The sequence below is a fragment of the Phlebotomus argentipes genome, unplaced genomic scaffold (genome assembly GCF_947086385.1).
Source record: "Phlebotomus argentipes unplaced genomic scaffold, Phlebotomus argentipes genome assembly contig_2, whole genome shotgun sequence".
Taxonomy (NCBI): domain Eukaryota; kingdom Metazoa; phylum Arthropoda; class Insecta; order Diptera; family Psychodidae; genus Phlebotomus; species Phlebotomus argentipes.
In genome coordinates, this window is record NW_026776162.1 from 3,740,075 (window position 1) to 3,812,163 (window position 72,089).

At 40.9% G+C, this 72,089-nt stretch overlaps 3 protein-coding genes across 3 annotated transcripts; all 3 read left to right on the plus strand.

The window, feature by feature from the left end:
- Positions 1-364: 364 nt before the first annotated feature.
- LOC132264906 (uncharacterized) lies at positions 365-5,502 on the plus strand (the record flags this gene model as incomplete). The annotated part of the gene is made up of 4 exons (XM_059765242.1): positions 365-400; positions 3,214-3,268; positions 3,386-3,803; positions 5,466-5,502. Coding segments are annotated over 4 exons (546 nt in total), but the record flags the coding sequence as incomplete, so codon positions are not given.
- Positions 5,503-5,997: 495 nt separating this feature from the next.
- On the plus strand, positions 5,998-10,235 carry LOC132264909 (uncharacterized). Its single transcript, XM_059765246.1, has 7 exons — positions 5,998-6,270; positions 6,346-6,572; positions 6,705-6,803; positions 6,867-7,027; positions 7,714-7,936; positions 8,013-9,047; positions 9,236-10,235. Exons 1-7 carry the CDS (start codon positions 6,189-6,191, stop codon positions 10,082-10,084), a joined length of 2,676 nt encoding a protein of 891 aa, XP_059621229.1. The 5' UTR covers positions 5,998-6,188; the 3' UTR covers positions 10,085-10,235.
- Positions 10,236-14,211: 3,976 nt separating this feature from the next.
- On the plus strand, positions 14,212-18,899 carry LOC132264910 (alkaline phosphatase-like). Its single transcript, XM_059765247.1, has 9 exons — positions 14,212-14,643; positions 14,703-14,883; positions 15,789-15,949; positions 16,435-16,590; positions 16,834-17,014; positions 17,139-17,308; positions 17,790-17,878; positions 18,185-18,351; positions 18,742-18,899. Exons 1-9 carry the CDS (start codon positions 14,212-14,214, stop codon positions 18,897-18,899), a joined length of 1,695 nt encoding a protein of 564 aa, XP_059621230.1.
- Positions 18,900-72,089: the final 53,190 nt, after the last annotated feature.

The window sequence follows — 72,089 nt, forward strand, 5'->3', positions numbered from 1 at the left end:
TCAATAACATTTCCAGGCGAAACACTCAAACACAATCAGTGGGAAAAATGTTATCAAATTTCACTGACTGTTTCATCCCTAAAGAGCCGGATATACATTTTTAACTGTGTACCCACTCTGTGCGATGGCAAAAATTGACAATATCCTATTCGAAATTGGCGTCTATCGAAATTCATATCGAGTCGGTGAAGTGAATTCAATTCGACGGAAAAGTCACTCTGTTTGGTATTGATGTCAAAAAAGGACAAAATCCAATTTTAAATTTTTTGGTTCCTCCCATCCACGCTCCTGCGTCGCCGGGAAAAGAGCTTTCCCTCCAGAGTCCTTTAGCCAGTGTGCTAGAGATAATCGCTAAAATCTGATTTTCCTATTCGCCTTCTCAGCGTCACATGTGGATGAGGTACATTATGTATGCCCGCAATACATGTTTGTACAGTGTTTTTCATTCTTGAAATTGTCAATTGGATGTGAGGATATATAACGGAATTAAATTCAAAAAGTGCTCCTTTTTCCACATCGCTCAGCCATCTTTGTGTGTATCCTTGCAGGGATTTAAGACCTCCTTATATCAATGAAATGCTTGAGTAATTGGACGAGGGAAGGGATTTTGGGCGCGGTTTTTGCCTCCTTCAATCTCAAAAGAGAGGAGGCACATGCAAAAAATTTTCCTGTGTGGAAAATGTGTGCAAAATTACTCCAGATATTCTCCTTCAGGGCCACATCCTTGCGGGCAGTGTATCAAAGGAGATATAGAATGTCAATTATTCCAGATGACTTTCCATTGAGGGACATTTCATACTGTTGTCCCACATTTAATTACGCATAAATATTCAAGAAGAACAAATCTGAAGCAGTCTTAATCCCCCATTTGTCCAAATCTTTTACAACAAAGTCCCTTTCTGCTACCACAGCATGGATTTCGGCGGACCAGAGGGAGACACAGACCCAAAATACACCACACAGAGAGAGAGTCACCCTCTCATGCCTCTTGGAGTCAGAGTTAAGTTGAAAATAATAGAGGGGGCGGCATTTTCGTGGGGGCCCCTTGTATGGGGCGAACCACATTCTGGGCGAATGCTTGTAAATGTCTCCACTCGCACAAATAGTCCCTCTTTATCTGCCATCCTAGCATTTTATTTGGTATGGAGCTTTTGTCTATTTTTCGGTCTGCTCCCCACCGCCGCCCCAAGACTCTCAACATGGCAATATTATTGTCGTATTTATCCTTTTCTCACTCTCTCGCTCGCCCACAGTGAGAGAGAGTGTCTGAGTTCCGTTGTTCGGGGGATTATGAATATTTTATACCCATCGCTATTCCATCGGCGGAAGCGAATAAGAATACGACGAAAGGGTAACCCAGCAGAACATGAGAGTGAAAGGTGAATTCGCTCCCCATCTCCTCTCTCTCACTCCAGACAGCAACGGCTGTATGTCACTGAATATCAATTTGATGTGACAATCACTGTGAATTCATAAGAGAAATCACAGGGGAAAAATATTCATCCATACACATGTGTATTTGGGTGTGTGTGCTGAAAAATTCTACTCAAACTGAGAGTCTCTGGCGAAACTTTAAGTTGACTCAATTTACTTGGGTGTGAATGCTACAATAATACGCCAATGATATCTGAAAGCTCGCAAGAGAAAGGAAGTTTTGCACGCCTCGAGTGTACTTGACACGTACAATATTATATTGCCATGCTCTCGATTTCCTCTCAGGCCCCCACCCAGCCCTCAGCGTGGCGCGTCATTTGTGGGGTGAGAGTCCTCCCCATGGAAATGCTACATGATATGTTTGTAAGGCTCAGTATCACATTTCCAATTTGTACTTTTTGGCCTTATGGTGAGAAATTGCCGGGGAAAAAGTACGTGATTTTCCTCAAACACACCTTCCGAATCACCTGCCTTAAGGTGCTTAGTCTCTCTCTCTCGCTTCTCTTCCCTTCCGGCTTTCGCTTTTCAATTACCAACCCTGAGGCATAGGATTGATTAATGAGGGGAAAATTCAAGGACGCGTTTCTTAAATTTCAAGGTCCTCCCTCTGCACGACGATGGAACTTCTCAATTGTGTTCCTTCAATAAATCAATGCATCCTTCTCAGACATCTGTCAGAGCCATGAAGAGATTTGCAAATAAATTCTAATATATGCAGAATCTCTATGATTTCACTGGTGGTCAGTTTGAGAGATAACTCTACAATGAAAATGTATTTGACTTTGGACATGAAATCAGAAATAAATGGTTGTCGATTGATTCCTTTCATGCTCTCAAGTGAGTGATTTTCTCAGAATAACGACCCCATCGCATGCGTTCAATTTTCTAGCCTTCAGCATTACTTTGCCTTTGACAACTGGAAGAAATTCCAATTGTGAAAATTGTCCTCTGCACAGGTTTTGCCGGTATTACTGCTGATGTCACTCCCTATCGTCTCCAAATCCTTCGGCATCGCCACACATTCTCCTTTCAGCACACCTTCTCGATTGCTTTCCGAGACTGCACAGCACCTGCTATAGAGATGTTCCTCCGCTCTCTCTCAATCCATCTCACAGCCTCACCTGTCCATCTCCCAGCCACCCACTCTCCCGAAGGACCCTCATTTGGTATCACCTTCGCAGAGAGAAACTGTGATGTCGAATTGCTGGAAATTGCACAAATCCATTTTCGAGAGACACGAAAGTCGAAATGATTAATAGTTGAATTTAAGTTGAAGTCATTCCTCACCTCCAATCCTATATACACCTCAGGAGGACTGTGAGATACGAATTGGAAAGTTATGAAGGTCCTCCGTGGGTGTGTTTGTGAAATATCCTCCAATTATCTCGCGTGGATGTTGGAAAAAGTATTGTTCACGTTGGAAGGAAATAAATGACTTCATTAAGTGGAACAGTTTCGACATTTCGCGAAATTCTGCACACTCAAATGCTATTCTTCGCTGGGAGAAATTTAAATTTTAACTTTGACATTAAGAAAATTGACATTTCAATTACCATAATTGCATTGATGCTCACTTCTTCGTGATAAATTGTTTGCTGAAGTGACTTGGGAAGATTCATTGCGAGTCAGAGATATAGAATGGCCACTTTGTCACACTGCGGAGCTGTGCTCCCCCCTAAAAAGATGCCATTTCCAGTGCCAGTGTAGCAAGAAGGACAATTAACACTGCGAAAATATCTAATCTGGGTGCAGAATCTTATTTGCTTGCTCTGCTTTCAGGTTCTGTTCTGTGGGATTCTCTCAGTGGTTTTGGCACGACCAGAACCACCCCGAGGTCGCTTTGCCATTCCACCACCGCCGCAGTTGTCTCGCCAGCAAGCTCTGCCGCAAGAGACTTACGGAGCTCCTCCGGCAGAACCACCGGCCAAACAGTACGGACCACCGGCCCAAGAGTACGGGCCTCCTGCGCAGGAATACGGGCCTCCAGCGCAGGAGTACGGACCGCCAGCTCAGACTTATGGACCTCCGCCGGAGAAGATCATCTCCAAGAACATCTACATCCACGTTCCACCCGAGGAGCCGGCGGAGTTCGTCCCAAGTCAGCGTATTGAAGTCCCAACGCCCAAGAAGCACTACAAAGTCATCTTCATCAAAGCACCGGCGCCACCCACGCCCACAGTCCCCGTGATCCCGGCGCCCATTCAGGATGAGCACAAGACTCTGGTCTATGTGCTGGTGAAGAAGCCCGAATCTCAGCCGCAAGTCGTCGTGCCGCCGGCGCCACCGACAGAGCCCAGCAAACCCGAAGTCTACTTCATCAAGTACAAACAAGAGCCAACTCCTGCGCCCCAATATGGTCCGCCATCGAGGAGATTTTGAGAGCTCCTCACAATCCACACATTTTCGATCCAGCGCGTGGTATAATTTTGTGTTAGCAAACTGCCTCTTGACACGTCCAATTCCAGCAACAATACCCTGGCTAAATGCATGTAGAACTGAGGATTAAACTCATTATTGCCCTCATTGTCCGGCCTATGCACATGTAGTGCGCAGACTTGTAGATTAATAAATTCATGTACAATAAACATCATTGGACTTTATATTTTGTCCACCTCGTTTGCGTAAATTCACACTCTAATGCAATTTTATCGGCAATGCATTGCGGATGGCCCTCCAAAGCCTCGTGTGGCGTGTGTGTATGTACAAAAAAGCTCTGCCCATTAAAGTTTAATTTTTCACTCAAATGTACTCAAAACCACTGCAATACACGCCGGTCGTACATAAACATTTGCATGACCATGCAAAATAGTGAAATTTAGGGGATTTCACTGCCTGTCGATCTTTTACGAATGCAGAAACCCTAAAATGTATTTCTACGTGCGCAGATTACACTTCATGAAAGGAATTGTTCACTGTTGGACCAACAGTGTTGGTTGCATCTAATTCACAAGGCAACATACAATTTTCAATGTTCGCTTTTCCAACTCAAGACACACATTTTCATTGTATCTCCACAGAATGGGAACATTTTGGAGCACAATTCTATACTGTTATGAATAAGAGATTATATTGATTGAGTATTTAGTAAAATTTGTATAGTCTTTTGCATGGACAATTAATTGCCTGCTGGACAATGTAAACGATTTTGAAATATCAAATTTTATCTCAAAATTTCCCAAAATTTCATTATAAGCCTATTTACCCCACTAATAAACTAAATGCCTGCAATTTACTCATCAATTTCCCACAAATAAATTTAACTTTTTATTGTTTTATTCGCTTTAGGAGAAAATTGAATTGCCAACCATGAAAATCACTCAATTTCCCCCAACTATATCTTCTATGTTATGTTTTACAAAGTGTCCATCGCAGTGGATAGCCGCAAGTGTGTAAGTTATTCACTGCGATGCATTTTATGCAAAATACTGGGGTAACTTGTCCCATCATGCATGGCGATTTTCCCAAGGCTTTGCGAAATGCTCTTCGGAGAAGTGTTCTCAACTTACCGGAATATTGTTCACAAGAAATGTTATGCTTGCAGGCGGTTTTGATGGTGGACTGGAGCAATTTGCATTCAACATATCACCCGGATCGTACTTCACTCTCTCTGTCCACAGTGTCGGCGGTGAGTGTGGCAATTCTGGAAATAAAATCATACATCAATCCATTGTTCTTGTCTGTACACATCATTTTCACGATGTGTTCATCTGCCATAGAAGTTGGCGAATTCAATTTTGGCCAGAGCGGAAAAGCAATATGACAAGAAATAATGACAATTGGCAAATGTAGGGAAATTGGTGAATTAATTAAACACGGAGGAAGTTGAGATAGAAGAGGAGAAAAATATTTCATGTTTTGGATCACATTGCAATCAGTCAATCAGTGGGAAAAAAGTGTCACAAATTGACTGACTTGTGCATGGTGGAATTTTTAGTTAATAAACTGCACGGTAAATTAATTATTCGGCGTTCGAATATGGAAAACCATCGAGCAGCTCATTTTGATCTCTCCACCGAATCATATCCGTAAATCAGTCCATCAAATGAATGTCATTTTTTCATCCATTGATTTGCGGTGGATGTTTCGCTTTTTTGCTCATCTCCAATACCTGTCCAATTAGCCTGATAAATAATTATGTGATGACTTTAAAGCACAAATACAAAAAATTAACATTTCATAAAATCGAAGCTGAAAATACTGCCAAGGAGTGTAGTTTTTCGGCATATTTGAATTTAAATTGATGGATGGTTTAATCATGGTCGATGGTCTGAGTCAGAGGCGCAAGTTTAATTCAGATTGATAGGCAGAAATTTTTTTTTAAAATAGAATCCTCCCTCCATTGTCAACCCTCTCGAAAAGTTGTCCTTTTAGAGACATTCTTGTGGTGAAATGTCCCAAAGAAACATTCACCCCAAATGTATATTCATTTTTAGTCGCAATCAATAGAAGTTGCTATGGTGCTGCCATTTTAATCAACACACACATTCCGCCTTGCTTAAACGCTGTTCCTACTGTCGCAGGGTGGTGAGAATTTTACGCCAGTTGTTTGTTGAAACTCAACTGAGAAGGGTGGAAATTTCTCAAGGAACCCCACCAATTAATTTGTGGAAGCCACATCATCTACATTCAATTATCCTCTCGTTCCCTGCAAAGAGCGGTGCCTGTGGTGTCATTTGAGGAAATCATACAATTTCCCTCTGCGTGTGATAGCTATATAGAGTGTTTGATAACTTTCCAAGTAATACACTGAGAAAATGGTGCAATCGAAGGTGTATTCCATGGAGCAAATTGATGTGCCGGCAAATTTTGAGAGTATCCTGAAAACCTACGCCAAAGGTGCGCCTCGAAGTCCTCCAAGTAACCCTCTAGAGCGTCCCCAAGTAATGCCCAATTCCCCATCTTTCTTTGAAGCTGTGATAAAGACGCAACCCTATGACTTGCTCCGCTGGTCCGCCATGTATTTTCGGTGTCTGGCGACGGACAAGGTGCCGCCGGTGAAGGATCGACTGGAGACGAGTTGTGAACACGGCCGCCTGACTCAGGGTTACCTCAAGGTCCTTCTCCGGCAAATTGGCAAAGGCTTCCACGTCACCCAGGACACCCTGCAGGACTTCTGGAAGGGTCTTTGCCTCCTGGAGGTGCTACTCTCATTATCCCGCTTCAGCACACACCTTCGCCTCTTCACGCTCTCATGCATATTTAATTAAATTACCCACCTCAACCCTTTTGCCACATTCCGATTTCTACCTCATAAATAACACTCTCAACAGGAGGATCTGCTCAAGTTCATGTCACTCAGTCGAATGCTCTACTGGAATAAGATTCACTGGCTCAAGTTGTTCGCCGTCATGGTTGGCAGTTTGAACAATGTAAGAGATTCCTCATCAGCTCAATATGTTCTTTCAAAGTGACTCTCTTGCGTGCCTCTGCAGAACTTGAAAGACACCGCCATTATGCTGTGCGAATTGCTCACCGAGAGTCCCGAAGGCAGTTCCGCGCCAATACCGCTCTGGATGTTCAAGGAGTGCTACACTTTTATCGCCCAACTGGACTGTTCACGCGAGCAAACACTTATTGATTCGAGGAAATTGCTGTGAGTCGTAGACCTAAGCAAATGGAGCGACTTGTCGTCGTCCGTCTATTCTAATAATTTATTACACACCTATCGCCTGAGTGCAATGGTCAAGGGTCCAAGGGCAGTTCAGAGACCTATTGAAGACCCAAAACTTCTTCTAAACTTCCAGTCAAAAAGTTTGGCAACTTATTAATTTATTTTATTATTTGAAAACTGAATTATGCGGTGAAAATTAACTCTTTCGCAACACCGAATGTCTAAGCAGACCTCAGCGTAATTTCTGCAAGACGCTTTGAAACGGAATTTTGGCAAATGATAAAATTTCACTATCTACCAATTGAGTTAAATGCCTTTTGTTGGAAATTAAAATGAAACTACCTCTCTGTGCTAAGCTTTATTTTCACCCCGAGTAACATTTTGCATAAATTGGCGAATTATTGGAAATTTTAGCATGCACGAGTGCCTGAGGATAACCACCCGCCCTCCCGATGGCTGAGATAAGAGTTATGGCCACATCCCGGGTAATTGTTAATACAAATCTCACGTCGCGGTCGCGTCGCTCCATTAATTTCCAACCCTTGGAGCACCCCCGAAGTTTCTCGTGGGAGGTTTTTGACCCTCTCTCGTAATTGCTTCCAATTAATGTTGCTCTGTCGCCCGTCTGGAGATGCTCTCAAGCATTGGGGTTGATGTATCTTCCACAGGGACAATGGCGATCTCGAGGCAGAAGTCATCGAGCCGGGCTGCCCGAGTCTTCCGCCCACTTTGGTGGCTCTGGTGGAGCAAATGGCCCTCGAGCGTGCCAACAGTCGCATCGAGGGGGTGGACGAGGAGGCGCTCAATCAGTTTCGACGGCAAGTGGACAACGTGGAGGAGATGCTGCGAGAAAGCGGCGATTTCAGCAATTTGATGTCCATACTGAATGAGGTGAGCATTGGCCACAATTGGGGTTGAATATTAATTTATCTAATAGGGTGGCTAATTCAAAATTCCAATTATTCAGGTGGTGCAAAGTGACGAGGTCTGCAGTGTGGTTAATTTAATGCCGCGCCGTGACAAACGTGCCGTGATTGAAGAGTCATCGGGTGAAAGCCCGGGGGCACACCTTGGCGATGAGGCTCATTTGTATGCAGAGCAAGAAAAAAAGCTGAGAGAGATTGGATCACTCTGGTCTTGGGTGTATCAATTTGCCCAGTGCACAAGTGACGACGGCAACAATAAGTCATTTAATTTCATCTCATCTCCCACCGACTTGGTCGCATTTAATGAAAATTCGTGCCAGCCGCCGGAAGTTGAATCACCATTAGCCGCAGAGATGGATGCCAAGTTGACTGACGATGCTGGTGATTTATTGCCCGACGCCCATCCGCCCACAGATGCTAATGAAAAAGCCCCGATCGATACACCCAATATCGATGCCATCGACGTGGCGGCCTTCCTGCGGGAGGCAGAGTCTCGGGGCTCCTTTCAGGCCGGCGACACACCTTCCGTCCTCGCCTTCCTCCGTCGCGACGATGCACCAAATGATCCTCAGCTCCAATCACTCAGCCAGTATCTAGAGCAATGCACGGACACATTTCAGGATATTAATGAGCTCCTCGGTGGATTCATGGCACACCAGAGTCCCGCCCCCGAAGGGGTGGCGGAAAAAATTGTCACCACTGCACAGATGGCCACAATGAGTCGAGAGGATTCATCAATTGATGACAAAGCGAATACATCTGACGAGGAAAAAATGACACAGGATGATCCCAATATAATTAATGTGTTCGCCAAGAGTGGCATCGAGGCGGATGAGGATTTGATCAGAGCTGCCATTGCTGAGCAAATGATACTCGGGCTCATTGAGAAGACCATCCGCGACTCCGAAGACACCCTGCGCGCCATTGATGATGTCGCTGACACCGAAGAAGCGCCCCAAGACGCTGAGAAGAGTGAAACTAATCAAGAGACACAGAGAGATTCCACGCAGTCTGATGGCAAAGTTCACGAATCAGCGGAAGCGGAATCCTTGGTGGAGAAAAATGAGGGAGAACAGGTGAGCAGAGATGGGTTGATGCTGTTGAGAAGGAATCTCAACTTTGCGTGATATTCAAAGGTTTGATTTTGCGCTCAATCGGGGAAAACTCTCTGTATCATTTGGCTTTCAGATTATCGTGCTGTAAATTGTTTACACATTTTTAGCATTCATAATATATTCTAGAGAAAAATTGTCCGTCTCTGCAGATGAAGAGCTCCACTGACAATGGAAACAGCTCTCAGGAGTCCAAGGAGTCAAACGCACCCGAGGAGAAGAGTGACCCTCCCGAGGAAGCGCCAGAAGGCGATGCGATGCAATTGGAAGCGGGCGGTGGGAGTGCCTCGATGGAGAATGCGGATGCACCAGATGGGGCGCCGACGAGGATTGAGTCATCCGAGGCGGACCCGGACGGAAAGGAAGCGAAAGAGGGTGATCAGAGGACTGAAAATGACTCAATCGAGCAGGACGTGAGGGGGAGCGATGAAGAGAATAAATTGGAATTATCTCCGTCCATTGACACAGGTAGTCAGGCCGCTCCACCCGAGGGGGCGGAGGCGGTGGGGTCCGAGCCAAAAAACGACCACAAGGCAACCGTGTCGGATTCATCGGGGGAGAGGGTGGCGTCTGCCCGGGAGGCGGGGCCGGAGAGTCCGCATGATTTGAATTCTGATTCAGGTGAAAAGGTGGCCACCGCAGAGGTGGTGAATGGAAATGATTCTGTCACCGATGCCAATTCAGGGCCATTAGTCAGCAAATCAGATCCACCGGATGACGAGGGGGTGAAAGTGGATGACAAGTCTGTTGAGCCACTCCAGCCTCGTCACAGTCAATCTGGGGACAGTGAAAAGTCACGCAGTGGCGACGGGAGGCAGAGGCGGGCCTCTTACTCCTGCACAGTGGGCCCAATCCTGGGAATTGGTGCAGCTGTGTCACCCGGGACCATCACTGCCCTAATGGAGTACCTCACGGAGCGCGCCAAGGAGCAGAACGGGATGATTTATCCGAGGAACTTCGACGAAGAACAATGTCCACCAATGTATGATGATGTGAAGTAGATATTGTCGAGATGATTTATGAACCACGCAGAATTTCGATTAAATTCAACACATGACACACGTGAGAATATCCTTTTATCCAGCCACTCATCGAGGGATTCGTCGGACTTTTGCATCCATCGCACTCCTCACGAAGGTGTAGCGACCTGTAGTTGCCAGACATTGTTAAAAGTGTTCCACTTTGCAGTTAAATATATGTTATTCTTCTTAAAGCAATTTGCGGACTTCTTTTATTTCGCATTTGAGATGGGAAAAAGACTTTCTCTCGCAGCTTCGAGTCTCCGTTAATTGAATAAATGCATTTACACAGGGGTGATTTGTTGCGAAATGTCAACGCAAATTAATGGGATGAATTTAAAAAGCGTGGAAAGCTATTCAACCTTTAAGTATCACCCATACTAATGAGCGCGGCAAACGCACTCAATTTCAACAGTGTTCCAATTCGGCTAATTATCGTGTTATTGATTAAAATAAAATTGATGGATAAATCATCAATGAGTAAAGGCTATAATCAAGCTGTACGATAAATGGCTTTAATATATTTTCAATTAGTTTTATCAATTGTACGAGGAAATATTGCTGAAACGAGACGATTAAAATATTAAAATTTACTATAAAAAGGGAAATAATTGGTGTATTCGTAATATTACGATATTGAATAGATCTCAGTTTAATTTCGTGTTGTATGAAAACTGATTGATTTGAAAAGTGCCTTTTCTATAGATCTTCATGGCAAAGTTCGCCTGATTTATTTATCGTTTTATGGGAAGTATGTATCAGTGGGAATCATTTTAGACGTCAATTATGCTTTTTTTGGGAAGGAAATTAGGATGGCAGAAAAGCTGGGAGGGTGAGTAGTCGATGATTTATGACATGAACGAGGAAATTTTGTAAACTATCCTGAAGCTGTATATATTGGAAGAAAATCATCGGAAGTGGAATGGGGGGAAATTAATGGAAAATGCTGCATTACAGCGAGAGATAGATTTTTCAGAGAGAGAGAGAGTGAACGGGTGCTGTGTTTTTTTTTACAGAGCGGCGGAAGCCTAATGTTGAGGAAGAAGGGCAGCACCTGCTGACAGAACGTCCTTTCGGGGAGACTTGGTGAAATTCTCAGTTCATGGGTGTGAAAAGTAGTTATTAAGTAGCATGAAGTGACGGTTGGAGGCAATATCGGCCACTTGTGTGAACACCAAATTCACTTATTCACCCATGAGCTGAGTACATTCTGCAGAACACCCTTCTGGTCGTCCTCACGTTTCGTCCGGGAGGCAGTGAAGGCCACCCGGCGCCTCCACTGGCACAGATGAAATTAATATACCATTTGTTTGGGCGAGAAGAGCGTGTGAGGATATCTTGAATAATATATTCATACAGCCAGAGTGAGATCCGGAAAATGGACACAGCTTCCAGTCTTCACCTGCAGAATCCCCCCTGCAAAGTGAGCTGTTTGATGGACAGTGCAGAAATCACTTCACTCTCTCAAACTCACTTTACACCGCGCGATATTTCTGAAGAACCTCACCTTTCATATCCCTCCATTACTCAATTCAATCTCCGCCAGTCTGCGATATCCCAGCATGCATTTTTCGCTTTCCTTTCACCAGAATTTCCCGCACTTGGTTGTGCACTTTTAGGGTGTGCAAACATTTGCATTCTGCATGAAATTTGCATAAATAATTGTTGCTCGAAAATATTTCCGCACAGTTCTTCTGCATCCTCGCACAATTTGATGCCATGAGGAAATTTTTGCACACTTGGTTTGGGTCCAACAGTGGAGAATTGGATTTAAATATACTCAAAAGCGCCATTGTGTTTCTCCATAGCCACGCAAATATTAAATTAATTTCTCTTTCCTTAATTAGGAGTAAAAGGTTGAGTGGTGAGTGGTGGCGGTATTTCCCATTCTGACTGCATCCAGCGGGATTTTTCCCTGCTTTTCCCAGTTTACTTTTGCTGCATTTACGGTAATTAAAGCATATAGCTTGAAAGCAATAAAAAGATTTTTCTCGTTTGCGTTTTACTGCCGCGATTAAATACATATATTTATTACATAATTTGATAAATCTGGATTAAATTTACCAACACTCTTCACTTCACGCTCATCATCATTATCGAAAGGAGATACTAATTTATTTAGGCCAAGTACTGCCAACAATCTCAAGTGTTTATCATAAGGAATTTCATTGGAGGATGAAAAAATGATTTTCCCCAACAAATTCTTGTTAACAAAAACGGATCAAATTTTTTCTGGCAATATTTTCTTCTCCCCTGCAATTTTGCGAATTCTTAGAATTTCATCTATCACGGACGGGCATGTGCACTTTTTATCAAGAGAGATTTTTAACGAGGTGAATACTAAATTACTTAGTCTTCGTTAATACCGTGTCTAGACGCATTAATTATCATCGAATTGTAAGGCATAAAAATGACTAACAAATTGTAAATAAACAGTAGAACTTAATTGCAATTATTGGTGAGATTCTTAGGTAGCTCTAGGAGAAATAGTTTCACTGTACTTACCGACAACTGTCAATATGTTTGTCGCAAGGGCGGTGTAGAAAGAGGGTGCGTCTGCAGTCACCTCACAAGTGAAATTTCCCGATAAATTGAATCCCACATTTCGCAGAGTTACATGTGTGGCATTCGATACTGACATCTGCAAGGAGAGAGAAAGGGTAGAAAGATTAGAGAAAATACCCACTTTTGTCGCATTGGAGACAGAGAGTCTTCTTGTCATGTCATGAGAATATCTCTCGAAATTTCGACGGGACAGAGATTGTGCGATTTCAGCACATTTTGCAGAGGAATTAAGTGGGCGGAATCAAGAGTTCCACTGGTGTCTGGATATGAGGAAATTCCGTGGGATTAATTATGTTTTACAGGTTGAAATATTTACGTTCAACCTCTGTCAAATTTTCTAATTAAAAATCCCCGAAACAGTGCAGGTTGGCGCGCCCTTCTGGCCTCGGCACTGAATTAATTTCGCGGCGTTTGCGTTGGCAGCGATAATTGACACGGATCTGTGTGTTTCTTTTCTCGACCTATAAATATCAACAGAGCAGTCGGATGAAAAATTAAACATTGACACTGGACAGGAAGACGTCGGGAGAAACAATAATAAACTTGTTCCAGCCCCAAGGCGGAAATCTTGTATACATTCACCATTTTTTTCGCACGTCACAATTTCGGGAGGCGCCACGCTTCTATCGGAAGGAAAATCCCTCATCTGCACCCAACTGTGTCTGTTTATTTATAATTAAAGTCATTTAATTAATTCCAATTAACATGTTGGAGGCAAAATTTGTTTGATAAGAAAATGTCGCGTCGCTAATTAGTCATTATCGTATCTCCTTCACGGCGGGATCTTAGACGTACGTGTGAGGCAAAAATTTCATGAGAAACATGCCACCTTGACGTCGGCACCGGCAGCCAAATTATCGCGCCTCCGCCACGCATGTAGACCCGATTGGGGCACGTATCAGAGGCACGAGACGCACTTGGGATTTAAATCAAAATTGATAAGATTAATACACGGAGCAACTGTTTAAAATCACATCAGCGCTAAGCTGAGATTAATTGATTATAAATTCAGAAACAATGTGTGATGTTGTTATTAAATGCTTTTTTGATTACAGTCATTCTCATCTCAATCCCCGAGGCGGAAGAGAGTGTTTAGTTTGGGTGAATGAGATGATTTCATCACCTTAGCAAAGAGTAATTAGCGACAGGGATATTCTGTGATGCCTACGAGAAATTGGATAGAAATCAAGATGATAGCGTGATTTTTATCAGCCTAGGATTATTTTTATAATTTCCTGATTACATTTGATAATGTTACAATCATATCTCTTGTAATCCAGTAGGAAAGAATCGAAAGAATACGTTATGCTATGTGTGAAGTGATTTGTGAAATCCCCTCAAATTCAAGGGTAAATTGGAGCAAATCCTAATGAGAGAGCAACCAGACAAAACAAGACTTTCATAAGTGCTAAGAATAGCGAAAATTGATAACGACCTCTTATCAGCCAATCGGGAAATTTTCCCTGGGTGGCCAAGAAGTGTCTCAGAGGTGATAAAAGGTATCCTCGCTGCACTCGACACTTCAGTGTCTGCCGTGAAGTGCAATGGGTTGGTTTTTGGGGTGTCTGATCGCCATCGTCGTGGCTCCAGCGTCGAGTGTGCCCGTGAAGGAGTCTCCCAAGGTGGTGTCAGTGCCATACAATGACTGCAAGCGCGGCGAACACGATCCCAATTGTCGCTACGTGCCAATTGTGCCGCCGAGCCAGAGACCGACTCACCCCATGGATGACCCCAATTGGATCCCACCTACGGGCCCGACCCATGAGAAGTTCAAAGAGTATTGGCTGCAGACCGGGCAGGACTTGCTGCAGAGGCAACTGCACAAGAATCAGCTCAACACCAATGTTGCCAAGAATGTGATAATTGTGATTGGCGATGGCATGTCCATTCCCACCCAAGCTGCCGCCCGGGTCTACATGGGCGATGAGAATGTTGAGCTGTCCTTTGAGAAATTCCCCTACGCCGGCCTCTCCAAGGTACTCACTCAAAGCTGCAATAATTCCCCCATTGTGACCGCAATCTCTCCCCCGGACAGACGTATTGCGTGAATTATCAAGTGTCCGATTCAGCGTGCACAGGCACGGCCTTCCTCTCGGGCATAAAAAACAACTACGGAACACTGGGGGTCAGTGCGGCCGTGCCATTGAGGAATTGCTCAGCACAGCATGACGAGAGGCACCACATTGACTCCATTTTCAAGTGGGCTCAGGACGTCGGTATGTAATTCCATACAGAGAATTTCCACTTTGATGTGCAAAACACAGCTTTGCCATCAAAGCTCTCCTTCTTACTCGGAATATTTGCAAGAATATTTGTTCACATTTCAAGTAGCACTGATGCTCAATCGATCTGGTCAGCTTCATTGCAATTTATTTAAAAATATAGTTGCATCTAAAATATTCCATTTGCAAAACATTCGTAGCTCTTCTCAAATTAATATTAAATTGTGCTTTCCTGGACACTTTCGTTGATCTGATAATGCGATACTGAAAGTTCTCTCTCTGAGGATGATCTGAAATTAATGTTTAATGCACAATATCAGTAGTTAATCTTGCTCTCTTGTACTATTTAAATATTTAAATTGCAGAAATTCAAACTCGAATACAAGCGTATTATTAAAAGTTTAAAATGGACAGCAAATAATGCCATTTTCTACGAATAACGCTCTGCTGAGGTGAATGTTTTAAAATCCCCCATCAGAGGGACCACACTTTCCCAAGCTTTGTGTATAATTTTGTCAGGGAAATGCGGTGCTCTGACTGCAGAGATTCGCAAAAGTGTGACGAGAAGTTTGGGTAAATCTCCCATTGTTGTGCCACTTTTTCTTCCACCGGAAGCTCCTTTTTGTCACATCTCAACTCGGCGGTCGGGCTCTTTGTGGTGGCGCCACCCACCGGGCGGAATTAAGTCACATTGTGATACATATAATGAAATTTCCGCAGTGGCGAGTAAAAACTAATTCACACTATCTGCGGCACGGAAGCCTCCGTGGCGGCCATAAATAATTGTATATGGTGTTTTTGTTGAAGTGGCGCGGAGTGCGGAATCGCTCGATCTGACAGGGACATGTGTAATCTGATGGAGCGCTATCCTGGCTCTTATGCTTGAGTGTCTCTCGTAGGCAAAGCCACCGGCATTGTGACGAACACGAGGATCACCCATGCCACGCCAGCGAGTGCGTACGCCAGGTCGGCGGATCGCGAGTGGGAGGCCACGGCTCCGGAAGGCTGTGACGACGTCGCCAAGCAACTCATTCATGGAGATGTTGGCAGCAAGATTAAGGTATTGTATGGCAGATGGAAGCAATTCCTTGTCGTGCGTGTGTTGACACTCTAAAACCACTTGCTTTATTATTGTTTTAAGCATCCCTCGTGCCACTTGTCTTGCCACATTTTCTCAATTTACACCCTCAGCACACAATGCCACCCTCAGACCATTCATCTTCCTCTCTCACTCACTGGAGTGTCTTGAAGTCATCGGGATAGTGAGGTCTTTGTACGGTGAAATCAGGACAATTACGCGCAATATTGTACTATTTCACACAATTATGAACACGTTAATGAGGTAAACTGCGAGACCTGACAAGAATTTCATCCTAATTCTCAAGGAAATATTTTGATCCCGACTTTCTGCCATCATTGCGTATTTTGTTCCATTTTTACTGCACACGGTCTTTACTTGCGAGAGCGCAAATCCTTGGGAAAACGCAAAATCTGAGCAAATACGATAAATTAAGTTGATTCTGGCACGCTGCGTGATATTTTCAGGTGGTGCTCGGCGGCGGCTGGAGGGAGTTTGTTCCATCAACAGTGGTCGATGACGAGGGAAATGCTGGCTTCCGGGCAGACAATAGGAATTTGATTGAGGAATGGCTGAACTTGAGGCAGCAAAACAATGCAAATGGTGTTTATGTTACCACGAGGGTACGTTTCGTCACATCCTCAGACTCCCTGGGCAAACGCAATCTCAACAGCATACCTGTATCTCACCACCTCGATACACACCCATTAAATACCTATTTACCCATTGCTTGCATCCCGCCCACACACACACACATTTTCCATACGAGATTGCCTTAAGATGGGAATTTATAATTTCCCTTCTTCACCGCAATTCTCTCGCATTTATATTTTATCACGGTGCCTTTCTCACCATCCACCCTGCAGGATGAATTATTAAATGTCGACGTGGAGAGAACTGATTACTTGTTCGGATTGTTTGAACACTCCCACATGTCGTACGCACTCCTGGCGGATAAATCAAAAGAACCCAGCCTGGAGGAGATGAGCCAGAGAGCTGTGGAGATGCTGAGAAAGTATCCCAATGGATATGTCCTCCTCGTTGAAGGTGAGACCAATTCCCTGCCAAGCGCACTCCCCCACATGGGCAGCAAGTAAATTTGCAGTCCAGAGACACTTGTCCGCCCGTCTTGGCAAAAAGGGTCCCCAAATCTCTGAATGTTGAATTTCAGGGGGTCGAATTGATCATGCCCATCATCAGACGTGGGCTCGATTGTCACTACCAGAAACTGTGGAGTTCCACAAGACTGTGGAGACACTCAAGGCGTTAACAAATGAGGAGGACACCCTGATTGTGGTCACAGCTGATCACTCCCACACAATGACAATTGGAGGATATCCGGTGAGTAAACTTCTCTGGGTAAATCCTCCCACATGCTCTCTTAGGCACATGCAGCCCGACCCCACAATCCTCACCGTCTTGCGGAACGTGATAGAAGACAATACCGCACAGAAGCCTCGTCTTGCTTCCGTGTCGGTGAATGATGACTTCTGTAAACATGTGAAAATGGATTTGTCAAATAATTTATTGTCGTGTATATGGCAAAGTGACATGGATTGAAAATGCCTCGCACAAATCCATTTATTTAGTGTTTTTGGTGGTGAGCTCTCGGGGCAGATGCCATGGGGAGACAGAAAAAGAGCGGGCTCATATCTTCTGCCCAGGCATCCGCTCCCTCTCCACCCGTCGCGCACGTATTGATCCACTCTGTGCAGAAGAACAGTGCTTTTAAAATTTTAATGGTCCTCCCAGTGGACATTTTTGCGCCTACACGCTGTTGGCTGTGAATTACTACATATATATGGCGTTGGACTATTTTCAGCCCAGAGGAACAGATATACTGTCGAAGGGGGACTTTTCCCGGGAGGACGCAAAACCCTTTTTCACACTCAACTACGCCAATGGATTGGGGTAATTCTTTACAATGCTTTCGTTTTTCTTTCCGCCCAATGACAGAAGCACCCCTCTTTTGCTCGCATGCCCCCAATGACCCAGAACCACCCCGAAGCGCCATGATTTTCAATTGGATCGAATGTCTGATTTTGCCTGAATGTTTAATGGGAAAAGTGGAAAAGTGCAGTAACAACAAATCACTGTTTCCGAGATTAGTTGGAGCTTACTTTGGTTACTCTGTGAATAGAGTGAATTTAATTAGATACTTCGCAGTTGTTTTAGGATGATATTTAGTTTGAATCCTTTGCTCTTCGATTCCGCCAGATTCTTCGATCACTTCCACAAGGACGGGGGCCGCAAGAATCCGCTGGGGATGCCGTACAGAGACGCCCTGTTCCGCCACCCGGCCACAGTGCCCCTCGACTACGAGACCCACGGTGGTGATGACGTTGGTGTTTTCGCAATTGGGCCCTGGGCACATCTGTTCACTGGTAAGTTTCCCAATTACATATCAGCGTGTCTCTTGCAAGTTTTCATTTACGGAAATCCAAAATGCACAAATATATGATACACTGGCAACTTGAGTCACACCAAAACTCTGCCACATATCCTGGAAAATACTTCTCAAGGGATGCAAGAGTTCGGGTTGGTGGTGGTTAAACTTTTGCTGAATTAATTAATCATGCATTTTGCACAAACAGACTATTTACCCAGCACACATTTTCATCTCACTCCCAGGCTTGAATGCTCGGTAATTTTGTCACTGCAATTCAGCATATATCCCCTTCGCATGGCATTTATTGCGGAATTTGCGAAAGTCATATTTGCGATGCTGAACCGCATTGAGAACAAGATGTTTAACATGTGATGCAATTTCGCAGGAACTTACGAGCAGCACCTCATAGCTCATGCCATGATGTACGCTTCGTGCCTGGGTGACGGACTCAAGGCAGATCAGTGTGATGATGCATCGGGATTAAGTGGATCACTGGCCCTTCTCCTGACCTCAATATCTGCACTGCTAATCCGCTACATTTAAGTCGGTGCGAGGGATGGAAAATGAGAGGAGAGAAATGATGAAATGCAATAAAATCTTCACCCTCAACAGCATGGCGTCTCACGAGTCTTATATCATACTCCAAGTGCAGTGTGCATTATTTGTAATACAATTTGGAAAAAGGGAAGATAACAATGTTCTTCAGGAATAAACTTCATTTGTATCATATTTGCTGGCTTATCCGCCCCGTCACTCGTTGTTTCCCACCCTTCAAACGGAAAAGTTTTATCTTCTCCTCCCCACCCGAGTTATCTGTAATACACTCTTCGCCTCAAACATCGGAGATGCTGTGGGATTTTCTATTTTGAAAATATTTTCATTAAGCGGATAGAGAGTAGGATTGGGCGGGGTCGGTCTGGGCGAAGGAGCAAAAACGAAAGACAAACTGATGCACGGAACTCTGTGAAGAGGGCGAGAAAGAGAGCTTCAGATATTTCCGTAATGAGACTTTTCGAACTTCACACATGGACGATTTCATTATCTACGAGAGATTGAGGCTACAGAGCCTTCAGTTGGAGTCCAAACTCAGTAACACTGGTCTGTCGGTGAGAGAGAAATGGATTTGGTAATTTAGTTTGATGTTCTCCACAGTGCTTGTTCGTCAAAATCGAAACTTTAACGTATTTGACTTGCTTCGCACTGTTGAGGAAAGGTTTTTGTATATTGTTACAGAACAAATGGCGAGACAATGTACTCTGGGGGTTCAGAGATAAAAGGTTAACTTTCCAATCCACCCCACTTTACTTGCCACTCCCACTCGGACAATATTCTTGAGAAGCCAGAACACGCCATCGAGAGGTTCTCTGATCTTCTGACGGTGCCTCGAATGTCTCATGGCGATGTGTACAGAAAGATGGGAAAGTTAACCAAACTTCCATCCTCAATGTTAAACAAAACACTGGGGCGAAACAGGGCTTTGGAGACACCCACACTTTCATTTAGATTGTAAAACTTTTATTGGGTGCACTTTTTCGTCATCGCCTCTTCATTCTACGTGCTTTCACTGAACACCCTTTCGTGCAAAAACCACCACTCGTGCTACTGCAAATTGAGAAGCTTGTGGCAAAAAAGTCCAAATCTTTTTAACTCTTTACCAGTCTAATGGAGCCAGCAGGGATGGGAAAACTCCACCTGACCTCCATACCCATTAGCTTTCTGGCACACCTCACTCGATGCCACGTAATTTCAGTTATATCACTTTGTATGCACAACAAGCATAGCCATTGAGCTAACTTGTTGGCAGATGTGTGCTTCTCAGCATATCACAACACCCAAAAATGCTAGTGAGCTCCATTCCAAAGCCCCAAACATTCCTCAGGCTGTGCGTTGCAGGAAATGCTTCATGACTGCCAGTTTTGGATATGCGACAAATTTCAGCAGAAATCTCTCTGCTGTGGCCAGTTTTTCCTACGATTTGTGCACCACACAGAGTGAATGAATTTCGGTTCTCCCAAAAGGGAAGTGGCATTTATGCGTGTCGCTGAAGGAACAATATAACACAACAAAACCACATTGGAAATGCTTCAAATGATGGAATTTAATCCTCAATGAGCTTTAAGCTCTCTTTCATTCACATTCTTCCACCCCAACCCCCCAGGAGGCTCAATTAACGAATGCGGGAGTGCATTGATGTGGATGCTTTACGTTGAATTTCACCCGCCCGTTCGCCCCACACGCGTGTGATCAGGGTTTGGATTTAAAATCGGAAATTCGACTCACAAAAAATCCCGCCAAATCGTCAAACGTAGGCATTCGAAGAATCAAAGCTCAATCACTTCTCATTTATATGATAGTTTGATGGGTGATACAAAAAGTGTGAATTTGCACTTTTTCCCGTAGCATTTAACTCAATTTTGAAGGAGTATGAAGCAATAATTGGAGTGTTTTTCAGTGATATATAATCGCTACAGGCATGGAAAAATGCTCTGATGAGTTGATAGTGAGATGAGAATGCTTTAACTCCTGCTTACAGAGGAGCAATATTTCTAGAAAATGATAAAATAAAAGCACAATGGACAAATATTTGCATTTATAGGAAGAGAAAATGTTTTACAATACTGAGTGTCAGTGCGTTTTCTTAATTATTAACCCATATCTTATCTCTTTTCCACGGTTATCTCAACTCTGAGCTCACGCACAGTGAATCAGAGCGGATGAAGAGTACGGCTATTGGTAATGAGAGCAAAAGCCATGGAAATGGAGTGATTTAACCATGACTTCCATGGAGGAAGGAAGAGAAATTCAATTTCCGATCCACTCTCCATCGTGGCGAAGGTGGGTGAGAATTCATCAGCTTCACGACATCATCATCAGTGGTTTCGCCAGCACAGGCGATGATCCCCTCATGAGAAGCCGATGGGAGAAGTCTAAAATGGTTATGTCATGATTTATTATTCCCCCAAAAGCACACATCACACCGCGTCATATTAAGTCTTCGCCGTTTCCACGGAGATTCCGTTCGATTTATTGTTTCACAATATCTGGCAGGAAGGTTGTGCATTGTTGATCACAGAGAAATGAGTGAAGAATGAGATATCAGGCGAGATTGTTAGCGAAGCTGGAAAAATGATTAAAGTCAGAAGATTCGCTGGGAGACAGTTCGTTGATGTCAATTATTTTTGTAATTACTCCTCTTAATTATATTCTTTTGCTCTGTCGTCAGGGACTTTAATTAATGTCTCTGTGAATTAGCATGGAAACATGATGGAAATCAAAGCTCCTGCTCTCATGCTCACAAGAAGGGCAATCGTCTTCCGCTTCCCCTATCACTTTCCCAGTCACTTTCACACTTCCACCCACACTTGCCGCCTGTGTCGCTCTCCAGACATTCGCTGCAAGCTTCCAATGCACGCCTTTCCATGTACAAGTCACTGCGCTTTCCCGTATCTGAGCCACGCCGGGGTCTGTGAAGTGTCGCGCGAAAGCAAGGAGAGCACGAAGAGATAAGGAGAGTCATACGCTGTGTATGCAATAAGTTAGTCGATTTGGAAAGCACTTTGTCATCCTCGATAATGTACAATTTTTTGCTTTGGCGCCTTTTATGAAAATTACTTTTTAATTTATCGTTGCAGTGCGACGTTAAACGGCGGCAGCCACCGTGGATAATTTCTACATTGCCTTTCATGCCACACCATCATCATTAGACTCCTCTCGTCCCCCTTTTTCCCGCCCAGCCACTGTGGGTGTACTTCCACTGGGTGGGAAATGGTGAAAATACGAGTCAGGAAAATAGTATTAAAGGAAAATTTATTTAGAGGGCACATAGGGAAATTCAATTATTTTTTATGAATCTAAATTTCCAGATTCTTTTCTTCAGCACATTTTTTCCCCACTCGCGCCCCCCAGCAAAGGGGCGCTTTTTTTCTTGCTATCGCTCCACCGGGACACCCTCTGTGATTTCCACCCTCAATTGCCTCCCTTGCCAGATCTTCTCTCAGCCCGTCGTGCCACTTTGGCGGATCACAGTGAAAAATTTTGATGCACGAAAACTGACTCTTTCCCACCCTTAAATGCTATGTGTAAGAGACTATATGTATAGCTCTGTGCTTTTTATTATGAGACAGAATGGATGGGAAAATTTATGCAGTTGCGAAGATCAAACGATTATGTATGGTTAATATTCTAATTAAAATTTTGTACTTTTCACCAGCGACTGGCAATGGAGCTCCTCTCAGGGTAATTCAGCAATGCTAATTAATGCTCTCACATGGAGCCTTTTATCGCTGAAACTTTTCTAAGTGGAGAGGATTAAATTAATCCTTTCGCTGTTCGGCACATTTCAATATATTGTTAAGTCCTGAAAGTTTCATAATACCTGAGCATGAAATGAAATACAACTTTTGTTGGCCTCAATTCCTCTCGCCAGAATTGGTTTTTCCACCAATTTCCGGAGATTTTTAAAAATGCCTCACACTCCGAAAAAAAATCTAAAACACCCCTTTCAAATTTATTACATAATGTGTCTGCTTTAGATCCCATCCAAACTCCCAGAGATTATATCATCTTTATTCATGCGCCACCCTGAGATTCTTCCCCTTGACTCTGTCGACGGGGTTGTAATAAATTTGTATTTAAATGTAATAAAGTGATAAAAAATCATCGCTTCAGTGGCGAAATGCACAGGCACGGGTGAAACCCCCATTAGTGTGGAAAAGAGGAAAATTCCATTTTTAAGCCATATATTGGTGACAATGTTGACAGATTTTGATAAATTACATCTGCTTCCACTGAATTCCTTATGCTTCTGTATTGTGCATGAGCACGACACGGCGGAAAAAAAGTATTCACTCAGAGATACAGAGCTCCACTGAGAGATTGGGGTAGAAACACCCACCCCCAAATTCGCCCCAGCCAACAGAGAAAAATCGTCAACACAACCAAATGCGATGTTGTTCATGAAAAGTGCTTCGTGATGAATATGATTTATATTTCTATCATCAAATATGTCATGAGTCAAGAAAAGTGATAAAAGAATCTACAGCATTTTTAGCGTTTCTCATTCAATTTTCCTCGGCTCGCTTTTTCCATCCCTTGGGTCGCCTAACGCGCTTTTTCCTCCCTCCTAATTCATAAGGACATTAGGATGGGGAAGTCCCATTTTCCCCATCATCGATATCGATGAAAATGGATGGAAGACGAGTCAACCATTGCGCGAATGTGCGGTGTTTCGAATCCAATTGTCGCATTCAACGATGGATATCTCAAGGCAATTCAACTGCCACAGGAGTTGTTTTTCTGGCAAAGGTCTTTCGGGAGAAAACTGTTGATATGCATAGATTGTGACAGGGATTGTGATGTTTGCTCACCAATGGGTAATCAATCAAAAAAATTAATATCAATCACATAATAAGATACATAATAAGAAACAAACATGCAAACACTGCCGACTGAAAATGCTATCATCCTGTGCATGTTGTCGGAAAACCTTGGCGCCGATCGATATCCTTCGAGAGAGCTAATATTGGAAATAAATTGAAAATGACTTAAATAAACCCGTGTAAGATGAGGCGAAACAATATAAACATGAAGGAAAATTATTCTCCTAGAAGACGAGACACCACAACGCCTCCTCCCGTGGGGAATCGAAGCCCCCGGAGGTATTGGATGAGGTGTGCTCTTCCCCCCCCCCTCCGCCTCCCGGGAGCATCTCATGTTTCCGGGGCTGCGGAGGATGAGCCATAAAAACAAATTGCACATTTCGCAGGTTGAGCTTTCCAATAATCAATTACGGTTGAAGGGAAAATGGCAGATGAGAAAAGTGGAAGCTGATGACGATGTGTTTACCGTTCAGTGGGATAAACTTTCCACCCTCGCCACGCACACTTCTGTCCATCGTCCTGTGATCCATCGTCCCACGTGTCCCCCCACCGCCCACACATTCATGAGGACAGTGGCAAAAAATCAGCCAAGGAACTCGACGAATGTGTTTACTGTTTACAGATTCACTTTATACGGGGTGGTTAGTACCAGAGCGAGCACAAAAAATATCGACGGAGGCCAGGAAAAGGGCCCGGCGCGAGGAGGAAAAGCTCTCAATGCGACGATGACGAAAAAATGCGGCAACATGAATGGCAATCAGAGAGCAGTTGATGGATGTACAAGAATTGATCGACTATTCGACTAATTCCCCGGGATTATTGGACCATAGAAATTTTCTCATTCGGGAATATTGGCGCCAAGCATTCGGAAGAAAAATATTCCCATTGAAAACACATTTAATTGCGTCTCAATCGACTCCGCCCACGATTCTTGCTCAGTTTCAGCAAGGCGATGTTTATGGTTGAAACATTAAAGTGTGGTATAAGTTTTTGATTTCTCGAGATTACGCATTCGCTTATACAACAAACAATGGAGGTGTTCATTAAAGACTATTCTGCCGCAGAACATGCTTTCATATGTTCAGTTTATTGTGTTTAGTTCTGGACTTTGGAAAGCGCCTCTGTTTTGTGTTTTAAGCGCGAAGAGGGAATTCATCGCATAGATGAAATTAAACAAAAAGCCGAAATACTCATCGAAATTATATACAATTATTTCCAGACAATTGTTGCCAACGAAGCCTCTCAAAAAGATGGAATTGTTCGGAAAGTTTATAGAATATGGGAGGAAGCATTCAGGAGATTTTAATTAAGAGAAAATGTGCTGCGGCGTGTGAATACGAAATAAAGAGAAAATCTCCCAATGATATTTCTCACGAATGGAGTTTCAGAATTAGAAATTCATACAAAATGACTTTTGGTAGAGAATACGGTGCGAGATGGCAGAGTGGATCTCGTAGAGTATAAGGAAGTTCTGCAGCTGAGGGAAAATCATGACTATTTGCAAAGTTAAATTGAAGACAAGTCTCTTCACTGTTATAATGGTGAAATGCACTCTGATCCCCTTTCACTCCAGAAGGCGTGTGCATACAATTTCGCCTTGAGCTCGCCTTGTGCACATTTTGTCGCCTGCGAGGCGACTGGATCGCAGGGAATTAAGTGTGGAATACCTCAGCCAGAATAGCACATAATCTCACCAATTTTACGCAACATCTCGTGAGTGTAACAATTAAAACTTGCCCAGTGTTTAGTGCTTTTAATTAGTTGCAGGAAACTCTTGTGTGGAATGTGGGAAGGATTGACAGATAAGCTTTCAGTCATTCGCTCTCTCTCGCCCTGCGGTCAATTGCTAAATGTGTGTGTCTGTTAAAGTTTCCTCGTGTGACGAAGCGACTGGATTTTATGGCACAACATGGAGTGAGAATTTATTATCTTGAGTGAATTTTATTCATTTGATTGGACAACAAAATCCAAGTGAATGCACATGAGAGTCAGTGGCCAGATGGAGAGAATTTTCCATGTGATTGAATTCTGTGTCATATCCAACCTTTATTTATTTTCTCCTCGTCAGTCGAGAGAGAGCCGAATAAATGGCCAAAAGTCTCCTCCAACTTTTCACGGAGCCTTTTCGTGTGCTTCTGTCGTCATTACTCAAGCGGCAAAGAGCTTAGGGGTGTGAGACGCCCCCAGAAAAAAGGGGTGAAAAATCGATTTGAAGCCTTTCCGGCGATGCTGTGCTTAATCGTATATAAGGGATTCCATTAATCTCCCTCTCCGCGTATTAATTATACATTTCAATGCTACACTAAAGGACCCAGAGCCCCAGCACTTTTCCTCGAAAATCCAGGCAATGAGCGGGGAATTGATATCTCCGCCGAACCACGTGCAGATTGGCGCTGGCCAAAAAATCTAATATGTGGTTTTGCATCATAAATCCCTCACACAGGGATCAAAATGTCATTTCACTCAGCATCTCACTGGAGCACCACATTCGCATTTGACAAAGAATTTTATCTATTCCGAGAAGAGGGTGGCCCGAACATTCATTGTAATAGCTCCAACATGGGGAGCCAGTGATGAGGAAGTTGCTGGAATTTGGTGAGAAAGTTTTCTCGGGAAAATAATTGTTTGTTTATTTCTCTCTGTAGCCAAAACTTTCTTATTTGATAGTGGTCTAGCTGAATTTTCTCCATCTCACTCACACTTTTGCCTTGTCACAGCCTCAGAGCTTCCTTATTAAATAAAATTCCATACGAAGTCCAAAAGAGCAAAAGTTTAGGAGATTTTTCCTCTTTTGTCACACAAGATTTTTATGCGAGATTCGCAAGTTTCTCGCGATTAACATATATTTAACTATACTTTTCGCGCATTTCTTCACGAAGAATTTTAAATTTTTGACACGTATAAATTCGATAAGATTGAAACAAATTGTTGAGCTTTGCTTTGCTTACCTAGAAACAGTGTTACCGTAAATATCAAAGAAAAATCAAGAGGAAAATCAGTAGTCGATTTTAATTTTATATGAAGAAAAATTAAAATTTGAGAAAATTTTTTTTTAAAAATCATTATTTTCCAATGAAAATTGCGAGAAAAATCAAATAAAAAAATTTTCGGCAAGTTATTTAAATAAATCGAATTGTATTTAATTGTATTTTAAATATTTGAAATTTCATTCCTCTTTAAGATATTTATCATTTCAATATAATCAAAAAATTATTTTACATGTTGAATATATTGTAAATATTTTAATTCATTTATTTTACAAATTTGATTGGTTCACTAAATTGGTTTGGGGGGTTTGGGAAATACAATTGGAAATTCTACATGCCTTTAAACTGCTGCTCTCTTGCGGAAATATGTGGAGAAAATAATCAAAATTTAAGAAAAATGTACTATTTATTTTGGAAAAAGATAATTAAGAACACTCTTTGATGTATTTTTATGAGATAATGATATACGCCACTGTCTTCACCCACTTGAACTTCTTTCACGTTTGCACCTTGAAGTCAAGGTGCATGAAATGATTTCCCTGAAGTTTGTGCCGTGCAAAAAACCTCAAGGACATTCCGGGGTTACTGAACGACGCTTCCATCAACACCTTGTACGGCATTATTCTGTATTTCTCATTTTATCAGCAACAGCTGCTGCTCTCAACACACCAGTGATGCCTCTAATGGGCCTCACCGTACCTTTCTCTCCACACCCACCCCTTCTTGCCCACTTTTATTGGTGCTAATCCACCCTCTGGGCGCCTCCTGCCAAGGGATATTCCTCCTCCTGGCAACTCTGTGTTTATTCGAGTCACACGCCGCCATCACATCTCCTCACGCCATGCGAGTGGAAAAGATGCTAAAGGGATGACGAAATGCTCCGCAAAGGGAATCCCTTCAGCACAATCTTCACCCTGTCGTGTCGTGGAGTACATGGCGTGGAGGGCGTGTGAAATGAAATAAGGAAATATGGTTTCAGCACGTCACACGTTGGTTGATTGTAATTGAGGGAAGAATTGGGCCCCAATTGAAATGCTCGCAGGAGATGAACGTGTGACTTTTGCCTGAGTGGGCTGTCGACAGGCGAAAATTGCCTCTTTTTTCCACCCACAATGCTCAGCCTGTGGCATAAAATGATCTTAAACTGCCATCAATGGAGTCACTATCACGGAGAGATCGCAACATAACTTTCTCAATGCACACAATTCATAAAATATAGAGGAATCAGGAGATTTGCTGTGTACTCTGCTAAAATGCATTCTCCACCATTCCTTCGTGTTCCTCTATACCGCACTACGCCCCATAAAAAGCCCCGAAAGCTCTTCTGTCCTCAGTGTAGTCTGGAAAAATGCACAGCATTCAGAGTTTGTTGGCACCATCACTGCACAACGCTTACGGCTTTTCAATCCAATGGAGAAATAAATTCTGCCGCAAGGATTATATGGCAACACATATTTCAGAATTATCCATCGAAAAGAAAAATGCTTATAGCGACTTCCCCAAACGGAAAAATATTACAGCTCTGCTGTTTTTCCTACTACGTGATTGTTTATTTAGCATCTATTTTCTTGCTCTATCGCTTGAACAAACTGTGCCAGAAGGAATGTATGCTATAATAACATGTGGAGTTTCCTCATGGAGAGTTCAAAAACCTTTAAAGAGGCTCTCGAGTTGCTTAAACTAAAAAATATTTGTCGTTTTATTGTTTGAAATATCAGAAAATGCTATGATTTGTTCTCAGAATTTTTTCCAACGCAAAAAGTATGTCAATAATATGGCACTCCTTGGTGGCGATGTTAGAAATGTGCATTTTCTTGGCAGACGCTTCAAGTGGCAGCCCAAATGCTTAAGTTCACAACACTAGACAAAAGCGTTTGCCATTGCTTCAACATTTTATTGGCAATCGCGTGCAAAAAAAAACATCTATGGGGTGAAACACAAGATAAAGTGAACATGCAAAAGTGCTAAACTGACACTTTCAATCATGCTTCACTTGAGCCTTTTTTCTGCTCCTTCGCCAGAGAGGCTTTTATCGCAACAGCCACAATCAGGCACCCTCTGTGAGGTGCCAAACACCGATAATGCCACCGTCATGGGAAAGAGGGCATAAAGAAAAATTGAATGTTGTGGAAAGATGGCAAATTGCTATCATAAGCGCGAAGAAAGGTTGCAGAAGAGCTTCATCAATCGAGAGTACTCTATCGTGAAATATTGCCAAAGAATTTTTCCACCTTTTCGCACTCTCACGATTCTCCACTCTAGCTCCCGATGTAATTGTGAGCTTTCTGTGTTGGCTTTTTCTACAGTGACATTTTCGATAGGACCAACTTTTCCCGCATGCCATGGAGAGCATTCAAAGTGTAATTTGTGTTGAGCGGGGACATGTGTGTGCATGGGAAAGTTGTATGTCATGGGAAAGTTGAGTAAACTTACGTCAACTTTAATCCCTGTGTAGGGGAAGATTTTTGCCGGTGGATTGTCGAACGGTGAGTATCGGTAGAACTCCAGGTTGCCGCGGTACCACTTCACTGAGTACAGCGGGGCGCCCTTCATCTCGTAGCGACAGTGCAGTTGGGCGCTCTGGCCCCGTCGCACCCAAGCCGGCTCGATCGACAGCGTGAGGTTCCTCAGTCCTCTGGCGGCGTCTGCAAAATGGAGAGAAGATGCCATTAGTGTGGCCCAGCAGAAGAGTTCTGCACCAGAGAGATCTTGAATTATTTGGCTAGCAATTGAATGCGATGGTGAGATAAAAAGGGCCACCGCATGTATTTTTGTTGAAAAATCCATTGCATAAATCAATTTCCACTGTGTCTTACACTTCGAAATGCGGTTTCCGGTTTCAGACCCGTGAAAGCTCCCACCAAGGGGGAGATATTATGGTGTACAACTTTACGGAAGTGATAAAATATTCAGGATATTTGCATTGAAAAATCTTCTAAAAATCAATATTATTGCATTTCTAAGTTATGTGATTGATTTAAAACAGATTCTGGGTGTTCAAGACACCCTCAAAATCTTCAAAATTGTGTTAAAACTGGAAATATTTCTCTTTTTCTTGACCCAGTTGAGCATTTGTGTTCTAAAACCTTCAGATTGGTTAAATTTCACAATTTGGTTAGAAAGTTTCTAGGCATTTTCCGAAGACAAAACTAGGAAATCAAGACAAAAATTGCACATAAACAAATCATGAGACATTGAGATCAGTTCATAAAATCTTAAATCTAAACTTTTGAAGAGCCCAAACCGCTTGAGACGGAAAAACCAGGATTAGATCGTGATAAGTCAGGAATGCACGTAAGAAACAGTTGAAGGAGTCTCAAAAATGCCTTTCAAGACGTTCAGTTGTATCTGTGGACGTGTCAGGAAGTTGTGTACGGATTTAAGGCATATTATCTCCCCCTTGGCCCTCGCAATCCTGCCCCAACCCAAGGCGAGCAGCACAACTGACACCAACACACACACATGTAAATCTATGCAACCATCTATCATATTTTTCCTTCCTCTCCCAGAGAGGAGCCAACACTTTGCACTATGTAGAAAACCCCGCTCAGCCTGCGGATCCTCACCAATTTCAGATTCGCAGATGGGGTGAAGATTTTCGAGACAACTTGTGTGTGGCGAAGGGTGGAAAACAGTGGCGGTGGCACCGCGCCTTCTTCCGACTGCGATACACAAAGCCATTTTCCATTTCCTCTATTTTCTATCTCCAACATCACTTGAAAACACATTCCTCTCTCGCCAGCATTTGTATATTCCGCGACGTAATTCACCAGCCACTCGCACATCCGCCATCGACGTCACCGGTACAAGTCATTTCTTATAAGTCTGCTCAGATCGCTCCTGAGCGGAAGCTTGCGGCACTTAGAAGGTGAGACCAAAAGGGTGGAACGCAATTTTGAAGGGAAGCTTTAAGCTTTTTTCCGCTACTATTTGTATTGAAGAATTTCGCTCTCTCTACAAATCTGGGAAAATTCATTACAATTTCGAAGTACAGCATAAAACTTATCGCAGACAATCTGGAGATGCAATCAACTCTGTGTACGCATATTCCGAGAATTTTCAGAGCTTTCGCATCATCAAAAGAGCTTTCACATGTGGAGCAATTTTTAGCTACACGCCAAGGCAAAGTGGATGAGATTTGAATCGTGGAGTGAAGACTTGTGAATCTGATAAATAGGTCTGAGCCCATTCATGCTGCGACACAATTTCCATGAAGAAAACTAATGTAATGTGTCATAGATTTGATATTCTTGACAGTCTGAATAGACCCTTTTGTCGCAGTTTCATGTGCCAGAGCGTCGTGGGGCACAAAACAGAAAAGCTGATGATTATGGTGATATTCGTTCATCGTGTTTGCACAGACTATCAGCAGAGTGGGTGGCGTTGGTTGGGTGTTTTGAGTGATTTTTTCCCGCCTGGCTCAGTGGAAGATCTACTCGTTCGACTTTCAGTGTTTTACACACACTTTCCAGGGCCGCATATTGATTTTCTCCCCAAAATTTCCAGGGGGGAGGAAACTTTTGCCACACGTAAAGTGTCATAAATCGTTTACACTGATGAACGTATATTGATGAGAGATTAGAGGGAGTTTGTCTCTGTCGTGTGGTGGAGACAAGAAAATTTGGGTTAACTACTTTTGTTGAGTGTGACTCGTCCAAAGTTGCCAGTTTCCCACCGAGAGGACCACTTTGCATGGCGCTGCTTGCCAAAAAGCTTGTACCAAAAAACCACCTCTCAGCAAGGAGACGGCTATATAGAGAGGTCTGATTGCAGAAGCCATCAATTAGGACAGCTCGCACCATCTTCAATGTCTCTGTTTTCATCGGCGTGAATCAACAAGAATTCAATTGGGTCAATTTTGGCAAAACTTTTGTCACACGCCCAAAAAACTTCACACTTCTGCACTGTCTCCTCCTCAATATGTGCGGCTTCCACACTTGATTGCAGTAGAAGTATTCTGGAATTTCCCTAACTTTTCACATACAATAGTAGAACAACTTACATATTTCTCCCTTCTTCAACTTAAAAAGTTAAAGGCACTTTCAACTTTTTCAATGTTTCTAGCAATTTTCCGTGTTTTTTTCCCCATTGACTTTTTTGCCCTGTGCATCTCGTTAAACTTATATATTTTCCTCTTTAAATCCATTTGCATATCTTCAACGCTTAATCCTTGCGGTGTCTTATGACTGGAATTGAGAAGTTCTTTAATTTGAATTTGCTATTTGAGAAATTTCAATAAACATTGAGATAAGACACTCGAAATGCATACCGCCGAGGCCTGTAGCGAATGCCAAGAAGCCCGTTGACCGCCCAAGATGTTTTACGATAGGGTGGCTCCATGGCCGACATCCCAGACCATATCTCACGATCGAGCAGTGAGTAAATTTGTACCTCTTTTACGAGTGGTGTGGGGGAGACGGGAAAGAATGTTGGAAGACAGTTGTGGTGCTTGAAACGATATACCATGAATCACCAAAAATATGTAGTTCACATAATAATGATGCACAAATAAAATATACCATCCGGTGGAGGTGCATCCAATGCAGAAATTCACATACGTGCTCTTTTCCACCTCTGGGTGGGAAAATGTTTCTTTTCCTATCTGCCCGGGTATTCATGATGGTGCATCCAAGCCATTTTGAATATAAGCGTATAAATTTAACTTGTGCTGGCAAAATAAAATGCTTCAGCATATTTGTTCTACTTCCACCTTATTTCAAATCCATAACACTGTGTGAGACGTGGCAGGAAGTGCATGTGTTTGTGCTAGAATTTCATTGGGACTGAAAGATACTTAAGTTTTTGGAATATAACCTCCTCAGGAGAAATATTGTGAATTCTGTTGCATAAATATCAACCAGACCATCGTCCCCGTTCTCACGTTCTCTCCCAGCTTTTCAAGAAATTTGTTTATCACACTACAGCGGTGGGAAAACACATCATTTCTCCCACTTAAAGGAAAACTTCCAAGAACACGAGGAAACGAAGATGCATGTAATTGTGATGATACGAAAAAGGACTTTATAATAGTACAATAAAAAGTTTTGCTATCAGTATTATTAAATAGTAAATTGTGAAGTGATTTTTGATACTGAATTCACAATGATATATTGTTCCTAAACATGTGTGTATTTCCTTTAGAAAGTCTCTTGTTCCACTTCCATAATTTAATCATTGAGATCCTGTGATGATATTACTCATCTACATAATCCTATAAGAAAATAAGGTACCTTTCATTGGTAGTTTTCACGTTCTTGCGCAAAATGCAACATACAAATGCAATTCCCCTACTTTGTGTCTACTTAAGTAGTTACGCCGGCATCTAACCAGACTAGACGACACCACACAATCTATTCCGCATAGTGTTTTGTATTGCTGTAACTGTGAGGTGAGCGGCAACGGAGTTTCCCCTTTTTCCCAACCTTCCACAACGAGATGCTTTCTTTGGGGTGGAGCAGAAGATGTTTCTTGGATAAGGTGAAAGATGCTGCATCCATTTATGGTTGGCACAAGACTCAGGATGACACGAACGGAAGGGAAAAGTGACAGAGGGGGAGAAAAAGTGAGCACGAATGAGGAAAATGGTTGGGAAAAGAGCTAAAGAATATGGTTCAGCAGTAGTCAAATTTGACTTTTAAATTCTATACTTGGATTATACGGCGGAAAACATGAGCTCATCGGGGGAGATAGTTAATGCTGTGCCAGAGAAATGGCACACCATTTCACTGTAGCATTTTCCCAGATTCTCAAGTATGGACTTTTTTTTTCGGCGCATGGAAGTTCAAGAGGTATTACCACTTAATAGGATGGCGGTGTATTTGCAATTTTTTCATTACTCACTCTCTACGCTGGAGCAATGATGAAATTCCACTGAATATATTTGGAGACGAGAGGCTCTTCAACACCTTGTACTTTCACACACCATACATATTTGGAGAAATATGTTCTCTACATGCTCAACATTTTGCTCCCTTTTCTTTCGCATTAGTTTGGAATATCCCTGATGTAAATCTCAATTTCACTCTAATGCCATTGTAAAAAGCTTCGCATTGTGTAACGTGGTGTGCAAAAAATTCAGTGTGAATTTAAGAAAGACATTTTCTTATAAATATGAATTATTATTTAGTGTAAATTGGTTTTCCTCAGAGCACTTCTGATATCAGCTAAGATCTCCACTTCCATAACTTTCTTGTTTAATTTTATGTGTGTGTGTGTTTGTGTGTGCGAATAACAATAGCGCACCCTGTGAATTTGTATATACATAAAATTTCTAAATTTAAGGTGTTATCTGGATCTTTTTGTCCTAGTCGCTCAGGGAAGCAGACACGAGGGGGGCTGAAAGTTTCTCCAGAATATGCGCAAGCATAAAATAGGAGGAAAAGCGAATAAAATCACATCCGCTTCAGTGGCATAATGAAACCAACACATTTCTGGAAAGCTTCCAACGCCAAAATCAACTGCTGTCACTTGTCGTGATAGTGCTGAAATTAAGAAAAATTTCCCCTAGCATAAACACCCCCCATTCCTCATGAATAAAGGCGTGGGAAAACTTCCTCCGAGACTTTCCTCCCCTTTATTATTTCGACGCGCGATTTTCCAACGATTTTTTTTCCACTCGTCTCGCGGAGCCCGTGTTTTTGGGAATGTGGAATTTTCCCAGCACAGTGGAATAAGTCGTGGGTGGATTGCAGAGAATATCTCTCATGAACCCGATGGAGATACCGAGCGAAGGAGGGCGCGAGAGGAAGCAGCAGCCTTGACAATATCTTAAGGAAAGTATACAAGCGCGAAAGATTTGCATAATGTGATAACAGTTAATACTCTTAGCAATTTTATAGAAATACACATCACCCAGAATCCACAGCACACAATGAAAGGCGAAATAGTGTCAATGGTAATAGGGCAAGAGGCGGAAGTGTTCCTACATTTCAAATTATATACGAATCTCATCGGCAAAATAAATATTTGCCTCCATATTCTACATTTCACACATTCTCGAATTTCTCTTTCGGCTAAAAATAAATATTGTTTTTTTCTCCCTTCTTCGTCGTCTTCGCTAAGAAAGTGGAATCTGAGTGGGTATCTCGAGGACTAAATGACAGGAAACACACATTTGTATGTACATATAATCTTCTGTAATGGATGATTTCCTATATATACATATAATTATCTGCATAATTAATTTAATATGTACACACATAATACATAATAATTGATGTGGTCTTGTTAGTGCATTTTGAGGGTGTGATCAAAGTGAGAATCATATAATTGCATACTATTATTATTGCTATTCGAGATGTGCATAACTCTCTGGGTCAATGAACAAGGAATGTGCAATGGTTGAAAAATATGCAGTAAACATAGCACTTTAAGTTGCACTTGAAGTTCATGCCTCATTGTGATATTCTAATTCAGCAGTTTTTTTTTTACTATCCGACCCAAATAACTTTTCACACTATATAGAATGTAATTTTGCTATTTTTCACTTTCCTGCGACACCTCTAGCTAAATGACACCCTCCGGAAAGTTATCACTCAATTCCCGGGAAACACTACATTAATTTTTATTGGAACGGGAAATATGACAAGGGTGAATGGGTGACAGAGGGATCCATTGTGAGAGTGGCTTTCCCGATAAAATCTCCACAGCCCCGATGAAGCTCGTCCTCTAGAGCGAGCTTCGATATAATTTAGCCATGGCAGAAAAGCTACAGGCCAATACTCTCCTCGAGTTTTGTGAATAATTAATTTTGTGTCTCATCTGGATAAAGAGACCCACGATTCTAATTTATTATTCCCACATTTCTTATTGCAATAAATCATTCGGTCAGAAGCAGTATTTGTAGAAATTTCGCATTTAACTGATTTATTTTTCCGATTCTCCGTCATTTAGCTAATATTAAATTAATTAGAAACTCTCGTGGAGATTTTCTCACGTCAATAAAAGTCTTTACTATCAATTCTTCACTTTAAGAGTCTAATCACTTATTAATTAGTCACAGTTTTGGTATTATAAACTCTTCAAATGACAATACAATACTGAAAGTTTTGAAAAGACGACAATTCCCATCACCATAATATTCATACAATTTTCTTAGGAGGAAATAAAATACGCTGGAAAAACCTCACACTTCACCAAAATTTACCACGAGTTACCTAATGAGCATCCTCTCTGTGCCACTTCACTTCATTCTGATAGCGGATACTGAGAAAATGTTCCATATTATAAACGTAGTGAAGGAGAGAAGGTTGAAAAATCATTTTAAAGAAGTTTCTTCATTAAAAAGAAAATTCCTCAACTCAAGAAATCCATTGAGGTTCCGCTTTGCGTCGTCGCAGGCTGAGTGGAAAAATGCAGAGAGCAAAGATTTTGATGTGCAAGAAAAGAAATGAATAAATGACGGAAACGGTTATTATAAAAAGCAACTTCCAAACCGACGAGGATGTGCAGATGGGGCGGGATTGTGATAAAAAATATGTGAAAATCCCAAGACATCGTCAAACTTCATTAGAGATTTTCCACAGAGTCATTCTACAATATCGCCGTCTTCGAGTGATTTTGCCGGGTGTGGAGCGAGAAAAGTATTCTGAGTGAATCGCGCGCGGGTGGCGAAAGTGGGATAAAGGAAAGTTCTTAAGCTCCCATGCCCCGATTGACTTGACAAAACTCCGCCAGATATGACTTTTCTTCAAGTTTTCACATTAATATACATGATTTTCGTCAATTAGCTGAGGGCGTTTTCTGTTTTGAGCCGGAAAAGGGAGGTTTCTTCCCTCAACACACCCTCGTTAATCCCGATTTCTTTTCCGCTCACAAAACACACACACATTCGCCCAATGCAAATTGCTAATGTGGCCAGAGAGTTGGAATTGCCAATTTTTTATTGATCTCTGAGCTGGGAAATTTTCAGAAATGACACACGAAGTTGTCCAAGGGCGAAAGACGTGGAAGACAGTCTGTGAAAATGATTTTCCTTCCAGCTGTGATATTTCTCATTAATTCTCACTCTCATGAGCGTTCTCTTGTATCTTTAGTGTGTCGTAAAAGCTATTTTTCCAACTGGTGGATTATGTAACAATCGTGAATGGGGTTTGGGAAGACGGAGAGAATCGCAAAAATTGAAATACTAAAGCAGTGCATTTCCAGCGTCCTGGGAGAGTTGAGTGAATTGACTTGCAGGAAGAAAAGACATCTTATGGATCATCCAGAATGTTCATCGTGGCTTTCCACTGTTCTGCAGTTCTCATAGAATTTCATCAGATGAAATCTCTTTTGTGTTTCAAAAGTCTCCCAACCTCTCCACCTCCCCAGTCCAGAAATGCTCAATTGAATTTTCCAACACTTTTCTCCATGCCCATTATTCGAGCGTGTTCCGCATAGCTGGCAATATGGAATTGCAATTGTATTCAATTCACTGACGTTATGTAAATTCCTCTATCGATTGATTTATCCCGTAGGCACTTCATTTCATGTATTAAATGTTTTCACTAAGTTCGGCTTTTTCCACATTATTAGCATCGCCGTGTGAATTGTTTGCGCAACTCCTCATGGCTCATTATTGAAATTTCCATGGCAAAAGTTGCTTGATTTCCCAAGAGACACACCAATTTTCTCGTGTGATCCTAATTTGCTTGATATCTAGAGAGAGTAGCAGCGTCAAGATTGTTAGACACAGGCTTTATTTTGTCTAAAAATCAACTTAAACATAAACTGTGAGTCTTGAATCACAAAATGAATTTAATCGATCAAAATGGTTTTGAGGTATTTTGAAATTTTGCCTACACATTTCTCTCTAATTAATTCATTTGCATCGCAAAATAATAAAACAAGCGAAATTCCCAGCATCAATAAATTAAAAGTAACAATATATTCTGTAGGCTCTATTGTTATTACCACCACTGTATAGTCCCTGATGTCTCATCGTTTTGCGCTTTTCGCGCCGGAACTCTCATTTTTGCGTGCAAACAGTGTGGGTGGGAAAATTCCTGAAACACACGCAAACATCCTCTCTGCATCATTATGTATTTACATGCCCATCATAAAGACCCATGCGAGAAATTGTGTACACACGAGAGGGAATTTTTGTGCCGCCGGCAATGGATATTTCAAATGTCTCCCGAACTCCAACCCCAGCGGATTTTGCACCCACAAACAAACAGACGGGCTTTTTGCATCCACTTCTCACCGCTTTGACTCGCCTTTTGTGAGAGAGTGGCTGGCAAAGGACTAAATAATCAGTCTCTGGAGTGTCCATCGACAAATGGTGTCCCACCCCAAACCCGGCGAGCGGCTTTGTCCCAAATGAGGGATGCTCAGAGCAATTTGTAAGCGGCGCTTGTACAGAATTTTAAAATTAAAATGCGTGCCATCTTCGTGAACGACCGGTATAGATATAGTATTTAATTACAGGATTTGCCCTTCACTTCCGCTATCACTGACTGAGATGGGCGTATAAAGGGAAAATCATGGATAACAGCTTTCAAGCACGAGGGTCGACAGGAAAATCATTTTCATTTCAATTAAGCGTTATAATGTAAATTGATTCCATTCGCACTTAATATTCTCTTTTAGAAAATTTTCTTCTTAATTTCTCCATTAATTTTTTCCCCATCTCACACCCTCAATTTCTGCGCCCTCCTTTTTTCGCGAAGGGGGAGGCTACTTTTTCCTCTGCATATAGGAGTGTTTTTATTATACACCATAAATTATGCAAATTCTCGTATTGTTCGAAACTTCAACCCACAACGTACTTTGGGGCAAAAGTGCATTGAGAGAAAGTTTTCTTGAGAGTGTTTCAGCTTAAAAACAATTAACATGAAACAATTAATGTTCTCTCCTTCCAAACTCTTTTTTGTATTTGTGTGTGTGTGTGGCGCACAGCTATTGAAAATACATGGAAAGTTTCTTTTGCCAGCAATTTCCCAACTATTGCATAATGAAGAAGTTTTTGAGAAATTCGGAGAAACTTTTGCGTATTATTAACCCTTTTCTCTCCATTTCTTTGTCTTTGTCCGCTCATGGCCACGCAATATTATACAGTTTTGTGTAGCAAAGAGCTCTCATTACAGATGTAATATTCTGTTTTATATAAATACAATAAAGACTTTTCTTTCGCATTACACCACAAGATTGAATGCTTGCCAAATTTGAGATTTTTGTACGCGTATTTTTGTACTATTTTTGCAAGATCTGAAGCAAAAACACTATTCAGTTTCTCAATTCTAGTTATAAACTACTCTGGAATTAATCTGCTTGACACAGTTGCTCAAGTTTCAATTCTTATCTCTATAATTATACTTTTAATTCCAATAAACGTTTACATTTATGTTTCTAAGATTGTTTCCCATTTTCAATAATTAATTCGGCAATATTTGTTGGACAGGAGGCGAAGTTGCCGTAAAAATACATGCGACGAAGAGACAATAGCATACGGAGATACGCAGTAATTTATCACCACTCTATGGGCGTCCTAATGGTGTTATTTCACTTTTATCATAGGCACTGATGGGTGGCCAAAGGGATCTTTTCTTGCAATAGAAAGTCCCTCTGGGCCGTAAACAATACAACAATACTTCAATGTCATCATCCGCCCCCAACGTTCGCCAAAGTGGCACTCCATCGTTTCCCCTGCTGGCCCATATATCTCGCCGCCCCCGTTCCATTAGCCGCCGCCTCCCAATTATACATTAACCAGTATTTAAGGGTACAACACGAAAATGTCAACTTGTCTGGCGCGCCGAGGGTGGATGATTGCCACCCCGGCGATGGGAAAAGTGCTGAGGTTGGGTTATTTCTCTGGAGAAGTGTGGCCTCGATGCGGGAGAAAACGGCCTGCGTTTAATTGTCATCGTTATCAGACAGGCGAATCCGTATATATGATTTTAAGATTTGCTGACAGGAGCAAATAATGCAAATTTATTGCTAATTATTCTACAATTCAGCGCAAAAGGGCACCTCAAGTCAAAGTTCTGCCACCCTTCGCACTTGCCCGACTTCTGTATCATTTGCTCCCACATAAAAATTAATAACACTTCTCCTTTCACACTCCGCGACACGCACACCCATAAAAGTTTGCCAAAGAAAAATCATTCTCCCTAATAGTGTCTTGAGGAGTCGCGCCGCGGTGTGGGGAGTTGAAAGGCGTCGGCAGAAGTAATAGAAGAGCAATAAAAAATTGAGTGAATTTTCCATCACGCCTGTCTTTTTCCGCTACAGGGTGGAGCGCATGTTGAAGGGCAAAAAGTGCCTCATGGAATTGGGCAAAAACTAAATAAAATCAAATAAAAATGAATTGACTTGTCAAGCCATAACGTAATTTTATCGAAGAAAAAAGAGTCCCATTTTGTGATAACATCCCTTCATTTTACATTCATTTCCCATCATAAAGGCATTTTGGCGGGAAGTCAGCTCAAATGTTCGCGCAAAGTTGAAAGCCCTCGGCTTTAACTCGACGCATCTCATAAAGATAACTTATATTGCGCGGTATCTCACGAGATGACCTGGGAATTGCCTCTCATTTCATCGATTGCGTGTGGGCATATTGAGAAAAAAGGGCGAGGGACTGTCGCCCTGAGAATTGTCGCAGTGAAATCGAAAAGAAATTTATTAAAATAAAATCAGTAAAGTTTTATGACTTTTGTATTCAAATTCAGGAGTGATTTGGGGGCCAATTTCGCCTCTCGCGTCGCATTTGTCGCACAAGTTTGGGCTGAAACAAACCTGAGACAGGAATAAATACATGTAGAAATTTCCATTCCGCCAGATGGTATATAAAAAAAATGTGGCGTATCCACTTAAAATATGCCCACGAACATTTCCCGGCATTTGTCATAATAATCTTATTTGCGTCAAGTTTATTGAGGTGTGAAATTAAAATTTTCACACTTTGATATATAGAACTCGTTGGGGAGATAGGAATTTAAAAAGTGTGACTACAGAGTTATCCAAAGAGGGTATTTTTCACACTCATCAGCTTCCAGAGGGTGGAATGAGGAAGAGTGATCATATACTCACCGCCGCATGATGCCATGAAGAGGAGGATGGTGGGAAATTGGAAGAGAAGTACAAGTTTGGACTGTCGAAAAGCCATCGGGAACGCTGGTCTGCAAAGAAGGAGAAGGGAATTATTGCAATAACTTTAATTTATTGTCCACCTTATTGCTAGAGAAAGTTACACGTCCTGGATTATATTTCTTACAACTTAGATTCAGTGAAAAATTGGAAAAATTCAAGCAACTACTCGTCATGTGATGGTTTTTTTTCCCAGGGAAATCCCATAAAATGAGATTCAAATGCTGTAATTTTCCGTCGATCGTATATTTGGGCTGCTATTGGAAGAGTTTATTGCCTCTTTGGTCCTTTGTTTCTCACACACACACACACCCCGAATTTCATCCCTGGCATAAATGTAAGTACATTTATACCCCTGCGTCAGGTTGCCTGCTCTCGATGGATTCCAAAAGTGGCGCTCGTGGAGGTAAATTGCCGAATGGTGTGAGTCCACCGGAGACCCGGTGGGCCTCAAGAGGAGCTTTCCAGACCGGAAATGTTATAGTTCTTGAGGGAAGGCTTGGCTTTTGCTCTCCACTGCCGACTTGCTCAATACTTCCGACTCATGTCAAAGCTCATGTAACATGTGTGCAATTGCCCGTAATAGTGGTGAGGGATGGAATTGATTTGTTCCCGGGACTCAATTTAAAATTCAGAACTGTCGATTGAGGCACTGCGGATTTGGTTCGGCATGCTTCCTTCGCTTCTAATAGTGTGTAATTTTCCAATTTTCTCCGTCTTATTGACAATAGCTGCTCGTCATAACTTGTTGATACTCCCGACACGCAACAGAATACGACAATATGTATGTAAAGATTTTCCATATCGTTGCTGCCATGCTACAGTATTACAAGGGCAAAGAGGATATTTTCTACAAGAAGACATCCTTGCTTTGAAGCGTTACTGTTCTCTTCACGAAAGTAATGAAATTCTCAAATCGTGAGAATAAATAGAAATCAAGACAAAACGATATATTAAATAATAGAAAATATTGCATTTTAACTACAATAAAATAAATTTGTCATGGAATGGAAAGTTCCTGTGGAAGTCAAGCTCCATTGACTTGACACAGAACAATCTAATAATAGCAAAACCCCACTTTTCTTCACTTATTTTTAGCCACAATTTTCCTTATCAATGAATACGATTGTCCCCGCAAATCTTTCAGATGGATTCAAATGTTCACCATGGTGACATCCTCAGATGACACAGATATATTAAATTACCAACTCTGAAAAGGTTCTTATTCACTTATCCTCAATCTGAGACATTTTTGCGTACTCCAAAGCATCCAAAGCATTCCTGGGAATCTCATCTTTCATCGGCAGGATATCGCTGAAATCTCTCACTCAACGTGCGTCCAAATAGAATTTAACAATCAAAGTTGGAAATTATCGAATTGAGAAGCAATTAAAAAGTTGAAATCAGTCCAAATGAGAAACGTGCTGTGAATTTGCGAGATTTTCGTGAATTAATGTGGCGAGATAATTATGTTGTAGATTGAGTGAACGAGGACGAAGGAGACGAGAAAGAGAGAGAGAGAGAGAGAATGGGTGATTTATTCATTTTACCGGAGTAGCATTTTTTTCCCTGCAAGTTGCGTGTGTCCGATGAATCAGAGGACATGCCCAGTGGACATGGAAAAACATTGAGGGACGATGGAGAAGAGATTGGCATTTGGAACACCTCCACTTCCGGCATGGCGAGCATTGCGAATTCTGTCACAAACAATCCGCGCAATGCACGGGTGAAGTGAGTGAACGGCTGGAGGATGGCGGAGAGTATCAATTTCAATTTGGAGTGTGTAGATCGTGATGCCCGAAAAATCAACAATACCATCGGAACGCATTTTGCCAAGCGACCCAAATCACAGTGGACTCAATTAGGCACATCTCACCGGATTTGCTTCGCTTCGGGGGCGAGGGACGACTTCCTGCCAACCATTTATTATGTATGACATCGTGAAATGAAGCTGAAAAATTTCAAACATGACAACCTACAACAATCGGGGATTTTCCCCAACCACTCGAGCCTCTCCCTTGTGTCTTTCTGTGTGGGTGGTTTCTCATTCATATGGATAATATCGCACGCGCCACGCAAAACGCTCAAATGTTGGAGCTCTAAAAATTTCCCATCGCGACGCAAAAGTTCATGCGGAAACTCTGGTTGAACTTTCGAGGCATAGATAAAGTGCAGTGTGAAAAGTATACTCTGCAAACTGTGTGTGCTGGCATTTAGGGGACATTTTCATCGGCAGCAGAAATGCATCACTCACAATCAGATAGTCTCGTGCAACAAGCTTTCCTGTTGACTAACAATGCAGACATTGGTAGGTGAATTGCGACAATTGTAGCAACAATCATATAAAACCGAGTTGATTAGAGAGGAAATTCCACCAATTGATGCGTGGGAATGTGCAAATAGTTTCAGGAGATGTTTGTCAGTCCCGAAAAGGATTCACCGTGAGTGATCAACAATCCAAACACTGTGCCATGGGTTTTCTGGGCGGGAGGATAAATTTCGAACAAACAAGCAAGCAAATACACAGTGAGCAAATTTCGATCCGGACTTTGGGAGAAATTGTAGGATTTCGACACTGGCGCTAATATTAATGAAATTGTTAGAACTTCCCCGTCATTCTCTATTTGTGTTCTCCCTCTCACTCTCTCTATGTCACTGTGAAACAGAATCCTTTCGTCACTTAATACAGTACACAGCGTTCTGAATTCCACATATATACACTCATTCACGGATCTCGGCGGAGTGAATGTGGAGGGAAAACTAAGGCAAAGACTAATGATTTTGCATTTGTATTGTATCATTGTAGCAAATTTCAGCTGTGTTCTAAATTGAAATTCTATACAGAGTATTATTTTCCTCCAACGACACTTCTCACTCTACTTTTCAATAACAGCTTTTTCATCCACTCACCACCATTCACACCCCCGACTGTATGTATGTACATATATCCTGCCAAAGCTAAAAGCTTTTCCCTCGGCACAATCACTTCACCCAGGATATTCACATATACATCTCCTTATCCAGCATCACATCAAACAATTTGTATTTAAGTTTATTTATTGAGAGGAAATTGCAAAAGCATGGATCCCATTTTTTTCACCCTCCATCCGCCACTCGCGCACCCATCACTTTAATACTTAAAGCGCCTAAGTATGATTTATGGGCTTTTCCACTGCCATCCACGAGTTTCTCTTATTTCCTACCAAATTAACCTTCTGAGAGCGTGGTAATTTTCTTCATGAAAAGCAAATGGCTCAAGAGATATTAGTAATAATTTTTCACAACCACTACATGCGAAAATTCAGCATGGTAATTTTCATGGGGAGGGAAGAGCCACCCGCGCGAGGGCATAATTGAGATGAGACGGGGAAAGAATTAATTATTTTATCGTGAAACTTTCCCTTGTCGGTGCTTACCAATTGTTCTCATTATCTTTCCACTTTAATCTCTTGTACAATACAAGCAAATTGTAGAATTCTGAGTGGCTTCCGCAATAGAATACAATGCAAAGGACTCGCTGTGTCTTTTAAATCATTTCTGCTTATAATTAAAAAGATATAACCCGGAATGAATTTGCTGTACAAGCTCTTTTGTAGCTCTTTCATTCACTTACATGCGCCTTAAATAGAGTCGCGTAATTATTTGTTGTTGCAAATTGCATTGCATGGCGAATTGTGGAGACGAAGCTGTCGGGAAATTCAACACGGATTCTAAAGTTTCTCTGCTATTCAAATTGTAGAATAATAGTGAATAAAACATTTTTAAAATTGTTGGATAAACTAATTGATCACGTAAAGAGAAACTTTAGCTATACTTTATACTATTAAATTGTTTCAGGGAGCTTTTTATCTGAATTTTCGAAATAATCAAATTCATACAAACAAATGTGAAATGTTTCTTCATTTCCGGCACACATCTGCATCCTCATCATCTACACAGTAAATGAGTAAGTGGAAAGATTATATGAGATTATTGTCTTATGATATGAATTACAATTTAGTGAGCGAAGCACTCGCGCTGTCGCAAATCTTCAAGACAATGACACACACTCTTCTCGGTTGAAACAGATATGATTTGTTAAGAAGATACGCGTGGAGTGGCTCTAAAAGCACCACTTCATTAATTTCAGATTACGTTTGATGACCAGTTGAAATTAACAATGGCACTCTTGTTTGGCGGCTGCGACTGGAGAGCACAAACATGGTGAAATGGTACAATGCCAAGATACTCACTGTATAGTACGCTAAATGGTTAATTCCTCGAATTCAATCACATCCACAAGATCTTCTGCCGATGGCGAATCTCAATGCGCGGTATTACACCAAATAAATTGTCCACTAAATTGCTCTCGGGGTTGAAATTGAATTGTGGGCTCAATGGAGCACTCTCAAGTGCATCATCGTCTTTCACTCTTTCGTCTTGTTTATGGAATTATACTTTCAGCGAGACACACTGCCGGCTCTGTATGATGACTCCATGGGGTGGGCAATACAATTTTCTGTCTCTCTAACTCTATTTTCCAGCCACTCGGTCCAGCTCATTCACACTCTTCGTGGGCACTAATAGTGGAGGAGAGGTGTTTCAGGGTTAAATCGTGCCTAGAAAGCAAATGGGTATTGTTTGTTATCAAATAATTGTCGTCCACCCATGGTCCGACACAATTCAGCAGCCCCCAAGATGAATTTCACCCTCAACTGTGCGGACCGAAGACACGCAAAATTGCGATGACATGGGGGTGATGTCTCAAATTCAATTAGGTTTTTCGTGTTCTTTTTTCGCCTCTGCCAGGGTCCTTTTCTCACTCTTCCGACAATGCCGCCCTCTTCCATACCATTGACGGGGAAAAAACGTGACATTAAAATCAAGTGAGAAGAAAAATCTAATTTAACAAATTCACCCTCTGAAGGACCCCTTCAAATAACTGTGAGCTGGGTCCTCGGCACACCCCATCAATTTTGCCCCCAAAACCAAAATGGTTAATTGGGTGAAATTCGAGGGACGCCTTCCAGTGGGAAAATTCATTTCACATACATTACCCATCCACCTTCAAATTGAATTGGTGAGTCGAAACACTCCAATTGACATCACTAAGTCACCACACTCGGTGTAATTGAGCGAGCACAAATGGACCAGAGAAATCTCATAAATACTTTCTTCCTTTGGTGCCAGAATAAACCTGACTTATGAAGGTATCTCATACAGAAGCCATTCTCCAGAGAAAATGGGAGGACTTGGAAGCACATGAGAATTGACTTCTTTGGGACAATGAAAGAGAGAGAGAGAGAGAGCATTGAAGAATGATTTCCATTCAGTTATTCTATGAAATTTATTTAAGCATTCAACATACTACCGAGAATTGAAAATGTGCAGAAGAAAGAACGGTTTTTGTTGCTTTTGGGATTCCGTGATTTCTTTCCAGAGATTGAAATAGGATTAACGAAAAAATGCTTTGAATATGAATTTAATATATGAAATGTATTTTCCTAGTCATAATCAATATATTTTCTTTCTCAACAATTTGGAATGATGCGAAAATATTAAATTTTCCGTGTTCGAAATTGAAAATTCATTGAATGAGTTAATTGCGGTGTAATTGATTGTAAAAAATTCATTTTAATCAAGTAAGTATTAAAAATTCCTAATTTTAGGATACCGGAAAAGAACAATTGACAGCGTGAATAAGCAATTTTCTCAAATTTTCCGTGACTTTGCAAGATAATCCGATCTGATTACAATTTATTCAACACAATTCGCGTGTCAACAGTTTGCCTACGCTTGATCAAATCTCCGACAATTGCGATATTTCACACACAATTCCGCAGGAAAGTTTGGTCCAATGAGTCACATGAACTGTGCAAAAGTCCATAAATAGTTTCAGAGGCAAAAAGTGAGAACACTCAATATTTCCCACCAACTTTTCGAACCATTAAAACGGTCTGTTGAAGCAACGCGAATGGATTTTCATGGAATGTGAGAAATCCTTGCTGGGCGAAAAGCAACAAAAAGTCGCCTGAAAATCAATCTCCAACACTCTAAGGCGCGGCAAGTTGAAACTTTTTCCTATGTACGTTTCCCGAAAAGCTCAACTTCTCGCACACACACACACACACTCACTCCCAGTCACACATTTTCCATGCAATTTTGCTCGTTTCAAAAATTCCCACGCTCAAAATATCCCCGATGTGAGTGAATTAAATTCAATTGACAAAGTTAATTTCGCAGTGAATTTCCCTCATCACGATTCGCAATTTGGCCACCACACTTTCTCATGTGGGAGCTTTTGCGTGATGGCAAAAATTATCTGCCGGATTGTGTGGCGATGGGAGAAACTTTTTTCTCTCCCGCGAAGCCCCAAATCGCATTGGAGTGAAACATCAAAATATCTGGCCAATAATTTCATTTTTCGGGATGTTCGGTGGCATTAGTGGCCGTGATGAATTATTCAAAAATTCAGTAGCAAATTACAGTCAGGATGGCACTATAGCCGCATTTACACCCATTCATTCAATTATTATTCTCACTTCATTGAATCCCACATTCACATACATTTAAATATTAATTGCCGATGCTGCCTCGCCTCACTAATATATTTAATTCATTTCATTTAGGAAATGTTTTTATCTCCGTGACATTTGTTCATCCCCATGTAACGATATGTGGATGGAATAAATTTTGCGGGGGTCTCTCCTCTCGTGCAAACCAATTAAAACAACACACAAACACTTTGATTATTAATCACCACAACTCCATGCCGCTTCACTCCGACGTACACCAATCCATTTGGTCGCCACGGAAAACGCTTTACTGATCACCCAGAAAATTCCGAATCACTCACGAGTGATTGGGGGATTTTTGCCACCCCCGAGATCTTGCCCGAGAGAGTGCTTATCAGCCCTCGTCCGTTGGACGACGCGCCGCTGTTGCAGGCTTTGAATTTGGGACACTCCGGCCACGAGGGAGAACTGACGAACACTGCGAGCCTCGCGTGCCTCTGTGCGATGCTTCGGGGAGCGCTTGGGACGAACTGATGCTGCCTCCAGTGTCTGGCTGGCTGCATGCGGGGCCGTACTCGGGCCACCGGAACCCAGAATGCATGAAAATGAGACATCTCAGGAGAGTGGAAAATTATAGTGGTGGAGAGAGTCGCAGTTTGGTCAGTGGAGTTGCTCAGTGGGAGAGAACGTGGGTGGAAAATGAGAGTGTTTCCGACACCCTTGCGTGCTGAGATGTGCGCAGATCATAGACAGATTTTCCCCAACACATCTCGGCGAATACACAAGCGTCTCAGATGCTCGGCAGGAGTTGCCGGCGGAGCATCTCAGAAGCCACTTGGACTGTTGACTTTCTGACTCGGGAAATCAACACTGAGGATTTCACATGATAATGTGACCCAGAGGAGTTGCCTTATTGATTGATCTGAGCTATGCTGTTGCTTACTAAAAACTTTTCCCAATCTGATTGCATCTCACACATTATTCTTTAGACGAATAGACGTAGATAAGAAGCTATTACAACCATGTTTATGCTTTGCAAGATATCTAAGATTTAAAATGTGAACTGAAGAAAGCAAAGCATTAATTTTAATGTACAATGAATGCGTTGTGAAACAACCACTCGAATTTACTCTCTACGGTTAATGACAAAACGGACAAAACATACGAAACAGTTTGTATGAATGCAGACTTAACATTATCAACGTCAATGTGACACGTTAATTGATAGCTTATGAACTCATTAGCCAGGGGAATAATATAGCTAAAATCTGTACACTGCTTTGAATAAGAAATTTTAAAATGTTCTTTGCAAATTTTTCCAAACATAACCTTAAACATTAAACAATTACTCAAAACATTTAAAATTATATATTTGCAACAGCCGCAATTAAAGATTTTAATTTAAAATTCAAGGAGACGATACTTAAAATATATAAATTTCAAACCTGAATGACATTTTTGAGGTTATGTTTTATTTTCATACAATCTGAACCTTTTTTATTAGACAAAATTAATGCTTGATGCTTAATTCTCCCAATAAATAAGATTTTTTTTCGTTTTTTATTGTGAAAATTGATGTTTTTAGCGGTTCTTTCCATTAATTCATTTTTACTTATTTTTAAAAATGTTGTACATCTGCTGAGCCGTACACCACTTCTGACTATATCTCCCCCTTGCTCATCAGAATTATTTTGCGCTGATCAGAAAACTAGGTCATGCTGAAGAAATAATGAATTTTCTTAACTTAATTTCATCCATTTATTTTTATATAAATTATATTTCACTTTAATTTTCTCCAATTCCTAAGTGTTCTTAGGTAGACACATTAAAATCCTGTTAATTTGTATGAAATTAATAATTAACTATAATTGCATTTTGAGTTTGCAAAGAGAAATTTAATGAACAACAATTTAAGACTATTTCACTGAAATTGTCACTCGTCTTATCCAAGAGCCTTAAACACGATGCTATACTGCATCCTTCTCGACAGTTCATTGCAAAAGAGTCACTTTTCCACATCTTGGCTTTCATTTAGTTACCTGTCCTTTACTTTTTCCCCCCATTGACGAGGGTCAATTGAATGGACACACAAGTGATGTCATGGACAGAGTTAAAGTTTTCCTGGCTCAAAGTCTCGAGAGACACGAAGAAAATTCATCTGCCCCTGGGAAACGTGACGAATATACACATTTGGGGTGTTCATAATTAATTAACTTCGCCCCCACGATGCATAATTTACAGAGAGCTTATACAGCGCTGGCGTGTAAACATTTAATCCATTTAGAGATGGTTTGAATTTATATGTGAAACTTTTCTATGAATTAAATTCTCTTTGGCATGCAAAATTATTTTGAGACAACAGTCATTGTGAGCCGGTATCATCGCTCCCTTTTCACCTGCTCGAACACACACACTCCAAGGGAAAATGGTGTGTGTGCATAATAAAATATCACGCCAAATACACAATATAAAAGAGTGAGCATGGCGTGAGGGGATAATGGATACAAGGTTCGTGGTATCAACGATATTCTTCAGTGTGTGCGATGGTATAAAAACGAATTATGCATGTCTTTATTAACATAATTTTCACGCAAATGTTTTCACATAAAATTTATATACCTTCGACTTACCTCACCCAATTATTCACAAACTCGCACCCGCCGGCAATTTTTGCATTAGGGCTCCAGCAATAGAGCGTCAAACACAACATCGCACACCCCTTCCTGCCGCCCCCGCTCACTCTCGCCGGGCGGGAACTTTCTCCGCTGGGCTCTCTCTTCCACCCCAGCCCAATTGGGTGGCCTCTGGGGGGTGTTTCGTTGTAGCCATGTGCCATCAAATAAACTTTTATCCAGCGTCGTCATCATTGTCGATTCACTCGTACGTTTTTCTAATATTTCATCGCACAATTTTTTCTCTCTCTCGCCAAATAATGAAAAAAGAGCCACTTTTTCCAGGCTCCCGCCTCCTCGACATGAAACTCCACACAACTAATATCACCATCGAGTGCCATAGTGTTAATTCTGGGCACGTCCCGCCCGATAATATAGGTACCCATTCAATCTGTCAGCTATAGTTGGAGATTGCTGGTCAGACACCCGGCAAAATGCTCCGAGAGAATTATTGGAGTCGCAAAGTTTTGCCAATTCGTCGCTGTTCAGGAGATGAGAGCGTCCAAGTAATTTTTAGCCCATCGTATTCAAAAATATTCTCGTGATATCGAAGCGAAAGCGACACTGCGAGCAAACTTTTTTCTTCTGGGCGCACGAAGAATGAATTACATTTCCGCAGAACACCATCGAAATTCACGGCATGATCTATTCAGCGAGAGATGATGCAGAGGAGGACACATAAGGATGTGTCTTGAGGAGGGCGTGGGGACTTTTTGGCTACAATACCCATCGAATTGGCCTCCGAGAGAAATTTGTCTGTCTCTGCAATACATGTTCTCGTGCGATGGTGGAGAAGGCAAGAAAAACTTCTCTATTACGTGTATTGTTCGGAATGCAATAACAATAATTTATACTCCTATTGAAACGGAGTCACATAAAAAAAGTTTGTCTGGGGTGCAAAAGTGATCAGAGCCCGTCATCAGCCGGATATGGAAACTTCATTCAAAGTGAATGTCGTGTGGAAATACGTATAAAAGAGAATATGTGGAAGATTGCGGGATAGAAAGTTGCTAGCAACTTGAAGCAACCCCACCACAGTATTTTCTTATATTCCAATCACTTCCTGCCAAATATCTACCCATTTGCTCTATATAAACTTTAAGATTTTATTGGGGTTATCTGTGAGCAGACATAAAGAGTTTAGCTGAGGAGAGCTTTTACGACTGAACTTTATGATTTTCACCAGCACGTATAGTGATATGTTTCCTCATCGAAATTACATTATTTTCCATCATATCGATTTCATCTCACATCATAGAGACAATCATATTCAATTTTTATCTCATTGAATCGCATAAAGATATCAATTGCCTGGCTTTTCCTTCACACTCTCCATTGCCAGTGTCAAGTCACGCTTATGGGTGACGTTTCAGCTTACATTTAAACTGGTAAAAACAGCACAAACATTGCGTTTGGAGCTTTCTCTGATGCACTGTTAAAGAGGTTTGTATTTTATTTTGAATTTGCATTAATCTAATCCTGTGTATTCATTAGATTGCAATAATATTTTTCAATTCTATGGCTTAAAGCATAAAATGTGGGCTGAAAGTAATTCATAAAGCAATATTTTTGTTTATGATAATTATGGTTTAATTCAATTTTGCAATTATATTTTAGATTCTATCGGATATTAAGCTGCATTGAGCGCAATTTTAGTCATATTGATCTGGCAACAGATGGTCCAACAGGCCTCAGTCTTAGCAAAATTGCCCGAATCAGGCATTAAAGTGAAGCGAGAACAATTCAATATAAGAAATTGACAATTTAGTGGTTTTCACTAGCGCCACTCACACCCTAAGCGATAAAAGAAAAGTGTTGCTTCAAGGAGTCTTAGAGAAAGTTTCCCAGAGCGCAGATGAAATTGCCACGAGCAGCGAGAAAATAATTTCCATCAATCGCTATATGGCAATTTTGAGGAATTATTTATAATGGAGTGTTTAGGTGGGCGGGGAAGCGATTACAGTGGCTCAAATGTGCGCACATTTAAATTGATGGGGTGGCTCCAGTATCTCCTCTGTCATCACGATATTGATCTCTTTGTTCAACCCTTCAGTCATGATATGGCCTTTCAGAGTATGGATATTATTATTTTAACTGCCGCCCACTCCTTCGGCATTTTGCCACCGACAACAGCCAACCTCCATTATATTTCATGGCAAATATTTACTGAATGGTTGAATTGAAACACAACTGGTAATTTGTGGTGATCATTTTGATAAAATAATATTCAGCATGCATACAGAATTCGGATTGGAATTTTAAATGAATCCCCTAGAATTCCTCTTCTGCATTATATCCTTTTTTTCAATCTCAAAATACACCGCCTGGGTGAGGAAATGGAGCGGATTGATTTAAATAAATAATTTGCAATTATTCGTTAATTTTCTCGTGCCTCGGTGAGCTTTGCGATATCGCAAGTTCGCTTGGGTATCGCGCGCGTTTTTCTGGATGACGAAAACTTTCTCCTACACTTTCTCGTTCCCGCGGCTCTAGTGCAGAAAGTGTAATCCATCAAAATGTGTCATCCGCAGAATCATTCCAGTGGCGAGCACGAATGATTGAAGCATGGACTCGTCTCTGTGCTCTGCAACTTTTTCGCACACGGAGGTATTCCCTCAATATCAGCATCGGAGACGACCCATTTCATGCAAATTCCCCACGAAATCGCGTTTTTCCAATAGAAAAGACACTCTCTCCTCCTCCTCAATCCACCGCCATGAGAGTATATCGCGATTGGAGCGAGAGGAAGGCAGGAGAGTTTGCAGAGAAGAGAGAAAGTATTTTGATTAAAGTCGCATTTGAGCTCAAAGGAGTGTGAAAAAATATTTATCTACTTCAAAAGACGACAGAGTGAATCTCACAACGTGTCACTGATCAGAAAATTGCATGTAGCACGCGAGAGCTTTCGAGTGATGTGTGGGTGGGTTTTGTAATTTATTTCTTATCTCAAACAGGCAATATTTCACACAGCATTCAACCAAAATTGCTAATTTACTCCTTTGTCGCGTTGCGACGAATTTCTCAACGTAATTCAAGCTCACAAAAGCTCTATACTCAAACTGCTCTAATAAATAAATTTCGCAATTTATTGCCATGTGTGGTTTAGCAATATCGATCTTATTGGGGTTTGATTAAAAATTATATAACATCCGATGAACATTGAAAAATTTAATATAAATAAAGAGAGGAATTTAGCGCGGGAATATTTTGGTAGCAAAATCTATGAGTTTGAAAAATTATTTTAGCATTCTGGTGGGATAATAGAGCAAAGACTAATATAAATCGAAACAAGCGGAATTGAAAATATTTCATGAACTCCTCTTTTATTCCATCCCTGTGTAAATAATCCACATGCAGATGGAGAAAGCTTATCATTCGCCTTTTCACGCTATTCTCTCTTCAAAAGACAGAAACACATAAAATAAATGACTTTTTTCTTGCCTACAACGTGAAGATGGAAAGCATCAGTTTATGTTGAGTGTTTTCATTTAATCTTTTCCCTGAAGGAATCGATCCATGCTGCTTTTCTCATGGAAATGAGCCCCATCCATACCTTCCGAAAACGAATATGCCACACATAAATATCGGTAAACTTTTGCCACATTCACCAGCTGGATGTGAAAAACAGTTGGAAAAATATTGAAAATCGTTTCGGCGTGGCAAACGAGAAACGCTTTGTGCGATATTGCAAATTATATGCAAATGCCACTAATAAATTGATAGTTGAAAGTGTAAACGCATCATTATTTCAAATATATACCTTTCAAGAGTTTCGCACGTATTAAATCAATTGCATAATCATATTTATACCTATAAAATCTCCCACGAGAACCTCACTTTTGTGCTTTTTCCCAAATCTCTATATTATGAAAAACCCCACAAACGTGTCTGTTGCCAAAACCACAGAGTGTTTTAAACACAAAAGCACCACACGGAACGACATGCACTTAATAAAGTGAAATAAAAAAAGGAAAACTTTGCGCGAAAATTGGAAAATTGGCAAAATTTCCCCCACAAACACATTGACGAGTGAAAAAGTTTTCACTCGCGAATACTCTATGGGCAAACTTTGAAAATCTTCCACCTCGACTCGCGCTTTTTTTCTCAGGGTTGGGAGGTTAATGCCTCCATAAGAAAGAATGCATTCGCCATAGTATCTTGTTCACGGACGGAAGGCAAATGTACATCCATGTTCGCCACAGGATACAAGAAATGGGTGGTGGGAAAACCGCTTCAATGTAAGAAGATTGAGAGCGACTGAAGTTTTCCGTGGGAGCCACAGAAAAAAGTAACTTTTAATGATTTATATGGAACACCCCAAACTTGTAAACTTTCGCACTACATTGCAATTTGCTGTATGCAAAACCACATACTTTGCAACACTCTGTGTTGTGATATGCTTGGCAAATATTTTTAACATTCATCCAAGAAGCTCTCCATGGACGCCACTTCTTGGGATTCTGAGATGCAATTTTGCCGGCGGGATTGGTAAGAAATCGACACCATGCATGATTTATAATAAATTTCACATGCTTGCACGAGAGGCATTATCAGCATCGTTGTTTTCCCGGCTACAATTTTTCTCATGATGTTTCTCTGCGTCATGCATTTTCAAGTTTCATATCAGGAATTAGTGTTTTTGTGCAATTTCAGTGAAAAACATTGAACAATGTACAAATTAGACAGAATTGTGCTATGCTTAAAATATGCAAATTGAAAATTTATCAATTTAAATCATATGCTTTGTTTGAGCTTTTATATATTATCATCTTCACGTTTCTAACTCTTGATTGCATTCGTGATTGCTTTTAAATATTTATTTTCCATTTCAATTAAGCATAGTATTTTTCAATTAATTTTCATGAATGAAGAAGAGATTTTTTTGAAGGCTGCGTTTTTTTTTAATTTACAGCAAACTCCAACGCTGAAATACCGATTAATCTGCTGCGTCTCAACTCAGTCACCAATGTAATTTCCCCATTAGGAGACATGGTCGTATACTGACTCTGCTTTGCTCCAACAGACAAGTCCGATGGAGAAGAAAAGGCAGAGACATAAAAAATATTTATGATATACTCGGAAGAATATACGAGATAATATAAAATGAGGAAGAGGTTTTGACCGAAAATATGGCAGAATCATCATCGTAAAACGGTGGAAAATGCTTTTGTACAACAACAATTCGCAAAATATGTATTTATTCATGGCAGAAATTCATGGGAGGGCTGTCTGTGTCATTTTCTCGAGTATCTCTCACCCAGAAAAGTGTTGTTCAACGTGGACATGGCGAATTTATTCTCATTCAGTAGAGTACATACACAACTCGTCCCATCTCAAATATATCGTCTATTTCCTACTTCATGCATATTTGTGGGTGCATCGGGGAGATAGATTGCATTTTAATGTATAGTTTGCACATAAGCATTTGCCCTCAACTCGTTCGCCATGAAAAGTGAATTTGTACATGACTTGCGCCACGACAAGTACGACAATCTTCAATTATTTAGAAACAATTTGTTATTCTAGACGATGCGGTGTCGCGCTGCTTTCCACTAATTGTCTAGTTAAGTGGATGGAAAATTCTCAGTCACTTTGGATGTAACATTTTAATGAGGTTATTGTGCGCGAACCAGAACCCACAATCCACTTCTGTTTGCTCCTATATCTGAAACATCGTCTCCAGAGCCGCTCACATCCACTATAATTCTTCCCAAGCATTCTTTTCACAGCCAAGACTCCGCCACGGCACCCTTTGAGTCGGGGTGAGCATGGAAGAAGCGCTCCCAAGATGCCTCACAGTTTATGCACACACTTCATTTTCCATGGCTGAAAAATATCTCATCTCCATGTAACATGCTCTGAAAATTTCAACATTATCCCCGCCGTAATTACATTTTAATACATGCTGTCATGAATGGTAATATCTTATTGAACATTCACTCTTTATCGTGAGCCTGTGCGATGTTTCCTCGAACTTTAAATAACATTCAGCTCTCGGGAGATCGTTTTCTCAGCACTGTTGGCTTTTATGGATGGGTAATTGCTGCGCATGAATTATTCTAGTTAAATCTCTCAAAATGTAATATGTAATAAAGTTGTGCATAACTTTGACAAGGATTTAAATATTGACGAAAACTATTACTGCGAATAAGCACTGCACCTGCGAGTGACCCTATCCAGTCGGTGAGATTTTGCATTCTAAATTCATGCAATTTTCCTTTTAATTTGCATACACAATTTCACCTCCGCCACATAGAATCACAGAGATACTATCGAACAATTTCCACTCAATTCTCCCACCATCTCCTCCTCTTTCTATATCATCGCACTGATTTCGTATTTGCGATCTTTGGTCTCTCATTTTCTTTCTCCTCATCCAAAAATCTTGGGGCAAAAGTACCTCGAGAGCCATCAGAAACACATATTTTTGTATTTGCGGAGGAGGTGACTAAAGGCAAAATGCGGATAAAATGCTAACTTTTCCAATATATTCCAGCATAGAGTGCAAATTAAAGAATTTCTCCTCGTTCTACTTTCAAATCGCGTATTTTTCTTTCAATTCCTCCAATTCCACTCTCTGCATTTATCAGTGATATTTTCCCAATGGTGGCTAAATGAGATTCTTCTCCTCTCCATCCGAAATTATCCCAATTGTCGCAAACACTTTTCTCATACACAATTCCATTTTAATGTCATCTTCTTCTGTCAGAACTTTTTCTCGTGCGATATTTTTCTCTTGCTTCTCTCACGCACTTATTTTTTATTGGGAATGATTTAGAAAGGAAAAATTTATCACTCCCGCAATACTCTTTCTCATTATATTCTCCAGCGCAAACGGTCATAATTCGAATAGTATTACTTCTCTGCGTTTGTAGAGGACTTATGAGGATTTTACTGACAGAAAAGAACAACAATAGAGCCTAATGCGCTCGAAATTTTCTCAATGGGAAAAATATGAAAATTCTACAATTCGCATTTATTCGCAGAATGTGGTCTTCGTGGGACGCACAGCGTCGAGACGATCAAAGCCAGGTGCTTGGCGGCGATTTAGTTCAACGACGACAGAGTGTATAGAAACTGAAAAGACACCTGGATGAGGCCACGGTGTTGTGGGTGAAACCCAAGAGATATTTCACGAATTAGAGCCAGTGAGGAAATGTGCTCAGGCGGAGGAAGAGGAAATCCTAAGAAATATCCTGTCGACGTGATTAGGATACACGTTTTAGGGTAAAACGGATGAAAAAGGAGCGAGAGCGTGCAAAAAATGAGACAAGACGATGTTCATGCCGATATGGTGGAATTTTATTCATCATAATTCAATGGATATTGCTGGACACTTTTCATGCCATCGCCTCTGGGGAAGCGCCAGGGTCATTTTCCTCTAAGCGATTTTCCAATTGCCTATAAATTCATTTGAGAGGCTTTTCTGTCCCCAACGAGGCGACAGAATGGCTTCCGTGTATAATACATAAATCTCACTAAATCGCAAATAATAACAATTGGAGAATTTTTATTAACTCCACGCTACACTTCTGCATTCGCCCTGGGTGAATTTCCCAAGAGGCTTATTTGTATACATTGCGATACTCCTTAAATGCACGAGCAATTCAATAGCGCACTTTAATACTTTCGCCAGGGTGAAACATACGGCCATGGAATATCCTTGCGATTTACGTGCTCTGTTGCTACAGCTGCATCGCATAGATTGAGGGATATCAATACACAAGCGGAGCGTGTCTTGTGAAATGCTCCATCAGGGAAAGGATGCAAAGTAAATATCATGCACGAGTCATGGAAAATGTTTCTGATTTTCCCCAAGTAACATAGCATTTTGTACAGTGCGGAGTCTTCTAGAGCTTTTCACATGCTCACATTTCGAGATATACTTTGATGATTTATTTACGTTAAGGGTTCATGAAATTTACATAATATACACATGCCATACATTCCCTCAGCTCACATAATAAAATGCCTCCCACTTTTCAAATTTTCACCGAACTCTCTTCCAGTGGTTTCACTTCCTGACATGAATCTTCCTCGACGAGGTGTACATCCTCTGAAATACGATGCAGAGCACTGAAGGTGAAAACTCAGTAGGCAGACAAAGACACTCCACGGTATCAATTAATGGGGATTAGGCGAGAAACAGGAGCAAGCACGCCTTAAATGAATTCACATTAGCTTTCTGACGTGCAAGTACATAATTATTCGGCTTGTGTGGGAGAATCTGATCAGTATTCTCAATTGATCTTCAATGCCATTAAGTGATTGATGCCAAGGAAATGACGTGCTTCGCACACACTCCGGCTTGAGCTTCGTCTGGCATTAATTTAAAATGACAGTTTCGAAGTGTGTTAAAGCATTTGAGGCGAGATTTTAAATATTATCCTTATCCTTTCGCTCATTACACTTGCCATTTGTGCGGAAACTTTGAAAAATCCAATCAAAAAGGCTAGATTAAGTGTGAATTTTTTATAAAATCTAAACTACATTCAACTCTGACGAGTCCTGAGTTGATAACAGTCCTCAAATTCACTACAGAATGATTGAGATTCAGATGGGGAGCGACAAGGGAGAAATATCGGATAGTTAGAAGGGTCAAACGAGGGGTGAAGAAGGCGAAAAAGTATCGAAAGGGACATGATGGAGATCTACCACAGTGCTGATTGAATACTAATTGTTCTCTGGAGGGAAATTTATTGCTGCACAGTATGAAAAGAATCTCCCTCCCAAGTAATTCAACCCCTAATATAAACTCAATGTTGTTTCCCCACAAAGGCTTCACTTGATTCCCAATGAATTTTCTTTCATTCTACACATTACTGTGCACTGCAGCACACGAAGACGGCACTTGCCTGAATTTAAGCTCAAAAGAAAGAGTTTTCTTACACAAAATTTCGCAACGTAGCCGAAGATTGTTGAAGGTTGTAAAGTTTAAAATGAGATCTCGCGCGTTGTTTCTTTTTCGTGCTGCGCAGTTCCTTTACTAAGATGCCGTGCATAACACAAATATTATTCAATTTCATCTCCCTAGCGCGACTTGCCAAAGATACCGACGAAAGATTACAATTCCGGAAGTATAAATTGGAATATTGGCATTTTCTACATATTTTTTCATCTCTGCCGCGATCTTTTTTACCCCCTTCAATTTTAAGAGTCACAAATATTCCTGATTCAATTCCATACAGGGCTTTGCACTATCGACTCTCTTCCTGAGCTCCAAATAAATTGCCACTTTTTCACTTCACTCCATCATCAAATCGCCATCCATACACTTTTTCCTCGGCTCCGCGCGGATAAAAACTTTTCTCAAGACGATAAATTAGGATATACTGTGTGATGCGATATTGAAAAATCCTCATGGGCTGACGCCAAGTGGGTATAAATTCGTCGGATGCAATGTGAAAATCTTGTTGACTCCGTGGATGGAGAATTCATGTGCAGGAGTATCGATTTTCATTGCTTGTATTTAATTTAGAGAATATAACACGGGCGCAAACTGCAATTTGCACCAAATTCTGGGCCACTCTGTGCCTTATTCCGCCACCCTAGAAAAACTGGATACCATGCAAGCTCCTCGCCCTTGAGATAGTCTCTGTATTCTGCGGATATAGCATATGAAGCATGATTGAAATAACAAATTCTGGTGTATGGGTCACTCTGCATCGCACAGCACTCACGAATAATTTACTAAAACCAACCAGTAGTAGTATATCAAGTGTGAAATTGCTCGTGTCAGTGCAATATTGCACAAATACCAAATGCCCCACAAACCCTTCAACACAGAATTGCTTCATCCGGCGAGAGAACAAACAGTGCGAAGCCCTCCGTCTAATGCCTCATGGGGCGGTTCTCCTGGCTGATATTGTGTAGACACTTTGGGAACATCATCCGTCGCAGCTCGGATATGCAAAGTGGAGCACGCTTTAACACTTCCTGATACATCTTATGATTGCACTCGATACGTGCCTCCTCTCAGCATTGAAATTTACATATGCAGACCTGCTTCCACTTTCGAATTTCGATAGCTCATCCCCCTAATCCATTTAGCCCGTAAGACTTCTGCTCCCTCATAGACAGTAATAATAATGAAAAATGCATTCGGCGAGTTCAAAACTCTCCGGTTACAATAAAGTTTGACTTTTTGAAGAGTATAAAATAAACATGAATGGAAGGAAATTCAATGAATGATTCTAGAAATTCTATAAAAACTATTTTCATATTTTAATGAAAAGATAAACCTAAAATCCTTACTAAAATCTAATAAATTGAAGAAGTACCATTCAGTACTTTCAGAATGTGCATACATGAAGTTTATGCAAAATTCAGCAATAAAAATTACATAAATATAATATTACAAATATTTTACACAACTTTGGTAAACCACTGAACTCTGTATCCCATTGAAATCACTGCAAATTCACCAAATACACTGGAGCACTTAGGTGAATGAAACAAGAATAAACTCTCAATTTTCCACCTCCTCAGCCCAGTCTCAGTGGTGTTGTTAGTTTTGCATCGAGATTTTCCTCGTGAATGAAACAATAAAGTGCCACTTGGGGAAAAAACATTTCCTCCAGAGACCCGGAAAAAGCGCCAAGAATGGGAAAGTGCATCGACAGAGAGGGAAAAGTACAACATTTTCCCGAGCATAACCGCAAATAACTCTTTCCATTGACTGAGAGACTGCGAAGAGAGCGGGAAATTATGCTAAACATATCTCTTTTTTGCCTCAACTTCCCTCATCCAACCAAAATCAACAGTGTTGTGTGCGCTGACAAGAGTGATGAAAATGGTGAAAAAGTGCACTTAAAGCTTCTTCTTGTCATCTGAGGCTCTTCTGGTACTTCCCATTCACAATTCTTCGTCATGCGGAGTCACTTAAATTGGGAAAATTCCTTTTGTCTCAGCCTCCCCGACAAGAAACACCGTATTTCTACAGACGACATGAATTATTTTTATGGGCTTGAGTGGAAGAGTAATGCACGTTAACTGAGTGGATTGTCTCTACGAATTACATAGTGAGAAAAGATCGAGTGTGATGAAGTACATAATCAAGACTATTCCTCATATTTCAATTAAATTGCAACTAAAATTTAAAGCATTTGTGAATAGAAATTAAATTCAAAATGGCACTGAGAACAATTGCTCTCCGATTCCTTTATCCATAAAATATAGGTTGAATGTGGTAAACTCATTATGCAATGTCGCAAGTGAAGAGGGTTGAAATTTCAAGAATATAGGGTGGGAAATTTAATTTAATAAAATTCAATTAAGATTGTTCGATGTGGTTTCTTAGGGTGCGGGATTACGCATTTTCTAAGCAAGCGGGTTTTTCTCTCCTGAACCAAAGAAAGGCATCTTTGCGAGCGCAAAGTAAGTCAATTCTCACCCAGTTCTCACTATATTTGGCAGCTCACCACATAATTTCTAATTGAATAACATTATGTAAAGTACGTGTGGTGGCTGTCGTTTGTCTCTTTAGACGAGGTGAATTATTGCCAGCACTGTTAAGTGTAAGGCGTTGCGTAATTTTACGTGTTTTTAATGGTGATCCCTGGCAGTTAAAGCACAAAGCCATCCCAGGGAAATATGAATGGAAAATATCTCACTTAATTCAGCATCTGCGTTAGACTTGGCGATGGTGTGAATGTACACAATTGGGTAGCTTTCTTTTTTCTAAAACTTCGCACCACAAGCAAAAGGATCCGCCGCTTCCCGAGGGTGGTATTAGCAAATATTTCCTCTTCAGTGTTTACTGAGTTATTAATAGGATATTTTCGATTCTGGGAGGGTAGAAAAATGAATGAATATTTCCTCGAGTGGGGAAAAACCTTCAAAGATAATCAAGAATAATTGATGACCAATCATTTCTTCCGTCTGAAGACCGAGAAAGTGGTAAAAAATCATCCCCATTGGGAGGGAAGGAATTTTCTTCCGGGAATTGAAGCTTACTAACCTTATATAGAACTCGAGGGGTTCAATGTGGGTGGATTTGGCGCGTTCTCCGAAAGCATTTGACATCAACCAGATTGCTTACAATTGTGATTTAATGTTTTCACCAAGCACCTATTTATTTCACAAACGTGGCTCCGTTCTGTCTTAATAGGATTCGCGTGTGAATTAAACTTTCAATTGGAAATACGGAGACTGACAATATAAATCACCTTTTGAAGTGAGGCTTTTGAATTCTATACACAGAACTTTGAGAATGTAATCCTGTAGCTTTTATTTCCTTCGAATATATTCAAGAATAACACTCTTAATGCCGAAGTATAACACATATTCTAACTTTTCTCCTGAAACTTACGCCCTTGCAACAGAAGAAATGTGTGAGAAAGTGAGAAAAATGATATTATTTATGTGGATATTTGTATTTTATTTTTATTATCACATTTCGTGCTCAGAGCAGATTGACAAGAATCATCAAATTCAGTCAGTGTGTCACATTTCACATATGGACGACTCATTATTGAATTCATTGAGTGTCGTAAATGGCAGGAAGTCGACAGGGTAGAAAGGTAATTTTTGTCATAACTCCCACCTCATCGGCAACGATAAAATTGCTACGTGAGTATAAAACAATTTATTTGTCCTTCCTTTCTTGGTGAGAAAATGCGCCATACTTTCGTCAATTTTGTCCAATTCTGGCTTCGTGAAGCATAATTCGCCAATTGGCATGCTGCATACTAATGAATTCTTTCAAGTTTACGCCCTGTAGCGGAGTCTATGGGGATTTTGATTAAATTATTACACTTTATACATATTTTGCCACATTTATTGCCACACGACACGGTGCCCTTGTCACATGAATACTCTGCGAGTGCGCAAAGTCACTCTTGCGTGCTGAGCTTTTATGGCTTAATGCTAAACAATTTTACGGACTTCTACCGCACTTCGCCGCAGCAACCCCAGAGCTTTCTTATTAAGCCACAGCATTTATAGCTAATTTATAGCGCAAATTTTCATACACAATGCAAGAATCATCCATTTCATTTAAGTGGGTGCTTTCACGAAGAGATTTTCCTCACCCAGATTTTTATTAATCATTTTTTTTTCTCACCCTCTCACCGTGACAAATTTCATCTCCGGCTCGCGCTCTTCCTCCATCGCGATACTTGTTTGCCTTTTTTTCTGCGCAATTCAATGCTCTCTCGCGTATTCTTGTCAAAAGTCAAAATCCAATTTGTCTCTGTTATCCTCTGCAATTAAAATGTGCCGGAATCTGCAAGGAGTGTATACTTATTTATTTTCCGCATTGAGAGCTCCTTGTCACGGTTGCGAGACACTCCTCGGCCAAATGAGACATCGCGCAGTCTGTGTTCATTGAATCCCTGACAAGAGGATGGCTTCGCCTTTTTTCAGTGCCACATTTTTATTGTATTCGACTCTGTGTTTTGAATAATTTATTGCGTCGTCGACAAATTGCTCTAGCACTTCTTGGAATTTAATGAGTAGAATAAATCACAGCTTCATGGTTAGGTTGTCGCACTTCCCACCGCCTTCACTTTCACATCCATTAAATGAGAGGGGTTCTCTGCTAGTGGTTTCCAGTGATACCCGTCCTACACACAATCCTTCATGTGCCCCACACATTTGCCACTCGTGTAATGCCGCATGTGATATTTTCTTCAAATATCAGCTTAATTTCCTCTGGAAGGCACCATTTAGCATGTTTAGAAGTCAAGACAAATATTGAATGTGATTAAATACCATTCTCTCGTTTTACGGGCGCAAAAAGGACCCGCAGCAAGGCTCATTTACATATCACAAGCGGATTGTAGGACGTGCGCGATGCCCCAGGACAATAACAGAGATAAAATAAAAAGGCATCTTTTCGGTGTACAATTTTTTCCTTGTCAGGCTCTATCGTCCTTTGCAGTCATCACCTTTTGGGGGTTGGTGTTTTTGGGTACCTTCCGAGGGTAAATAAAAGAGACTCCTCGAAATACAAGACGTGCAGCTACATGGTAAAACCACTGGCTTTTCCTTCAAAAAGGAACTTCAAAGCTCTCACAATACGCATACTATTTGGACAAAGGGAACGAAGAGAAACATAACACAAATAGTTTGAAATGACTTTTAATAAGAAAACAGCAATTTCTTTTCATATCTTGAGTGTGAGGATGTTACTGATGAAAGTGGATAATTCTGCGAGATGTGAATTTGAGGGTGAAAAATTAATTTGAAATTCAATCCTAAGGAAACACTTTTTGTGTTCTTTTCTCATTGGTGTAACAACACTCATCCAGAGCCATATTACCTTTGCTTGGAGGAATCCTCTCCTCGCATTTTTGTATCTTCCTCACACTCTCCTCAAGATTTATCTGCTTTATTTTGGTGGACACACAGGCGCAATCCAGTCAAAAAGTGATAAAGTTTTCCTTGTCAGAAGAGAAATGAGCCTATTTCTCATTTTTCAATTTATCTCCTATTATTTACTGTTTCGCAGCGAGAAAAGAAAAAAAAAACGAAGAGCAAACTAGAAAACTTTTGTCGGAGGAAGAAAGAAGAAAAAAACCATTTCTGTCCATATTTTCCCTGTGTTTGGACAATATATTGAAGGGGCGAATTGTTTGTAATTTGGGGAAATGTCCCATATTCGCCACTTTGTAAGTTTGGAATGGCTTAAGCAAAATATTTGGAGTACACATGGTGACTAAGAATTGGGTGTACTTTAAGTTTACAGTCCGGCACAAATGGGATTTCGGGTGGAGTAGAACAGAAACAGACCATTTGAATTTAGAGATTGAAGACTGAGCCTCATATTCACTCTCACGGCCATATGCTAAGGTGAAGCCCCTTCGACTGGCATCCTCTCACAGGCGATCAATGCAGCCTTGGGAAGCCTTTTGCCAGGCTGAATTCATTATGCTACCAGATACACTTACCAGGGATATCTTGTACTTTCTCCCAAATAAACTCACACAGAGCAATAATACCCCTTGTCTCTCCCATAAAGCAGCAGAGGAAAAAGCCGGCATCAGCACCCACAGGAGCTCACGGTGGATGGAGCAACAGAGCGAGCACACAAAACATGTGGGGCAGAAGGGGTGTTTTGTACTTTGAAGGGAGACACCGTAAAATCTGCACAACACAGGAAAGCTGAGTTCGGCCCAAAGCGTGTTCTGTGGTAATGAATCGTTTTAATGATTTTGCATATAAAAGTGAATATATGTGGGGGATACAATCCATCCGGCCACATTTCTATAGCACTGTTACACTGATACAAAACCAGAATTTTCCTATATACACACCAAAATGCATCCACCCGCAAATGCTGTACATCCCTTTCGTCATAGACACCCTTTTTGTGTATATCTGGGCGTTTTGAAGTTTCGGTCAATAAAACAGCTTTCAAAAGTGCATGAAACCCAATGATAGGGTAAACACACATATGAAATTGCTAATGAACACCGCATTTCGGGAAAAAAAATGAGTGAAAGATTGGCAATTGTGTTGGTAATTAAATAAATATTAACAAAGTACTTTTATGTTCGAAATTAAAAATGTTATTAATTTTGCTTAATTAGTTGCTTGATGCGTGAATCAGAAAATGGTTATAAAATCATTGTTCTCTTGTTCATTGTTGCTATTACTTTAATTAACCTGCATTCATATACATATTGTTCATTTTCTGTCATGGCCGACGACAAATTGATCACATCAATAAGATTGCAAGATCATAATTTTGGCAATTGATGCAAATGTAGCATTCCATCAATGAAGCAACTCTAAAGGCAAGCATCGTTTTCATTCCATGCCGATGTGCATCCTCTGCTACACGATGGTAATTGGAGAAATTGCCAAATCCTTCCGACTGTGTGGTTTCCATGTCGAAATACCTCCACTTGATAGCACTGTTGAGTGTATCAATGACAATTAGGCAAACGTCTCTGAGACGAGCAATGGGTGTAATATCGGTGTGGCTGGATTGGTAAATGGCAGAATAACCCGAAACCAAACACAAAACACCTTCACCACCAATGTGTTTCACATTTGAATGCCTCATGTAGACATTTGAGTTTCATGCTGTGGGCCTGCAAATTTACTCACACAGCTTCTCCCACACAGAAATCTTTAGTCACCGACGAGGGAGGTGGAAATTTATCAAAATACACAACAATTTAAATGATTCTCATGGTGATACGGAAGAAAATAGACATTTTAATTGCACAATTACTTCTAATGGAGTGTCATTTTCAATTACATAACTCGATAAAGTTGTGTCTAATTTCCATTAGCAAAGGCCTCACATATGTGACACGCCGAAGAGCCACCATCAGACGCCCTTCCGTTAATTTTTCCATCAACTACATAAAATAGCCATGTGTATACGAGGGTGTCGAAGGGTATGTGTGATGCTGTAGAGGAAATTTTCAACAATTTATTTTCAACAGCAACTTCACTCAAATTAACCCTCCAACTTTCCCAAATGGCTTCATCTAATTGAGTCATGATACTTGTTGCAGCACATGAAAAAGAAGTTAAATTAATTTATACATATTTTACATGTACCTTAAAACAGTTACTCACGTGGCGTTACTTTCTATTTGACTTGCTAAAGGGCACAAGTGATTCAGTTGAGCTGGAATACTTTGAATTTTAATGTTGCGCCTTTGAACTTCAGTTCTTTCAGTTGAAGGAAAAATTAAGGATTTTATTGCTCGAATGTACAATCAAATGCCAATCGTTTGCATGAGTTGCGATACTGCATTGAACACTCAGAGTTGTGATTTCAAAAGCAAAAGGAAAGGTGTCAGCCAGAGAGATAGGCTTTATGACGGTTGGTGAGCAAAGGATTGAGAAGTGTGGAGACAAACAGCAACTGCTCTATTTATACTTCAATTACAATAGGCTCTCTGGGGCTGCTGAATGTGGGGACATCGTTCGGAAACAAAGGTGATGTTAGGCGTCAATCACATTTTACCATTTAGAGATTCAGAAGATAGGATGCTATGCTCCCCCGAAGGATATGATGGGAACGATGGATGGAATATTCACAAGGTGAAACAATGGGCATTGAGTGGAAATTGCCTTTTCCAAGACACCTCACGTACGCCTTTTGTGCACTTTCATCCTTCATAAATACCCACAAATCATTCAATATTGTGCCCACCCACCGGGTAAGAGGATCAGTCAATTCACACAAATGACTAAAGTGCCCCGGCTTTCCATTAATGAAAATATTTTTTTCTCCCAACCCTCAATAGGCTTTATGTGTATGGAAATTGTCCTGCTGGTGGAATCTCCATTGGACTCTATTCCGAAACAATTACTCAGTCTTTATGGCGGATGATTTGGAACAAAGACTACAAACTGTCATCAACTATATACAAAGGATGGCACGGCGAGAGGGAAAGATTCAACAAACAGTGCGTCCCCGTGAATTTAAAATCGATCTGCTAAGCTTCAGGGAAACAAGAGAAGTCCTTGCTATTACTTCGATCTGCTCCACGAATTGTTTATCTCTCATTTTCTCCCTTTGAAGTGTGAATGAAATAAAACCTGTGGACATAAGTGGCGTACAAATGAAATTCTATTTCACTTTGTATCGAGAATCAGCAACTACTTCATCATTGTACGTTGACACAACAACATGTTGCAGAGTAATCGAAGGACGAGAGGCCACATGAACTTCTGATGGTGAAATGTGTGGGAAAATTAGAATGATAACATGGGAGAAGAGTGAAGTTTTTTATTCGCCACTATAGAGAAGGGGAGAAAATATAAATTCTCATAAATGTCTGCAGCCCACAGAATGATCCATCTTAGCTATCCATCGAAATATATTCTTTGATTTGCTGAAAATACAGACACTATAAGTGGATAGATAGGATCCCGGGAAAATATTTAGAATAGTCTTGAGGGCAGAATGGAGGGAGATTCGACCGAGAAGATATACAATGTGTTCAGTGGAATGACTTGTATTACATAGGAGATGGCGAAGGAGCACACACAACCTTTATCAAAATACAAGAGGACGATAAATCTGACCCGGATATCCCATACTATACATTAGATTAGATGAACCCGAGGAGATATTTTCATAACCATATGTGGAAATATCGCACCAACTTTGCCCGTTTTATATCCACATAATGTGAATTCGTCGAATTGGGCTCTATTTTTCCATCTCCCGCGGAGTTTTGGTGGGCTGAGGTGGTGGAAAAAGGGCTGAACATGAAACATAAGTCGCTCGCTGTGGGTGAATAAAACGGAATCGGTCTTTGGAGTTGAGTAGTTTATATGCTTGAGAATTGTGTCTTCGAGTTCCGAGAAGGTTTTTGGCTCACTTGAGCAATTTCGATTTTTCATATCATTAAACGTCACCATGTTATTTATCCGCATCATTTGATATTCAGAATAAGTTTTTACATAAATTCGTCACTCGAATATGAAGCAAAATGGCTTGATGACGTGGAATTTTTCATTATAAATAAGAGTTTCCTCATTCCACATCATCACAATTCCCCTCACATTTGCCAAAAAAAATTGATCGAAAGCATTTTTTAGACGAAGTCTCTGATAAAATTCTTAACTTATCTACTAAATAAATGTTATTAAAATATCAAACAAGCTCTTAAAATTCAAAAAGATATTTTTGAAATTCAAGGCGACAATTATACACACAAAGAATCTATTTCACAGCATCTCATATAAAGTATAAATTTCTGGTAGAACTATATAAAATTTAGAATTTATGCACCTGTCTTGACTTCTTAATATCACGTTTCATATGTACAATTTTCTCGAGATGATATCACGCGAAAATATCCACTTCGGATTAACATGAAGCTGAAAGAAGCATTTTTCTAAGTATGATGGCAGAAGATTCTCATTCGAATTTAAAGTTTTCCAATTTCTGTCTCTTCTTGACTGTTACTCAGTGGAAAGTTGATTTGGCTGCAGATGGTGTGTGGAGGAATTTCCCGGAATTTCAACATGCTGAAAAATATTCTCGCGCTTCTCATTGGGAAAAGACTTTCTGAAAGAATTATAAATGGGAACTCCCGGGAAAAAATCAGGGTGAAGTGAATGAAGTGATTTTTGATATTTTCCCCACACTTTCGACAAAAATTTATACGGACAAGTAAGCAGATAGACTGGATGGTGGATGATTTTCAATAGAGTTGCTGAATTTTTCCGACTGAGGCTTGGGTATTTTCAAATCTGGGAAATGTAACACGTGGGCAGGAGAGACTCCTTGTCAAAGTTATATTGATTAATTCGTTTCTCGACACTTTCCTGCGCTACCTCATCGACATTTCTCGGCGTATCAGCACGGCGAATTGGAGTGGATTTGAAAATTCAACAATGATTTATTTATCGAAATAATACAACACGATAGCATGGGTGAGTGATAAAGAAAGAGACATGACAACACGACATGGTATTCAATCCTATAAATATTTATGCTATTTTGTATATGAATTCTCTGTTGAGATTGAGATTTTCAGCACAATATGCCTCTATTTGTGGTGAAGGAAGAGTAAAAAAGAAGTGTTCCACAGAGGAAAAAAGAAAGAAAAAAAATCTGAGAATGACCTTTGAAATAAATTCCAATCAATACACAAATAAAATACACTTTTACACACTCTGAAATTGGCCTAAGGTCTTCTTTATTGTCGAATAGGGGTGGAAGTGCCAGGCAAGACCACTATACAATCATTGAGGGATTATTTGGGATCCTCTCTTTCTCTCACTCTTCTCTTTGCATATATATCACCAGTGTCTCCATAAATATCCGAAGCCGGAGAAAAATTTGTCCTTTCACATACTGACTCTCAGTGGAATATTTGCTGCTGTGCTACAACATATTCTCTTGTTCTTCTGACACCCCCAAATCTGCCGTCTCTCCACTCTCGTGGAAGCGAGGACATCGTGCTAGAATTTCTCTTGGAATATGCTCAATTTGAATGTGTAGATTGTCTCCTACTTCCTTCCACGGATTTCTAAAATACGATTCTCTTTTCTCCCTTTTCCCGCATTTGGATCAGAGCTTTGGAAGATGTGCCTCAAGACGTATTTTTGAGTGAAGGACGACAGAAGAAAGTTCTATCTAGGCTGGGGTTAGTCAATAGATTCTGCTGTACATAAATTAAATTCCTGCTTGGTCTCAAATTTCTAGTAAAATAAGTAATACGTTCGATTCTTGATTAAGAAATTCAAGGCAATAGAGATTTACCAATAATTATAGTTTTATTTATACACAGATTTTTCCTAGCAGTTTCCTGTAAAATAAATTTTCAGTGAAAATGATGTTTTCTGTGACACTTGATTGAAAATTTATATGAAGAGTTTCCCTGTTTTCGGGCCAGTCTGGCAAGAGTTTGCGGATTGGACAGAAAAATCGGGGTTGAGTAGAGGATAGTCGACGCTGAAATTGGCGAAGATGAAGTGGAATTCGTAATTCCTATCTCCCTGATATGCCTTCTCGGGGAGGAACTTTTGCCAGGGTGGGTGGCGTGTGTGACACCGTAAAAAACGACAGTGGCGGAGAAGAAGAATGCTGTGGACAGCATGAGGGCATGAGTATTGTATTTCACAGGGTGAATTACATCCTACAACAACTGCTGAAGTTCATCTCACGTACGGCTTTTATAGACACTGTGGGGCTGAAATACATGCCATCCATACTGAAGACGGTAGAGTGGTCTACGCACCTTGGCACGGTGACAATATTTATGGTTGTACATGATGACAATCATCCCGCGTGGATCAAGATTTCCAGGAGTCTCAGGGGTGGATTTCAGCAGCTTCCCGATGGATTTTCGCACTCAATTAGGAACAATGTGAGCTTTTCCTGACTACAGCAACAAATATGACTCGACAGCAATTAAGCTCATCCTTCAGGAATCATGATGAGATGCAGTGAAAGACAGTTGAATTGATTGAGAGCCTCTTGATAGCACGCCAAATTTAATTGAGCACCTGGAATATGGCTCAATTTCTCTCACGCCTTGTGTAAAATTCCTCACTCTATCGTCATTTATCTCGGCGCCACGTCTTGCGGAGCTGACAAAGGTACGCTGTGAGAGCTCTTGGGGTAGTTCTCGAAAACAAACCCGTTTTCTCAGTCTCATTAATTGCAAGAGGGTTTGGCCTCTTTACAGCTTTTTAATTCACACTCCATCAGTGGGTCACGTTTTCTCTCCGACTCCGGCTCAAGTGACAAATCACGCGAATCGATTAATTCCCACCTGAGCGATGCCTCAAGGGTTCAACCGGGGGGATGGTTTAAAGGGACACATCCTTGAGTGGACGAAAGTTGAAGGCACTTTTCTACTTGAGTGAATTTAATTTTGTGGGTCAGTCGTGATGAAAGCAATTTATTCAGCTGTCAACTGGTATATGGTGTCACTTTCTTAAGTGTAAAGAAATAAATTTTGTCACCACCCTCATGGGAAAACTTTCACCGTATCACCCCTGTGATACAAGCGCTACGTATATCTTCCAACTGGGGGATAATAATTTTCTCACACGACCCATCATCTCCACAAAGCATTCTCTCGCCCCCGATGGTGGATGGACAAAAATTTTCTCATACACTACACACATATATAACACTCCTGTGCAACATGAGACGTATCAAATTTTCCTTGGGAACACATTTCTGCAAGAACTCCAACAGTGGCGGAGATTCTTGTCTTTCAATTATCCCACCAACACTGTTGATTTTGGAATATGTATTGCACACATGGCAATGGAAAAATTCATGAGACAGAGAATGCAACTTGTTTATTAGATGGTTCATAAATGCAAAAGTGCGGTGTTTGCTGATGCTCGGATTTTCACTTGCTGGCAATATATTTTCACTGTATTCCGCAGCATTCAACATTCAAGTACATGCTAAGTACACATAATGTATAAGAAGAACCAGGGCGAACATTAATTAGACCTCTTATTTCCTATCTGCGGTTTTTCCATGAATTTATAGGGCTGTTCACTGGCTTATATTATAGCATCACTGGCTGAAATCACTTAATTCTATATTCTGTGGCAGTAAAAATATTTCCTCGTCAAAAATATACATTTTGGCTGCCTAATTTAATTTATTAATACATTCATAATGATACACAAATTGTTTGCTTCATTGACTATCTCGTCAGTTAAATGCTCAAGCAAAAAT

What these genes read in the sequence shown, in the direction of transcription:
- LOC132264909 (XM_059765246.1), top strand. Translation starts at nt 6,189, where the DNA reads ATGGTGCAATCGAAGGTGTATTCCATGGAGCAAATTGATGTGCCGGCA. An exon ending in TGGTTGGCAGTTTGAACAAT is followed by an intron (nt 6,804 to 6,866) that starts GTAAGAGATTCC and finishes GTGCCTCTGCAG; the next exon opens with AACTTGAAAGACACCGCCAT. An exon ending in TGATGTCCATACTGAATGAG is followed by an intron (nt 7,937 to 8,012) that starts GTGAGCATTGGC and finishes CCAATTATTCAG; the next exon opens with GTGGTGCAAAGTGACGAGGT.
- LOC132264910 (XM_059765247.1), top strand. Translation starts at nt 14,212, where the DNA reads ATGGGTTGGTTTTTGGGGTGTCTGATCGCCATCGTCGTGGCTCCAGCG. An exon ending in CAAGTGGGCTCAGGACGTCG is followed by an intron (nt 14,884 to 15,788) that starts GTATGTAATTCC and finishes TGTCTCTCGTAG; the next exon opens with GCAAAGCCACCGGCATTGTG. An exon ending in GTGTTTATGTTACCACGAGG is followed by an intron (nt 16,591 to 16,833) that starts GTACGTTTCGTC and finishes TCCACCCTGCAG; the next exon opens with GATGAATTATTAAATGTCGA.